Source organism: Marmota marmota, unplaced genomic scaffold, assembly GCF_001458135.2.
Source record: "Marmota marmota marmota unplaced genomic scaffold, marMar, whole genome shotgun sequence".
NCBI classification, from domain to species: Eukaryota; Metazoa; Chordata; class Mammalia; order Rodentia; family Sciuridae; genus Marmota; species Marmota marmota.
The window spans coordinates 4,743,660-4,814,862 of NW_026000242.1; the positions used below are offsets into that span (position 1 = coordinate 4,743,660).

At 48.3% G+C, this 71,203-nt stretch overlaps 1 protein-coding gene and 1 long non-coding RNA gene across 2 annotated transcripts; one reads left to right on the forward strand and one right to left on the reverse strand.

Annotated features, from left to right (window-relative positions):
- Positions 1 to 5,382: 5,382 nt before the first annotated feature.
- On the reverse strand, positions 5,383 to 30,150 carry LOC125613910. The gene is made up of 3 exons (XM_048795722.1): positions 29,952 to 30,150; positions 29,362 to 29,455; positions 5,383 to 6,562 (listed from the first exon to the last, which is right to left on the reverse strand). The coding sequence occupies exons 1-3, from the start codon at positions 30,139 to 30,141 to the stop codon at positions 6,100 to 6,102; spliced, it is 747 nt and encodes a 248-aa protein (XP_048651679.1). The 5' UTR covers positions 30,142 to 30,150; the 3' UTR covers positions 5,383 to 6,099.
- Positions 30,151 to 42,956: 12,806 nt separating this feature from the next.
- LOC107145771 lies at positions 42,957 to 48,104 on the forward strand. Its single transcript, XR_001503956.2, has 4 exons — positions 42,957 to 43,665; positions 44,497 to 44,628; positions 45,172 to 45,238; positions 47,264 to 48,104. It is a non-coding gene; the product is annotated as an uncharacterized LOC107145771 (long non-coding RNA).
- The last annotated feature ends 23,099 nt before the right edge of the window (positions 48,105 to 71,203 follow it).

The window sequence follows — 71,203 nt, forward strand, 5'->3', positions numbered from 1 at the left end:
TGAGGCCTTAGCAACCTCTGTGCATAAGTTTACTTTGAAGGGACCCAAATCCCAAAAGAAGTGCAGAGAGAATATTCTATGTATCATCTTTATCTCACAGAAGCACAGCTTTACTCAAATCAGTGCTGCAACCCCACCCCCAGCTTCCAGAGAGGTTGACTGACCTTGGGCACTAGGATGTTAAAAAAAAAAAAAAACATGTAAAAGAAAAATCCTCATTAGAACCTTCCATCCTTTGGAGCCCTAAACCCCTTTGTTCACTTGGTGTATAAACCTTTACATCTGGATTCATTGAGTTTCTCCTTCCTGAGTGTTCCTGCAGGTTTGTCTTTGTCTTGTTAATCGGTCTACTGTCCATTAACTTTCAGGGTCTCTGCTGCACATTAATTTTCAGGGCCTCTAGGCTGATAGAGGAAGTTTTTCCTTCCAACAGTTTCATTCCCCCCCTTAGTTCAGCATTGAATCTCCATCTCCTGCCTGGTGGCCTCTGATTCAGAGATCCTCTTTTACCAAAAACAAACCTGACTTCTGCTGGAAGGGTATGAGCAATTACCCACCTGGGCAGATTTGGGGACAGGACATAGGAGTCAAATGTCTGTCTTTGTTTGTTTTGCCAAGGATTAAAGCCATGGGCACTTAACCACTGAACCACATCCCCAGTCCAGCCCCTTTTTATTTTTTTATTTTGAGGCGAGGTCTCCCTAAGTTGCTGAGACTGGCTTTCAACTTGCGATCCTCCTGCCTCAGCCTTCCAAGTCACTGGGATTACAGGAATGCCCCATTGTGCTGGGCTCAGCCAGACTTCTTGGTTTTCAGCCAGGTCTCCCTATGGTCAAGCCCTCTTCACCCTCCTTTCAGCAATGCACAGCGTCCCCCAGGCTTGAGATCCCGAGGGGTCTGGGTAAAGCGTGGGTGTTTAGCTTCCCCACTGTTAGTTCAGGCTTCAGCTCTTCCAGGCATACCTGAGCTGCTGTCTGCTCTCTCTCATTCTCTCCATCTTTGTGAGCTTCTGAGTTAAAAATATATATGTATCCCTTTACAGTTGCTTTAGGGTTTTCAAGAAGTATAAAATTAATCGTGTGTGTTCAATTCACCATCTTTACCTAGAAGTCTCCATTTGCATTTCACCTTTGAACTGATGGGCTTATGCTTTTTAATAACATCCTTTTCTGGTCATTTCCATGGGCTCTGAGGAAAGTGTAAACTAACAGATGGGTTCAACCTGCCATATCTAACTGGAATTGGTTTGTTCTTTATTGAACGTCTTTCTAGAGATAAATGTCTGTCTCCCCCACTAACTGAGCTGCTTAAAGAGAGATTTTTTTTTTTTTTTTTGGCCTCAAAAGCCAGCGATGGCTGGATGAGGTAGGTGCTTCTCAAGATTTATGAGTGGGCCTGTGCCTTCATGCTATTGAATCTAACTTCCCTTCTCTCACCTTGACAAATGGGCATTCAACAAATAAATATTTACCAAATATTTATTAAAGATCTACTCTTGCCAAGTGATCTCCAGGCCCCAGGACTGCAGCAGGAAGCAAACCTGACTGAGTCACTGCTCACAGGGAACTCATCTCCAGCTCTGAAAATACCCCCAGGAGCCCCTCACCTGCCAGGGCAGCCCACTCCATTACCAGGCAGCTGCAGCTGGAGCCGGTTCCCTGTCACTTTAGGTCAGTGGTCTGAATTCCTCCTTCAGAGCCCCCCTGGTCTGTGGGCCAGCCCTCCTCCAGTCAACTGCTGACTGTGATCCTGGCTCCCTCCAACATTCCTTCTTCAACCTCCCTCCCTCATCCTTCCAGGTGCTCCTCCCAGGATGCCATTGCCGACCCTTCAACACCCTCCGATTCCCCTTCCTCCTTCCCCATCATGGTCTGGACTTTCTGTGAACTAGGAAGTCCAGGCAAAATTTTAAAAATGTATTTAGTTTTTGTCCCAGGTTCCTAGCACAGAGCTTCAAAAACCTCTTGGGATTTCCTGAGTGCTGGGAGTGCCTTTGTTATTCATAACTAACCTCTTCCAACCATGCCTGAGTTTCTGCTCATGACAGGAGTCATGGCAGGTATCCTAGACAGTTCCAAAGCAGGAGCTGGGTTGGTCCTCAGGCAAACCATCCAAGTGATTAGAGGTTGGAACTTTCACCCTTAGTTTCCAGGGAGAATATGGGGGCTGGAACTGAGCTCAGTCATGTGGTCAATGACTTAATCAATCATGCCTGCATGATGAAACCTCAATAAAAACTCTGAACCAGGAGGTTTGGATAGGTTCCTGGTTGTGAACATATTGATGCTGAGACACCAGGAGGGTAGTGCACCTGGACTCCTTGGAGACAGAAACTCTTGAACTTGGGACTCTTCCAGACCTTGCCATATATATAGCTCCATCGGGTTATTCATTCCTGGCCTTTAAAATAAAATAGTAATCATAAATATAGTGCTCCCACTGAGTCACTGTAGTGAATTGTCAAACCTAAAGGTGGGACAGGAGGAAGTATAAGAACTTCTGAATTTGTAGCTGGCCAGGAGGAAATGCAGGGGGCTCAGGAACACCCAGGATGTTGAGTTGGCATCTGAAGTGGGGCAGCCTTATGGGATCAAGTCCCCTAAGCTGGAGGGTCTGTGCTAACACCAGGTAGTTGGTATCAGAATTGAACTGAATTGTAGGACACCTAGCTGGTGTCAGCTGCTGTTGGAAGACAGAAAATAAACCTGCTGTGATTCCCAGCACAGCCATGTCCTTCCCTCCCAGCTGGACATGCTATCTGTCCAACTGAAGAGGATTCTGTTTCCCCTCAGAGCACCATTGTTGATGGAATAGTGTTAGTCAGTTTTCCATTACTGTGACAAATGCCTGGGGGTAATCAACTTATGAACCAAAAAGGTTTGTTTGGTTCAGTCTTAGAGATTTCAGCCTGTGGTCTGTAGGTGCTGCTTCTCTGGAGCCTGTGTTAAGGCAGCCCATCATGACAGGGAACACATGGTAGAGTAAATTGCTCCTCTCACGGCCAGGATGCAAAAAAAAATTAAAAAGAGAGAGAGGAAGAGGAAGGGGCTGGGATTTCACAATCCCTTTCAAGACCAAAGCCCAGCAGGGCGTGGTGGCACATACCTGTAATCCCAGTGGCTCGGGAGGCTGAGGCAGGAGGACTGCAAGTTCAAAGCCAGCCTCAGCAATTTAGTGAGGTCCTAAGCAATTTAGCAAGACCCTGTCTCAAAAAATGAAAAGGGCTGAGGATGTGGCTCAGAAGCTAAGTGCTCCTGGGTTCAATCCCTGGTACAAAAAAAAAAAAAGGAAGTCTTCAGAGACTCACATTATCAAGAGTGCCTAGGGTAGAGGAGAGAAAGCTGAACACTTCCTGTTGCCTATATCTCCATGTTGGAAGGGAGGTCTACCTCATCTCAACTGGACAGTTATTTGGGGTCCTCTACAATGTCCTGCATGGGTATGGGCACCCAGCGATGCTCAGTGTTGGAGGGTGTGGGTTGACAGTGAGGATCGACTTGCTCTTTGAAAAGACCTTGCCCTTCCTCCAAACACCTTCCCTCCGCAGCCTCCCATGAAAGCTTCCCTGACTTCTTGGAGGGTCCTCACCTGACTTGTCTCCTGTTGGGCAAAGACACGGATAGCCATCATACCCTCGTTTGGGGGTTTTGCTGCTGTTGTTATTGGCCTTTGCCACAGAATGTTCACCTGTACAGGTGGGAGGTGGTTTGATGAGTGATGTTCACCCTGAGGTGGAGCGGTCTGGCCAGGTGCCCCACTTCCTGCTGCATAGGAGTAGGAATGACAATAATAATTTGCACCTGACATCGCTCTGCAGGCTACCAAGTCCTTTCTATTATCAGAGTCCATTTAAGCCTCACAACCTGGTGTTTATCTCACCATCATCCCCATTTTTACGAACAGGAAAACTGAGGATAAAACTTAGGCAACACAGGGCTGCGGTTGTGGCTCAGTGGTCGAGCGCTTGCCTAGCATGTGGGAGGCACAGGGTTTGATCCTCAGCACCACATTAAAATGAGTGAATAAACCAGGCACAGTGGCATGTACCTGTAATCCCAGCTACTCGGCAGATTGAGGCAGGAGGATCTCAAGTTCAAGGCCAGCCTCAGCAACTTATCGAGGCCCTAAGCAACTTAACAAGACCCTGTCTCTAAATAAAATATTAAAAAGGGTTGGCGACATGTTCAGTGGTTAAGCACCCCTGGGTTCAATCCCTGGTGCCAAAAAAAAAAAGAATAAATAAAATAAAGGTATAAAAAATGTATCCATTTTTTAAAAAATGAATTAGGCAACAGCTACAAAATGAAGAAGAGGACTAGGGTCTTCTGATTACATTTATCTTGAGCTTTTTGTTCCACGATTTCATGACCCACGGGAAGACAGAAGGGGCTGCTGCGGTGGGTGGGCAAACTGGCAGCCGGGATTGGTGAGGAGGAGCTGCTGGCATCGCAAAACCCTCCCTCCCCACTCCGTCCAACAATTTGCTCTCCAAAATCACCCTAACCAAAGGAGGCCTCACTGAAGATGATTCAGATGAGGCAGAGCGAACCAGGAGGGGACTAACTCCCTTCTGAGAGGAAGGAGGCCCTTAGGAATATGTAGGCCTGTTTCCTACCTAGTGCAATTTGGGGGGACTCTGAGTCCCTAGGTGCTGTCAACATTGATTTTCACACCAGGGAACAAGCCCTGAGTTAGACATAAAAGTTTTAAGATCACTTAAACATAAATGCCTTCAGATAAGGTGACCTAGGAATTTACACAAGCTGTCCCTCAGGGTTTTATGTCTTTTAGCAGTGCTTTGGATTAATCCCAAGCCTTCGTGTGTGCTGGGCAAACACCAACCACCAAGCTACATCCCCGGCCCAGAACTTGGCTCCTAATGCAGGTGTAAATGACTCCTAGGGAGACTGCTGAAAACAAGGTGATTTGCACAGAACATGAGGACATTCAGTCCCTGCAGAGGGTACAGGAAGAGCCTGGCACCAAAGAAAGTCCAGGTGTCCCCATATACCTTGTTGAAAGCTGCCTCTGCACCCAATCCCAATCTTGTGATGTGTCAGGATGACTGGTGACATCCTCTGCCACCCTCACTTCCATAAGGTCATGGTATTTTCCCACCTACATTGTTTTTTAAGTCAAAGGAATTTTTTTTTTTTTTGGTACCAGGGATTGAACCCAGGGGTGCTTAACCATCGAGCCACATCTCCAGCCACCCCGCCCCCCGCCTTTTTATTTATTTTTTAATTTAAAGAGACAGGGTCTTTCAAAGTTGCTTAGAGCCTCACTAAGTTGCTGAGGCTGCCTTTGAACTTGCGGTCCTCCTGCTTTAGTCTCCCGAGCCACTGAGATTAAAGGTATTCGCCACCGTGCCCAGCAATCAAAGAAATATTTTAATCTAATTTTTTGCAGTGCTGAAGATCAAACCCAGGGTGTTGTGCATGCTTGGCAAGTACTCCACCACTGAGTTATACTCCAGCTCTTCAAAGCAATGTTTTTAAGTAAGTAGGTTCCTCCTTCCTCCCTTCAGCTTTCTTGTCCTTAGACCCTTTGCTGGCCCTGTTCTCTGTGTGGCATTCATCCACTACCTGATGGGAAGAAACTGGGAAGGTAGGCTTTGTGGGAGAGTGTCACTTGGACTGGGAGCTGGACAGTAAATGGTTTCCGATTTGAGAAGACACCTGAGCGAAACCAGACTCAGGCACCCCACTCTCACACTGCAGACCCCACAGTGATGGGGACTCGACCCAGGGCTTGCACATCCAGCAGAAGACCGCTCACAGAAAGACAGACGGGCAGATCTGGGAGGCCGGCACCCCTGGTGCTGTTCTCACATGCGCAAGAAGAACCAGCGGATAATGGGAAGGAAGGTGGGGAGCTTCTAGATGCACCTGTGTCAGCCCACCAAGGAGCCCCTCCCTCCTGTCCTCTGAAACGCTTAAGCACCAGATTCACTCAGCCTATTCCAGAGCTAGTTCGCTAACCCTCTCCAGCCCACACAGCCACCTCATGGCTCCTCTGAGCTGGTTTCAAGCAGCCATGAGGACTATGAGGGAAGAAAGTACCGCCACTCCACAGCCTGGAAAGAGTGCTTCCTGAGCCTCAGGAGCCAGGTGACACCACTAGCTCCCCTAAGGGATTTCCAGGACCACAGAAGGACAAGGCTGGGTGAAAGAGACCCTCACCCTTGCCAGCAGCATTTGAAGCTGCTGGGGCCAGAGGACTTGCCCAAGGCACACAGGAAATAGTAGTGGAAATGCCACCCTCCCCAAACCCCAGGGTTCGTCCCAGAACTGCCTCTTGAGCTGGCTGCTTCTCAGAGGCTAGTTCTGGAAGGTTGAGCCCTGCTCTGCTGAGCATGCCAGTGAACACCCCAACATTCCTTGAGGGGGTCCTGCGGGTGAGCTCCAGATGGACTGGGGGGACTGCCACAGTCCATGGCTTCTTTCCCAGCGGCTCTGCCAGGCTCTGGCCATGCACCACAGCTGTCTGCCACTTCTGGGGATGGTGATTGCCATGTTTGTAGCTCCTCTCCTTGTTTGGAAAGATCTGGAGGCAGGTGAGGCTGCAAGGAAAGCAGGAATGACAAGTTGTGATCTGCCGGTTTGGCGCTGTGCTGGAGCGGTCAGGGAAACCTGTCCACAGGCGCGGGGCCGCCTCCACCTCTGCCAGGCTTGCGCGCTGGTGGACTTGAGCCGGTCTCCTCCTCCAGGCTCTGCAGGCCCTTCTCCACAACCACCAGACCCCAGGAAGTGTCCCCTGGTCCTCCCACCACCACCCCGCAAGACTAAATAAATCCACACCTCCATTTGTCCCTCTCCTCCCTCCACGGGCTGTCCTGCCTCATGTCTGACTCAAATCTCTGGCTCCGATACGATGCCTCGTCTTGGAGGAAGGAACATATTATGCAGTCGTGCTGGTCCCTTCCCGCGCACTTGGAGGGATCCACCTAGAAATCAGTCACGTTGGGATTTTTTTCTCTGCGCCTGACAAGGCAATTTGTGAGGAGCAGGGCTTTCTCTCCGGCAGGATGCTAAGTGGGTGCCGAGGAGGTGGGTGTGGGGGTGTTCTAAAGAGATACCCAAATTAAACATCCAATCTGCCATGTCCCGTGTCATTCAACGCGATTCATCTTCTCTCGTGATCCCCGCTGGGAATGCTCCCAGAAGCCTGTGGACGTGCAGATGCGGTCTTTAGTGGCGAGCTGTTTATCAGCCTCCTCCGCAGAGGAGAACAAATGGACGCCCCGCGGCCCACCCGCCCCATTGTCATTCAAACAGCCGGTGCTCCGCGATCCGCAGCCTGTCAAACTGCCTCCCAGGCCCGGCTGCGGAGGGATTCCCTGGAGACTGTGTGGGAGGAGACAATGGGCAGGAAGAGGGGCTTGGGCATTTCTGGAACTCCACCACCCCCAACTCATATTGTCGGCCTCTGTGACTAAGTAGGTGCTGGGGCCGCAGCTCAGGGGTCCGGCTGAGTCTGCACATTCTAGAACCCACAAGGGACTCCCAAACTGCCACCAAACCTGCCCTCCCATCCACCCTTCTCTGCATGTAGGACCAGGAGGTAGATCTGGCTCAGGGGACCAGAGGAAGCCCCTGAGCCCCTTGAGGTAATGGGGATTGAACCTAGGGGTGCTCTACTGCTGAGATACATCCCCAGCTCTTCGTATTTTTTAAATTATGAGATAGGGTCTACAAAAGTGTGGAGGCTGATCTTGAACTTGCCTTGAACATCCCACTGCCTCAGCCTCCTGAGTAGCTGGGATTACAGACCCTGTGGCACCAGGCTCAGTAGAAAAGGGTTTTTGTTTGTTTGTTTGTTTTGATATATATCTGCAACATTACCTTCCACTTCCTGAGGTCCTGGGGCTCATGAATAATAACCCCATCTGGCCAGATGTAGGCATTCTCCCCAGATTTGGGAAGGTGAAGACATTTCCTAGTGGGAGACTTAAGGTGATTTGGTCTCAGAATTTCAGGAGGAGAGGTGAGGGAGGGAGGACCCAGGGGTCTGGGTCCCACCCAGTCCAAAGGGCTCATCAGAGCTTCCCTGGCCCATAGCTCACTCCAGGCGCCACCTTTGGGCAAATCCACCCATCAGTTCTCCAGGGCTTATTCTGTCCATCCAGTGCCATCAAAAGGACCCTCCCCTAGATGCGCCTCCACCACTTGGACCAACAGAGAAGGGATGGAGAATCAAGAAGGAAGCAGCCGGGACGCAGCAGGTTTCCTTTGAAACTCTGGTTTGTGCCAAGGGAAAAAGAAGGAATGGATACCTCACTGGATTCTGGGCTCCTTCACCCAGAATGGTAGCAACATTTCCACATCTTTAGCTCTACACTTCTCATCCTGGCTTCTAGTCTCAGCCCTGACACTAATTTTCTCTGTGAATTATGTGAGAGCAAAATATGACATCCCAGAATATGACTATAGCAGACCAGAATATCCCACCCCAAAATATGCCTGTTTGGCATCAGAAGTATTTTGAGCTGATTATTTTGAGAAGCAGCAGACATGGGAAGCTCTGAAACAGAGGAGCCGGTGCCCTTTTGTAAGGGAAGTTTACATCTATAAAGGAAATCTCTATTTGTAAGTGTCTCCTTGTAAGAAGCGAGACTCTGAATCATCAGAGAGCTTATCAGTGGAGAAGGCGCCAACTTTAATCTGTGTAACAAACCTAACCCATGTGCACTGTATTTTGGGGGGTCACCCCCTCATTACTGGGGTCCCCTTTTCTTGTTTCTGCTGAAGATGACATTTCAATCTGAATTCTAAGCCACCACTTGGAGAGTTACTCATGTTTTCCAGGGCATCTGCTATAATTCTGACGTTGGATGTCCACTAAAGTTCCGTATATTCAAGGCTTGGTCCTCAGGGTGGCACTACTGGGAGGTAGTGGAACTTTTTAGAAGTGGGGCCTCATGACAGCTCCTTAAGTCATTGGGGGGTGTGCCCCTGAAGTGGATTTTAGGACCCTTTCTCTTTCTCTCTTTCGCTTCCTGGCCACTAGATGAGCAGTTCTGCTCTGTCACACACTCCCACCATGACATGTGGCTCGCCACAGGCCAAGAACAACAGGGCCAGTCTGAACGGGAGCCTCCAAAACAGTGCCAAAATAAATTTTTTCTCTTTATAAATTGATTCTCTCAAGTATTTTGTTATAATGATAGAAAGCTAACTAGCATGGCCTCCTAGGTATGCATGAAGTGTATGCATTGTTTTTCTCTTGTTAATCGCCTTTTGTTACAAGGGTCCCAGCCTAGGAGACTAAAAGGAGTAGAAGGAAAAGGCCTTTTTCCTCTTTTGCAGAGTCTGGAGGGCCAAGCGGACTCTCTGTTCCCCGGTTTCCTGCTTCTAAGCTAGCAGGGAGTTTGGATACAGATGCCTGAGATCCACCCAGAGTCCCGATCTCTTTCTGGGCCTTTGCCTCCTGGTCTGGGGCAGCAGGGAACACCAAGAAGGGATTCCTGGAAGTCAGTGGCACCAGGGCAGCCCCAGTTGCCAAGATGGGTCACAGAGAATCCCCCTTTTACCTTCTGGTGGGTCTGTATCTGAGTCTAGGAAGATGAATTCATAGCAGACAATTAATAGGAGAAAAGGCAGACGCTTTATATGTTCATGGGGTATCACAGGAGATCGAAGACCCAGTAACTCAGCGAGATTTAGAGGCTTCTGTATCCTCTCGCAGGGGAGGAGGGAACAGGGCATGTCAGGAATTTAGAGGGAGGGTAAATAATTCTTAGGAAAGATGAACGGGCCAGAAGAACAAGTGATATTTTGTGACAAAGTTCTTTTGGGCTTTGGACATGTTGTCAACTCTAATCTTTCTTCCTATGATGTGCACCTGTTGGGGCTCAGCAGAGGATACCCCAAAGACTGTGGTTTTTTGTTTGGTTGGTTGGGTTTTGTTGTTGTTGTTGTTGTTTGTTTTGTTTTTTGGTACCGGGGATTGAACTCAGGGACACTTGGCCACTGAGCCACATCCCCAGCTCTATTTTGTATTTAGAAACAGGGTCTCAATTGAGTAGCTTAACACCTTGTGGTTTCTGAGGCTGGCTTTGAACTCGCAATTCTCCTGTCTCAGCCTCCTGAGCCGCTGGGATTACAGGTGTGTGCCACGGCGTTGGCAAGACTGTGGTTTTGACACACCTCAGAATCCAGCTCCCTCTCACCTTCCCCATCTCATCTTCTCCATCCCCCCCAACCCCCACCCCAGTGCAGGGGACAGCTTTCTGCAAAGTCTGTTTATCTGCCTAAAGTCCGGGTCACCAACAAGAAAGAATGACTTCCAATCCCTTCCTCAAGCTTTCATGAAATGTCACAGGAAAAAAGATGGGAGTCTGTCAACTCAGCTGAAGAGACTTTTGTCACATATCATTGTCCTCAAAGATCCCACAGAGAATCACTTACAAATCATCATCTTTTCGGTAGGCCAAACACACTGTCCCGGCTGTTTTATGGTCCACAAATTCATTAAGTTCCCTTAAGCATCATTTACTAGACCCCTCAATATCATTTACATTCCCCAGTCTTCGCCTCCTCTGCAGAAATGGAGTACACAAGTTTCTGAATAATTTGGGGCTAACAGATGTCACACTCTTGTGATTTAACCCTGTCCTGTGATTCTCCCCCTCCTCACATTTTGCACGTTAATAAATCTGCTCTACTAATTAATTTGTCTCTGTTAGTCTATTGCAGCAAGCCTGCAGAGAGCAAGGGAAACTTCCTTGCACCCCTTACCCATCAGTCTCACCGATGGATTTGACATCTGGGAAAGGGATTCACAATAACTGAATATACTCCTGGAGGATTCTGCTGCTAGGAAGAGAGGGAAGCTTCAGAGAAACCTGTCCTGCATTTGCTGTTTTCTGAGCTCTTTCAGTTTGAAGTAATCAGCAGACCAAAGCGTCATACTTTGGGGTATTGTTTTCTGAGCCCCAGTGCAAATACTCTGTCCCTTGTTCTTGTCATTTCACTGATACTCATAAGACTGAGAGAGTTGACACTTGCTTTGGAAAATTAGCCCTAGATGTTCAGAGCATTCACTATAAACCTCTTCCAGCAATAGAGCAAGGAGTTGGGGAGCATCTTGTCTCCCAGAGAATATTTGGTCGAGTTGCTTAAGGCTGGGGGTGGAAAATCAGTAACAGGATGCCCACCATGTCTAGGCCAGAATGTTCTCCTGCTATGTCACAGAGCTGCCTGTAGGAATAAATGCTGGCACCCCAACCTGGGCCCTCTTTACCTGGCCTTCAGTGCAACTAGCCACTTCCCACAGCAGTGGTGGCCAGTTGCTAGGCAGCGCCGACTGGCTTCAAGAGGAGTGATGAACAGGTCCACGTGGCTGGAGAGGTCTGACACCATGCTACGCTAATTCTTCATAAGCTCTGCCTGCCGCCTTTTATATATCAACCTGAAATGTAATTATCTTTATGGCTGGCAGAGTAAATCACCAGTATGTGTCAAAGAGATTTGCTCCTGTGTTTTATTACGTAATATATTAGCTCTACAGTTTTAAGATGTCATTACTTGGCTAATCGAGGGAAACGTTTTCATAAGCAAACAGTAATGCTGGTAGAAGCAGGAGCCAAAACCTTTCGGGAGAATTCTAAGCGGGACCTCAAGAGATCATTGGGTCCAACCCCCTGCCTCCAGGCCAAGAGACTCAAGGCAGACAGGGGTTCTGCACTCTCTGAGGGTTTTAAACAGGAGGCAGCCAGTGTGGGATGGAGAGATCGCATGTCCCTACGGTTCCACTCCTGTGTGCACCCAACAGAAATGAGTGCTGTGGCCACCAAATGAAATGCACAAGACTGTTAGTGGCTTTATTCCTAAGAGCCAAACACTGACAACAACAGGATGTCATCAACAACAGAATGGAGAACAGATGATGGCAGCCAGGCGCATTGGCAGCACATGCCTGTAATCCCAGCTGCAGGAGGGTCTCGAGTTCAAAGCCAGCCTCAGCAAAAAGTGAGGCGTTAAGCAACACAGTGAGACCCTGTCTCTAAATAAAATACAAAATAGGACTGAGGATGTGGCTCAGTGGTCAAGTGCCCCTGAGTTCAATCCCCAGTACCCCTCCCCCCCCCAAAAAAAAGATTATGGCGTATTTATTCAGTGGAATGCTACTAGCAAAGATAAAATGTGCATTATCAATTATGGACGAAACCCAGAGGCCTGCTGTGCTCCTCCCTCTCAGGGTTACAGCAGCTGTTCAGGCAGATGAGGTCACTGAATTCACCCACTTAGGTGGCTCTCTCAGAGCTCCAGGAATGTCCTCCTCCTCTAGTCCCAGATGACTTTCTCAGGATGGATTCACCACTACATCCCCCTCAGTTTCTCCCTCTCCTTCCTCCTCCTCCTCCTCCTCCTCCTCCTCCTCCTCCTCCTCGGTGCCTTCAGGGACAAGCTTCTTTTGTTGCCACACCTCACAGTGCTGTGTGCTTAAATTCCTTCTTCTCTGGCTGTGGGTTCAGTGGACAGAGCAGCATGGTGTAATGGAAATAGTGCAGACACTCAGGGAAACCCACCTGGCTGTGACTCCTAACTCTACCACCTTTCCCTTTTGTCATCTTGAACCCATCACTCAGTCTAGGCACCAGGTTTAGTGGCACATGCTGTAATCCCAGCTACTCAAGAGGCAGAGGCAGGAGGATCATAGGTTCAAGGCCAGCCTCAGCAACTTAGCAAGACCCTGCCTCAAAATTAAAAGGGTTGGAGATGTGGCTCAGTGGTAGAGCCCTTGTTCAATATGTCCTTGTTCAATCTCCAGTATAACAAAAAATAAATAAACAAACAAACCCACTGAGTCTCAGTTTCCACATCTGCCACTGTGGGAAGTAATGAATGGGGGGAAAAAAACTACCTGAGCAATTTACTTGATGCCTAACTTGTTCTTTCCTGCATCATCCTGCATTCCAAACGCCTTTACTGAACTCCCACGCTGTCCCAGGCACAGTGGGAGGAGCAGGCCACCGCATCGGCTCACTCTCCAGAAGATTTTGGTTTTGCTCGGCATCTGATGGTCCACCATTCTGATTTCTCTTTTAGCAAATATCCTTCCTTCACCTGCCACTCAAGCCGTTCAGCTTCGGCTGACCCTCCTCCCGACCCCCAGTTCAGGATACTCCATCCCCTAGTCAGAGATGGCTTCTGGGATAGGCTCATGGTCCAGCCTGGTTCCATGGGCATCGATTCTGGGACATTTGTGTAATTCTTGAGCAAGGGTTGCTGTTTTTCCTCTAAGGTTGACCAGCTGGTCAAATGAAGCCTGGACCTGCTTTGCCACCTCACTGGGAGCATGTGCCTAAGTAAGGATAAAACAGCAAAGGGAGCTGAGAGAAAAAGAGAAAACATTTCTACAACTGCAATTAAGCACCCAGATTTAGCCATCCCAGCACTCAGTTGAGTGTTTTACACTTGCAAATAAAATAATCCTAATAATCAGCTGTCCTCAGTGACTAACATTCCGTGAGATTTGCTCTATGGCAAGCACAGTGCCAAATGCTTTATAGGCCTCACCTCATTTAAATCTCCAATAATCTTGTGAGGTAGGTGTAGCAGGGTGCTAAGTATCCTCCAAAAATTCATGCCAACCCAGAACCTCACAGTGTGACCTTATTTAGACCTAGGATTTTGCAGATGTAATTACTTAAGATGAGGTCATACTAGATGAGGGTGAGTCCTGAATCCAAGGACTGATGGCTTCCTATGAAGAGAAGAGGACAGAGAGACAAAGAAACAGAAAAACCACGTAGAGATGGAGGCAGAGACTGGAATGCTGGGGCTGTCAGCCAAGGAACGCCAAGGAGTGCCAGGATCCACAGAGCTAGGAATCCTTCCCTTGACCCTTTAGACGGTATATGATTTCCCAATACTTTGATTTTGGACTTCTGGCCTCCAGAGCTATGAGAGAATGAATTTCTGTTATTATAAGACATCCATTTTGTTATAGTGGTCCTAGGAAGCAAGTATGAGGGTAAATATCATCAATTATTATTATTATTATTATTATTATTATTATTATTACATATCAGAGATTGAACCCCCAGGGGCACTGTACCACTGGCTTATATCCCCAGCCCTTTTATTCTTTATTTTTAGACAGGGTTTCACTAAGCTGCACAAACTGGCCTCGAACTTGCAATCCTCCTCCTCGGTCTCCCGAGTAGCTGGGATTATAAGTGTAATACCACTGTGCCCAGTGGTCATTACCATGTTTGAAGATGAGAAAATTCAGGCTAGAGATTAAGTAACTTGCCTAAAATCTTTTAGCTCATTTAACACCAGAGACAAAATTCAACCCTGGGAAGATGACACTCTCTTTCTCACTCTTTCTTAATCCTTACATAATACATAGCAGGCTCATAGAAATGCTAGTCTCTAACTTTCCAGGACCATGTTTTACTGTACTTTGAATCCCCAGTACCTAGCTTTGTGCCTGGTATTTATTTATTTGGGTACTAGGAATTGAACCCAGGGGTACTTAACACTGAGCCACATTCCCACCCCTTTTTATTTTTTATTTTGAGATGGGGTCTCCCTAAGTTGCTTAGGGCCTCTGTAAATTGTTGAGGCTGGCTTTGAACTTGCAATCCTCCTGCCTCAGCTTCCTGAGCTGCTGCTTCTACAGCAGGGTGCTCCACCACATCCTTCCATATCTGGAATTTAATAGGTGACTTATCACCATTTGGAAATTAAAGTAATTGAGAACCCTACTGAGTAGGGGCCTGAGAGGGCAAAGAACAGTAGAACACAGCCCTTGATCTCCAAAGGCAGCCTCCAAACAGGAAGGATTCTTGAGCTGAAAGCAAATTAGGCAGCAGATGCAGGAAAGCTCCCTGCAGTCCCCACCACTGCCTAGAAGCAGGATGTAGATTTACAAAGACAAAAGATTCCTGCCCCTCTTCTACCAGTGGGGACACAGGTTCCCCACCCTCATACACCCGAGGAACCTACATCAACACGCCATCTTAACTAGCTGTTAGCTGCCAACCATTTGCCTTCCACAGGCTGACTCCCTTATCTTGTCACTTCTCTGAAAATTGAATGTTGTTTATTGAGAATACTATGTAAGTGGCAATCTGCAGCCACCTCTTCTAGAACACTTGGTTCCCTGATGTCTCCCATATAGAGATGAAACACGAATGTTACTCAGCTTCTGTTTTTCTCTTGTCCATCTGCCTTTTGTTCCCGGGGTCCACTCCAACTAAGAACATCTGAAGGTTAAAGAAACTATTATCTTTCTTCCCTACCCTAGACAGGGATGAGAAGTTTAAAAATAAGCCCAGGAGGAGCTCAGAGGAGGGAGAGCAGGAAGAGTTGAGCCAAAAGGAGGCCTCAAGGAGACTGAAGTTGGTGAGGGTCCTGAGAACTAGAGACCGAGAGGGTGACGGTTGATAGAGTAGAAGAAAACCATGAGGATGGGCAAGAGGAAGGACTTTGAAGACTCCTTTGGGGCGGAGTTCAGACCAGAGAGAAGCGGGCATGGGCTGGGAGGGGCTGGGCAGCCCAGATCAAGGGCTTGCTGAGGGCCAGGCAGGAACCTGGACATGATGGTAGTGGGTTCCTATAGCAGGCTCTTGGCAGACACAGTCACTGCATTCTGTATGGGGACTTCACTGCACACGCTATCTCTGTGCTCCCCAATTCCCCAGCTCCCCAGCTGCTCATTCTAGCAGAAACATCTCCCTTGCTCTCACCAAGGGACTATGGGTCTAAGCAGCCCTCCCTGTCTGAAGTACAGAAGAGAAAAGAAGACTGCGAGTCCCCCGGTCTCTCCTCATTCTTCATGGTGACTGTTGGATCACAGAGGACAGCTTTTTAGAGGGTCATGTGGATTTTGTGAAAATAAGGAACAATCACGTAGAGACCAAGCCACTTAGACGAAGGCCTATTGGTTAGCAAGACATAAGGCTAGCCTTTCCTGATTGATACCAGGGCTGAGCAACAATAGGCAACCGAGGAGAGTCGGAGGTGGGGCAGGGAGAGAAAGGAAGCACAGAGAGCTCTGTTTAGGAAAGTTAGGGGCGTAGGATGGAGTCAGTGAAGATATTAAAGGGGCTGGTCGGCTTCGTGATGCCCCCCGTTGCCCGAGAGAGGCCAGCCTGGGCCTGGAGCTGCGATGAGGAAGTTGGGGGGCTGCAGGCCACCCTGGGTTCATGGAGCTGGTGAAAGTCCCCAAAGAGATGAGGAAGCGGTGGGGAGTGTGGGGAGCTCAGCGCCACACCCTCCTCCCCCAGCCCTTCCCCCAGCAGCAGAGGCCCCTGCTCCAGATAACCAGGCTGTCTCCTCCTCCTCCAGCCCCCACAGACCCTCCAAAGGTGTTTACTCTCGTCACAGCCACTCCAGGAAGCCATCCTGTTACCCAGGTTTACAGGGTGAGAAAAACGGGTTCAGAGGACTTAAAGCCGCAGCCAGTCGGTGCCAGTCAGGGCTCAATGGCTCCAAGCCCCCAGGGCTTCGATGCTCAGGGAAGAGGCCCGGCTCCCTTCCAGCTGTTCTCTCCCACACACAGGTGTAGCCACCTCAGGGAGTCCCCACAACTGGAGACAGCCTGGGAGTGGTGAAGGATGTAATGTCCTCTGTTGGGATTTGTCACCATGGAACTCTTTGGAGCTGGCCCTGCCCCCAAAGCCTGGCTGTTGGAGAATTTCCCTATCCCCCTGCTTCATCAGGGGGCTACAGCTTCATCACACCAAATCCCCAGACACTACCTTTCTTATCCCTTTGAAGTGAGGGGTGGCCTATGACCAAGTTCTGGGCAATCAGATATGAAAGAAGATGGAGGTGAGACTTCCAGGAAAGTTTCTTAAAAGGATGAGCAATTGCCCCACCCCATTTCCTGCCTAGAACTCAGCTTCGATGGCTGGAGCTCCAGCAGATATCTTGGGCCCTGAAGTCTAAGAAAGCTGTCGAAGGAGGGGGAAGCAGAAGCATGTAGAAGTCTAAGTCTCTGATGCCCCTGGAGCTGACATTGCAGCTCCAGAATAACCAACTCTGGACTTCTGTGAGAAAATAAGCTTCTGATTGAAATAAATCTCTGCAGTTAAGTCTTTAGCAGCAGCCCACAGAGACTGGTTATAGTGGTGGCCCAAAGGTAAACAGCTGCCACCCCAGGCTCCATTGTTTAAAGTATGGGACAACCCTCGTCACTTGAATGGTGCCCAACTGGGAGAGAAATAATGGATTTTCAACAAACCCCAGGAAGATGTTAAAAATAATAATCAGGTCAGGCACGATGTATGCCTCTAATCCCAGCAACTAGGGAGTCTAAGGCAGGAGGATCAAAAGTTCAAGGCCAGCCTCAGCAATTTAACAGGCAACCTAGTAAGACCTTATCTCAAAATAAAAAAAAAATAATAAAAAGGGCTGGGAATAAGTGTCCCTGGGTTCAATCTCTGGTACCACTGGGTACCATCATTATCATCTAGAAATGAGGAAGATCTGATACAAACCCAGAAGTCATGAAATAAAAGGTTGAACATTTTAACCTCATCAAAATAAATTTCTTTGTGGCAAAAATCACGTGTCAGTCAGGATGGATTAAGTATGCTGCTGCAAGAGAAAGGCCAAAATATTCATGGCCTGAGGCAACAAAATGCCATCCCTGCCCACGCCACCTAGCCCCTGCAGATTAACTGGGCCCTCTGTTCCCATGTTGTCTTACAGCCACCTTCACTTGGGGTTCTCAAGTTGAAGCCACAGCCATCGCTATGCAGAGGGAAAGTGAGTGTGTAAAGCACTAGCAAGGCAAGTTCCAGCCCAAAGTGACACACATACTTCTGTTTGCATTTGATTGAGCAGAGCAAGTCACACAGCTACACCTGGTTCAATAGAGCAGCGGCATCATACCTTCCTTCTTAAGGAGGGAAACCCGGTATTCACGAGCAATAATACACAAAAGCAAAAGGCTTAACCCGTTAGGAAAAGCTTTAGGCACCTCTTTTATAATCAGACGGTTTATTTATCTGATAAGTAAGAAGCACCTTTCAGGTACCTCTGTTATCCCAGCAGCTCAGGAGGCTGAGGCAGGAGGATTGTGAGCTCATCACCAACCTCGGCAACTTAGGGAGGGACTAAGCACCACAGAGAGACCTTGTCTCTAAATAAAATATTTAAAAAGGGCAAGGGATATGACTCAGTGGTTAAGCGCCCCTGAGTCCAATCCCCAGTACCACATGACAAGGATAATAAGTGCTCACAAATCATCAAGAAAATGACCACATCCAACAGGAAAGATAGGCAAAGGATATAGACAGTCATTTTACCGAAAAGGGAATGAAGAATGTTTGAACTCACCAATAGTAAGAATATTATACATGTAGCCAGGCACAGTGGCGCATACCCATGATACCAGCTACTCAGGAGGCTGAGGTTAAGACGATTACAAGTTCAAGGCCAGTCTGGGCAACTTAGTGAGACCCTGTCTCAAATCCAAAATTTTTGAAAAGAGTTGAGGATAATAGCTCCATAGTAGAATGACCCTAGGTTCAATCCCCAATACTACAATTAAAGGGGAAAAAAAAAGAATACTGCACATGAAAATTATACCAAGATATTATTTTTCACCCATCAAATTGGCAAGGGTATGTGCAAGCACATTCATCCATGGCAGACAGGCAATAAATGGGAGTAACTCTGTGGAAGGCTGCCGCAGTCTGGCTGGGCACAATCAGGAGCCACTTGTCAAAAGAAACTAACTTTATTTTTAGAACCACACACGCCAAACAAAACAGCCTCTCAGGAAAAACCCTCAGAGCCTCAACTGCCACCACCGGCTTTCCACAAGCCTCTCTCTCCCACACAAGCTTCTCCCCACCTCCCCCAATCCTCCTGCTCTTGAGGCCGATTGGCTGGGTCACATGGGCGGAGCCAAAAAAGTCCCCCAATGAGCAGCTCCGTGGTCTGAAAGGGCAGGGAAACAGCCCAATGAGCATCACCGCAGAGGAGCCAATCAGCTAGATGTTGCTGGGGCCGCTGTGAGCCAATCATCAGCTGGCAGCTGGAAGTTTGCTGGCAGCTGGAAGTTTGCTGGGGCCCCTTCGGCTGTGGCTCTCAACAGAAGGCAATGGGCATTATGACAAGACTGAAATTCACAGATCTCTTGGTAGAGTTCTTTCCTTCTCAAAATGTTTCTTACACTCATGAAAATTATATTTGTTCAAGGTTTTTCCTGTATTATTGTTTGTAATAACAAAAGATTGGAAACCACCTAATACCTTTTAATTGAGGACAGTCTAAATTATTTAAGTAAATTATTTCACTTTATTCAAGAAAATACTACATGGTTATAAAAGGAATGAAGAGTTCTTTTTGAAATGACATGGTGCAATCTCTAACATTTCACATTACATGAAAAAAATTAAGGTACTGAACAGTGTATATAGTATATCACCATTTGTGTAAAAAAAAAAGGAGCACATTCTTAACTGCTTATATATTCTAGAAACGTCTCCAAAAATACATTTAAAGTGGGAAATTGTTTGTCACTGAAGAGAGCATAAGAATTTTCTTTTTGTGTCTTTTAAATTGTGAAATAGGGCAGGGAAGATGGGAAGGGGTTGGTCAATTGGTATTAAGTTCCAGTTAGGAAGACTCAGTACTGGTATTTATTGCACAGGAGGTGACTATAGTCAACAATAATGCGTTGCATATTTTAGAATAGCTAGAAGAGAGGATTTTGACTGTCTCATCACAAAGAAATGATAAATGTTCAAGGTGATGAATATGCTAATTACCCTGAGTTGATGATTACATAATGTTCATAAGTAGCACCACATTGTACAATTGTTATGTGTCAATTAAAAATCAAATAAAACAAAAAATAAATTGTGACACAGCAAGGGGAATGTCTTATGTCATCTAACAATAAAATTAAATATTAAAAGAGGAGAGCTGCAACCCAAAAATTTCACTCCTGGGTGTATAACAAAGAGAACTAAAAACATACATCTGCACAAAAACTTGTACACAGATATTTATAGCAGTGTTATTCATTATAATCCAAAGATGGAGACAACTGGGAATGTCCATCAATTAACTGATGGATGAATAAAATGTGGTGTATCTAAACAATGGATGATTATTCGGCTGTAAATAGGAATGAGGTGGTGATACCTGCTGTAACACAGACATGCCTTGAAGATAGTATGTTAAGAAGACAACGCCAGGCACAAACCGCCACTTACTGTACATATTCCACTTACATGAAGAGTCTAGACTAGGCAAATCCATAGCAACAGAAATGAGCCAGTGGGGCTGGGGGAATAATAACTGGAGGACACCAGGTTTCTTTTTGGGGTGATGAAAATGCTCTAAAATTAATTGAGATGATGGTTGCCCAACTCCATGAATATACCACACAGCTTTGAATTGCACACTTAAAATCGAATTGCATGGCATGTGTTATATCTCAATAAAGTTGCTTTTTGAAAAAAGAGAGCAAAAGAAAGGGGCCACGTGTAATGCCTGAACACACCATGAGCTCCCGTGGGACCCCCAACTCTGTCCTCAAGCTCTGTTGTCATGGTCCTTGAGTTCCTTCACAAGCCTCACAAGAGACTAGCAGGACAGCTCTCCTGGCCGTGTTCCTCAATGCAGAGCTTTTCCTGAGGGTGGTTTATTTGGGGAAGAGATCCTAGGAAACTCCAGTGGGAGGAAGTGGGGTGGGCAGAGTGAAACCCGGAAGGAGAGAGGCCAATGGGAGTTTTCTTTTTTTCTTTTTTACTATTCATTGATTAATTTCCCATTACTGGGGGATCAAACCCAGGGCCTTGCACATACCAGGCAAGCTCTCTGCCATGGAGCTACACCCCCAGTCATTTTAAAATTTATTTTGAAACAGGGTCTCACTAAGCTGTTGAGGCTGGCCTTGAACTTGCAATGCTCTTACCTCAGCCTCAAAACAGCTGGGATTACAGGCATATGACACTGATCTTCGTTGGAGTTTTCTTAATGGAGCTGTTCACCACTGTGAGCAACTGAGGCTCAGTCCTGCTGGAAAGCCACTGAAGAACCATGTGAAAGGCTCCTGAGATGAGGAGGGGGACATTGCTGTAGAGAAACCCTGGGCAGAAATCAGTAATGGAGGGATTGTCTGGCCACATCTGCTGTGGTGCCTGGGAGATATAACAGTAGCAAAACAGCAGGCTGAGGGCTGATGCCGAGTGAGCAGAGTGACCCAGCACATCTGGAGTCCCCATGTTACCACCACTCTCAAGAGCTCTCCCCTCTATGGTGGGGCACAGTGGCACATTCCAGTAATCCCAGGGGCTCAGGAGGCTGAGGCAGGAGGGTCAAAAGTTCAAACCTAGCCTCAGTAACTTGGCAAGGCCCTAAGCAATTTAGGGAGACCCTGGCTCAAAATAGAAAATAAAAAGGGATGTGGATGTGGCTCAGTGGTTGAGCGCCCCTGGGTTCGATCCCTGCTATCAAACAAACAAAAAACCTCCCCTCTTCCTATATAATTTTCTGGAATTGACTCAGAAGGTCTAATATCATTTCCAAAAATCAAACCCATCCTTAAACAGCAAATATGTCTTGACTTAGTAGATTTTCAAAGACATGCGTTATAGGCTTGCCACAGACTGGATCTGGAATGTCCCTTGAAGGCCCATGTGTTAAAGACTTTGTCCTCAGCTTGGTGCTATCACAGGGCTATGGGAACCCTTAAGAAGTGGGGCCTAGTGGAAGATTTTAGGTCTTTGGACATTGAGCATCCCCTCGAAGGGGATTGTGGGAGCCTGGTCTGCTTCCCTTTTGGTTTTGCTTCCCGTCAATGAGGTAAGGGCCTCCTCTGCCATGTGCTCCAGCCCAGGTGTGCTGCCTTGCCACAGGCCCAAAGCCATGGGCCAACTGACCATGGACTGGAACCTCCCAAACTGTGAGCCAAAAGAAGCCTTTCCTCTTGCAAGTCACTTCATCTCAGGTATTTATTGTAATAACAGAAGGCTGACTACGAGGCCACTGAACATACCAGATGTGGCTTTTTTTTTTTTTTTTAAGAGTAATTCTGAGCCAAGTCTGGCACATGGGGAAGGATCAGGCTGTGAGATGCTGTTTGGGGCCAACAAGGAGGAGTGACTGTAAAGCAAAGCATCTGGTTGCTGTAAACAGGCTCTGATGGCAGCGCCCAAAGGGAGTTTAAGAGACACCCTGAGTCACCATAGTGGCACTGGCATGAGCGGGCTGTCCCAGAAGCAAGGATTTTTTTCATGGGATGACAGTCATCCGAATGCAGCGGGTAGTGTAGGTGGAGTGTCCTTCACCATGCAGAGGGTGTTGACACGAAAAGTGCCCCCATCTGTCCTTGGAGAGGACAAGTCTCTCACCAGCCAGTCCTTCTGGAAGGCATCCAGGGGTTCCTGGCACTCTGCAGTGTTTTAGAGGAAACCGAGAGCTGACTCCAGCCCATTCACTGGGAAACCAGTCAGGAAAATGGAGCCGAGTCCAGGGGGACTGTACCCCATTCCCATCCCCACCCCAATGCCACACAGTCTGTGGAAGGAAAGAGCCCCTCATGAGGCAAGCTGTCCCTGAGGCTCAGGGCAGAGTCTGAAGACAGAAGATGTCTGGCCTTAGACCCTGGCATGGAGCCCTTGCAGTACAGAGAGTTCCGCAGGGTGATGTCAGGTTGCAGAACACAGGCAACCCACTAGGCTTGAGCCCAAAGAATGAAAGCTGTCACCCTCAGCTCATTCTGCTCACTACCAGCCATCTGTCAGGTGCAGCTGGTCCCAGGAGTACAGGGTTCCCTTTACCTCCTAAATCTGGAAACATGTTCTTCCCGCCTCACTCACGTTCCCCAGCTCCAAGCGGACGCTGGACTGCGCAGGGTGGCTCTTCTTCTGGCCCATCCTCACACAGACTTGGAGGTAGCCAAGACATTTTTTGCTAAAGAGGAAGAAACCAGCCTCTTCTGGCACGAGTCCTTCCCTGCACGAGGACCCCACCTCGACCTGTGGCTTTTATCCCCAGAGCACTTTCTCCACGTTGAGTGCCTTCCATGTAGTCTCCTTCCAGCAGCCCAACAATGTGGGTACTTTTATTTTCATTCCACTTTATTGATGAGGAACCAGTTTCAGAGAGGCGAAGAGGCTGGCCTGAGCTCCCACAGTGAGTGACCAAGGTGTCCACTAATTAGCACATCAGTAGACAGAGCTTCGTAACTGCCCACCAGCTCTCATTTCATTAGGCCATTTACTCTTCACCCTGATCCGGTGTGATAACTAATCACATCAATTATTATGCCCCCTTTAAAGATAATAACAGAGAGGACCAGATGACTTGCACAGTCACCTGGCCGGGAAAAGGCAGTCAGTGATGGAACTAAAGACCCAGCCTGTCTGAATTTCAGTATTTTTTTAAAAATTAACACATATTACTTGTACACGTTAATGGTGTTCAGTGTCTATTTCCATACATGTATCCAGATGCACCAATCAAATCCAGCCTCCCTTTTATGCCTTCCACCCCTACCCTTCCCAATCTCTATATATTTGGCTAAAAATGACAAGATTTCATTCTTCCCTTTGGCTGAATAATATTGTATTGTGTGTGTGTGTGTGTGTGTGTGTGTATCATATTTTCTTTTTTTTTTCCCCAGGGGGAAGGAGGTACCAAGAATTGAACTCATGAGAGTTTAACCACTGAGCCACATCCCCAGACCTTTTTATTTTTTATTTAGAGACAAGGTCTCACTGAGTTAATTAGGTCCTCATTAAGTTGCTGAGGCTGGCTTTGAACTTGCAATGATCCTCCTGCCTCAGCCTCTAGGATGATAGGCATGTGCCCCCATGCCTTCATCCATCCATCTGTTCGTGGGCACCTAGGCTGGTCCATATCCTGGCTATTGTGAATATTTGCCACAATAAACACGGGCATGCAGGTATGTGTTTAGTAAGCTGATTTCATCTCCTCTGGATATATCCCCAGAAGTGGGAGAGCTGGATCAGGATGGATCCATGTTTAGTTTGGGTGTGGGGAGGGTATGGCTCTTGCTCCATTTCTTCTCCTGACTCCACCCACCCCTGTTGCTAGAATTGGCCCCCGTGGTGGGTTCAGTCATGCCCCCAAGAAGATATGTCCAGGTCCTAACCCCTGGTACTGTTTGGAGATAGGTTTGCCACGAGAGCATCCTGGACTTAGGGTGGCCCTAAATGTGATCACCTGTGTCCTTATAGGGGGAAGGAGAGGGAGACGTGGAGATGTGAGACACAGTCACAGACCATGCTTCGTAAGGATAGAGGCAGGGACTGGGGTGACACTGCCACAAGCCAAGGAATATCTGGAGCCACCAGAAGTGGAAAGAGGCCAGCGAGGCTCCTCCCTGGAGCTTCCAGGGACGCAGCCCTGCTGAGAGAGGTGGATGTCACACCTCTGGCCTCTGGAATTGTGAGAGAATCTGTTTTGGTAGCATTTGGTCTGGCAGCCCTCGGAAACCATTTCAGTCCCTTGATGAAGAACTCCCTGAATTTTGTTTTGTTTTGTTTTGTTTAAAAAAAAAAAAAAGCCTGCTGCCTGTGAGCAGGGTGGCCAGGTGGACGTGCCAGCATGCAGAGCCGCGCTCCTCAGACGGGCTCGCTAGTCCCTGGTGCTCTGGGGGGCGCTGGAGACACAGGGCCAACGCGTCCTGGAATATGAATTGACTCAAAGACTCAGAGGAGAAAGCTAAGGATTTTTCACTGGTGAGTAATTTAAAACAAAGAGGGAGGAGTTGTGGTCAGAATACCAAGTTTGCCTGATTTTTTTTTTTCCAGATGAGACAGGAGCTTCAAAGAAAAGCTATGGTTGATTGGGCTGTGTCCCCAGACTCCCCTGACACAGCTACCCACCTTGGGGTACTCAGCTTCACCCCATTGCAGGAGGAGTTCCTGAGGAGGAGGGTTTTCTCAGGCTGCTGGGCCTCCCAGAAGTGCTCCTACACCCCAGGGCTCTCGGGGTGCCCTGAGGGAGCAGGGAGCTGCTGGTGGAGGCAGTAAGACTCACCTGACTTCCAGGCCCAGAGCCCGGGCTTCACCGTCCGCCTCAGCTTCTGCTGTCTGGCCTCCAGGCCTCTGCGAAGAGGTCTCAGTCCCCAGCCCTGTTTGGCCTGGGGATTCCTGAGGTGGCCCCAGGACACTCCCCTTGGAACCTCACCAGGACTCCTTCCCAAGCTAAAGGGGAACTTGGGGGAGAAAGGGGATGGGCCAGCAGAGAAACTATTCTTTCCTGGGACGAAGCTGGACAGGGCTTCTCCATTGCCTCCTCCCCAGACCTAAGCAGCAAGAGGCCACTCAGAAGTGGCAATAATCAATGTTGGCTTTGGGAGCTTGGGAGCTGGGGTGGGGGCGCTGTATTGGTGTTAAAGTGATGCAGACAGGAGCAGTATCTCCCAAACGGTTCTCTGGAATAGAACAAGTGAAGGCAGAATGGTCTCCTCTCTCCCACCCTCCATGCAGGCTCTGATTAAGAGCCCCTTCCCAGTGATGAAGACAGAACTGAACTAGCCTGAGGTCCTTGGGCCTGGGGTGAGGGGAGAGGAGGGCCAAGGAGGGTGCTTGTCTGTCCCCTCTGCCCTACGTCCTTTGGCTTCCCTTCTTGGGAAACAGGGGTGCTGATTTCTCCCTGCACATCCTCCCTGCTACCCATAGACCTGAGTTCCAGAAGCTTCTTCAGAGAGTTCCAGAAGCTTCTTCAGAGAGGAAAGATCTTAGGAGGCCTGGGCAGCTTGTATTTCTCTGGTCCAACCACAAAGAAAGAAGTGGATACCAAATGGAGATGGGTTGGAGCTGCAGGGGGAAGCTAGGAACCATGAGGTCACCAGCCCTTGGTAGCTGGAGGACTACAGGCAGGTCCAGGGGAAACTCAGCGGCCTTCATGCTGCTTATGGCTTTGGCTGCTTCCTTTGCGGTTGGCTTTCCAGCCAGGGGCTCCTCTTGCCCCAGCCTTTTCCCTCCTTGTTTCAACAGAGCCACCTCAGTCCCTTTGGGCCACCGGGTACACAGGCTTTCCCACAGGTCACATGGCTGCATCTCTTCTCAGAGTATCTCTCTCCTTCTCTTCCACCGTTTGGTCCTCCAGCCCCTCCTGGAAACCAGACTCCCGTCTTCTCAAGAATGCATGAGCATGCGTGTGCGCATGCAAATTCAGCCAGAGGGGTGTGCACATGCATGATAACACGTGTATTTCAATACGTGTATTGGTCCTTAATTTTCTAGATAATGGAGCTTAATTCCCAAGAGAGTGTTCTGGAACCCAGTCATGCTGTGCCTCAGCCCAGTGTGTGCCATGCCTCTGAAGGCTGCCAGGAACTGAACAATCTCCACCACCTGGCAATGAGCCAGAGCTATACAGGCACTGTTTTATCAAATGCTTGTGACAACCCACAGGAAAGCAATGGCAGCTATTCCTGCTTCCTGGCAAGAACTGGAGGCAACGGTAACAAAAAAGCAAAAAGCAACTGGCCAACTTGGGGGTTGCTCCAGATGTACCTGACCCCACAGCCCACGGTCAATCCTCACTATGTCTTCAGCAGGGGGCAAGCTGAGCCCACGCCCAGGGATAGGGAACAGTGTCCACAGATGGTCCCCAGCCACACTCCTCTGACACAACCAGGGCCGGGGTACTGCATACAGTGGCACCACACACCACACCACGACACACCAGGGAATTTAAAAAATCTTTTACACTTCTCAATGGAAAATTTCAGGAACTAGTCTAATGAACCCCCATGTACCCAATACCCAGCTTCAAAAACCATCAACATTTTGACCATCTTATTTCATAATTCTGTCCCACGCATTTTTTTCCCTGAAGATTTAAAAAGCAAATCTCAGACATTTTATGACACCTGTAAATACTTCATGAGGCATCTCTGACAGATGAGGACTTTTTCCCTTTAATCTAATTAAAATACCATTACCACACCTAGCAAAATGAGCCAGGTCTCCTTAATTGTTACGTAATGCTCAGTTCATGTTCAAATTTCCCCAGGCACCTCAAAAATGCCTTTTTACTGTAGGTGTGTGCAAATCAGGATCTAAACCAGGCCTGTCCACTGCATTTGTCTGATGTCTCCTAATCTTTTATGGAGGACCACCTCCGTTCCCTCATGTCCCCAGCGTCTTCCACAAGAAGGTCTTGTTCCATGAAATGTTTCACATTCTGACTCACTGATTCCATCCTCATAGCGCTATTTAGCATCCTCTAATCCCCCTACAGATCTCTCCAGAGGTATAAAGTAAATCACACCATTTTTCTGCTTTAAATCCTTCCAAGACTTCTTGTTGCCCCTAAAACAAAACCCACACATTTTCCCCAGCCTACAAGGACCTGCCTGTCATTTGTCTTCTGATTCCTTCTCAAACCTCATTTCTCCCTCCTCACCCTCTTTCCTGTCCCCTCAGCCCCAGTGGCCTGGCCTCCCTGTCCTACTCTGAAAGTTCAGGAACTTTTCCTCAGGGTCACTGCAAACAGAAGCGGTCATTTCTACCAGAGATGCTCCTCCCCAGCTCCACTCAGCCCAGCCAGATCTTCCTCATCCTTGGGGTCCTCTTAATGACCTCTCCCCAGACAGGCCTACCCACCAGAGGAGACCCTCCCACCCCGCAGGGATTTTCCCTCCAGTCTCCTTTTGGTATCCATTGCCGCTTCTCAAAATATGTGATTATTTTTGCCTATTTGTTTCCTTGGTGTTTAATGGCCTCCTCCCTCCTCTCCCACCCAGAAGGTGGCAGGTTTGGGGAGGCAGAAATGTGTCTGTCTGGTGTCTACCAGGCCTATCACAGGGCTGAAAACATGGTCACAACTCAAGTATTTGTTTATTAATAGAATAAATGGAAAAAAGAGGTTTACCTTCCAAAGAACTCATAATCTAGCCAGAAAGAGAGAAAACAAAGATAATTCAAGACTTTCTAATTGATTGACATCTATTAAATACTGACTAAAGACCTCCATACTCTTCTGGGCACAGAGGGGATATCACAGGCATAAAGCACATGCTTCAGAGTCTGCGGAAAGGCACACGGGTCGGGGAAAATGAAGAGGCCTAAGTACTCCTGGAAGGCTCCACAGGGAAGGGGTCCCAGGGCTGAGCTTCCAAAGTAAAAATCCCTCCCATTTCCACAGTGCAAAAGATGCCTGGGGCGATTCTCCCCTTTTGAGATATAAGGGAATTGAGACTCAGCGATTTGCCCAGGTTCTACAGCGAGGAGGTAACAGAATGACTAGAGCCCATAAGTCCTGACATCTCCCTGTCGTGCTGGGTGGGCAGGTGCAGTGAGGAGGAAGGTGGAAGAGAGGCAGTAGATTCCACCTGGCAATGGCCAGGGGACCAGAGGAAGCAGAGGCCCAAGAAAGAGAATAGAGAGTCCCAGCCCAGAACTGTGGACCCTGGGAGGGTGGGAGGGGCTGCATCAGATCTGCCCCATCAGGTGGGACCTGGGGTACCTGGCCCAGGGCCCAGAGCCTAAGGAGAGATCCTGGTCCCTGGTTCTGCCCAGCATTTGCTGGTGCTCTGTCTTTGGTGTGAGCTCTGGAAACTTCACACACTTAATCATAGGCTCCTCTACTTTATGAGCTTAGTATTTTTGTTTGTTTGTTGTTTGGGGTCTGCTTGTTTTGGTACTGGATATTAAATCCAGAGACGCTTTACCACTGAACTACACTGCCAGCCCTTCTTTGTTTTAAGACAGGTTACCAAATAGCTAAAGCTGAGCTCTAATTTGCAATCCTCCTGTCTCAGCCTCCCAAGTATCTGAGATTGGAATAGCAGCCTGCTTAGGTTTTGTTTTTGTTTTATTGAACTCAGGAACACTCTACCACTGAACTCCAACCCCAATATCCTTTTTCAAAATTTTAAATTTTGAGATGGGGGTCTCACCAGTTGGCCAGGCTGACCCAAATGTGCCATCCTCCTGCCTCAGTCTCCCAAATAGCTGGGATGACAGGTGTGTGGGTATGTACCCCTCCCCCTCCGCACAGTTATTTTTAATTTAGACAAAAGACTTCACTTGGCTTTCATGATCCCAGTCAACCAATCTTTTTGTCTTTTTACTAGAGCTGTCTGTTTTTACGGTTTTGATCTCTACTATTTTATTAATCCTTTAGCTTTTTTTTTTTAATGAGGGTGTTGTTTACTTTACCTCTTTTTTATCTTTTGCTTCTAAATACAGACAGAGACAGCAGTTTTAAAAAGGTGGTCCTGGGCTGATGAGGTTGGGGCTCCAGGCCTGGGACCCCATAGCCTGAGCCTCCAAATATGGACCTCCGGAAAAGACTGCTGTGCCCATTAAAAATGACTCATTTCAGCAACCCAGAGAGTCACAGGGCAGGTGTCTCATAGAGAGGAGAGTATTCCCTCCACAGCCAGAGGACTTACCAGAACAGGGCCTTGTAACTTATTTGTGGGAGGATAAGTGACATCTTGATGAAACGGTTTTGACATGAAGACACCAGACATGGCATCCTGTGCTCTAAAAGCAACCATTAAACCTTAGTTTACTCTCACTGCCAAGCAACGTGCAAAGCAGGCTCTTGGCTCAACCCCCAGACGCCAGCCCAAGGTTCCCATCAAGAGGCAGGAGCTTCTGCAGCACAGGCTTCTGGGTAAGCAGCCAGACACAGCTGCATGGAAACGTCTCCCATGTCAAATTTGAGGGGTCCAAGTGTTCTTCCATTCTACTGTTTGGGGCTTTGGTTATTTAAATATGTGGGTGCCCTTTAAGGGCAAAGTGTTGTCTTTGTTTTCGAAATTTGCATAAATGGCTTCATCGAGTCCTTTCTGTCTCACACTCCTCCCCTCTGGGTTGCTCGTGAGACTAGTGATCGCTCATTATTTCTGACCGCTGCTTGATTCTCGAACGCCCTTGTTTTATTTACCCGTCCCCTGGTGAAGGACACCAGGCAAGCTCACAGCCTCACTCGTGAAATAAGAATCTGGGGTTACAGAAGAGGAAAGATGGTACGTACCGAGTCTCAGAAGAGAATTGCCCATGAGCCTTCGGAATGCAGACATGCCCATGAACCTTTGAAATGCAAAATAAGCATTCCTGAGCAACCCAGCCTGCGTCCTTAGCCCGTGCCCTTGGCCCATGCCTTTGCCTATGAAAAGTAACACGGAGCAATGCACAAGTGCTGGAAAAACAGGGTACAACTGCATTACTCCACCCTGCTCCACCTCTAGTCCAGTCCCTAACTACAGTCCTTCCATGAATATTAACACTCCACACCAAAGAGCTGCTGTCGCTCTCTTTGGAGCTAGCCACATTCTCCTTGAACGTGTACCTTCTTTTCTGAATAAAATTGTCTGTGTCTCTGGCTCACACTCTTGAAATTCTTTTCCATCAGGTATGCCAAGGACCCCACTTATCCTGAGTCGAGGTCCCCCTCTCCAGGGACTCTTCCCGTGACATCTAGTACCTGATTCGATTCCAATTTTCTAATATTTGCAATTCAAGGAGTTAAAATTGTGCCTTATTTTAATTGTGTTTAAAAGATTGAGCAAGTTTTCATATAGCACTAGAGATTCAGAGGTCCACTTCCATGAAGGGCTATTTAAATCCTCTTCCTTGCTTTTTGTTTTTTATTTCCTATTGGATTCTTATGCTTTTCTTATGGCTTTGCAGTTGCTTTTATATATACTGGATATTAAATCTTAGTCAACTTTAGACTTTTAAAAGAAGTATCTGCTCTCACCTTGTTACCCTTATTAAACTTTCGCTTACACAGTGTTTTTTCTTTTGATATTAATCTATAATGTTGACATGGTCAGACCCACTTATTTTGTGCTTCTGGTTTTTGCATGGGGTTTTTGTTGTTGTTGTTTTTCAGGTTTTTTAAAAATCTCTTCAAAGAAATACTCACTCTGAGGTTCTGAGTTATTTTTAATATACCCTCTTTTATTTGTGTTTATAATTTTGATTTTCACATTTAGGTCTTTATCCATTTGAATTTTAAAAATAGAACATTAAGTATGAGTCCAGGGGCTGAGGGTTTAGCTCAGTGGTAGAGTGTTTGTCTAGCATGCTCAAGGGCCTGGGTTTGATCCCCAGCCCTACAAAAAAAAAAAAAAAGGTATGAGTCCAACTTAATTTATTTCTGAAAGAGTAGACTACTTTTCCTGATCCCCTTTACTAAATAATTCATCATTCCTGCACTGATTTGTGATGCTTTCCTGTGAGGTTTTGTTTGCTTAGAATTGTTTTTGTTTATTACATTTATTTATGTATGTCTTTATCTTCCTGGTCTCTGACTTGTTCTCTTGGCCCATTTGTCTGTTCCTATGCCAGTAACACACTGCTTTTATTATTATGACTTTGTAATCAGTTTGATTATCAGCAGAGCAAGTGTTGTTTCTTTGTTCTTTTTAAATCGGATTAGCTATTTGTGGATCTGGATTCTTCTATATAAGTTTTGTAAGCAATTTAATTCCCTCAAATTCCTACTAGAATTTCATCGAATGGAGGAAATTAATTTTGGGCTAATAGGAGTCTTCCCAAGATTAAATCATCTCAAACATAGATATAGTATTTCTATTTACTTAGGTCTTTTCAGCTAGTGGCCTTTAGTGAAATTTAATTGCTTTTCTTTGTGGTCTTGGGCCCTCTTTGTTATGTTAATTCTTAGGACTTTTGTGGTTTTCTCTGCTATTATTAGAACCTGGTTTTCACTCCATTCCAGAATCCTGAGAGGGGCCTAGCAGTATGTCCACGTTACCATAAAAATAGAGCATTTTAACCACAATAATAATAGGGCACAAATCTATGCTATTTCCACCCCAAGTTCTCCTCCATCACATCTGCCCAAATGTTGGACAGCACTGGAGTGATCACAGGTAATCTGAGCTCCAGGTAAGAGGAGATAAATCTAGCTTGGAGTTGATGGAATATATTTATGTGGTTCATAATCACTTCCATATATAGTTAGGTTATTGCCAGGTGTCCTGGTGTCTGAATGATTTCTGATAATTCCTGAAATTTTTCCCACTCCTGTCTTTTTTTTTTTTTTTTTTTTTTTAGTTTTCCATAAAATATATCTTTATTGTCTAGGTAGACTACGTTTATCTTTTTGTTTTGTTTTGTTTTGTTTTAATTAGTTACGAATGACAGTACAATGATCTTGACATATCATACATTTGAATCAGATGGGGTATAATTTCTCATTTTTCTGAGTGTACAGGTTGCAGAATTACATTGGTCATGCAGTCACGTATATAACCTCAGCAATAATAATGTCTATTTTATTCTGCTGTCCTTCCAAACCACTCTTGTCTTGATTCATTAGACATCTGGAAACAAAGATGCAAAGATAGAATTAAGTCAAATAGTTAATTAGTAAAGTGAATAAATAAAATTTTAAAAGCTGCTTTTCTATTTGTTATTCATTATACTTTACAATTTTTTATTGTAATTAACTGTGAACTATCTTTCTAAATAAATATACTTTATACCTAATTTTGAATCTGTACTTTTATTTTATTTTTCTTATAGAGAAGAGAGCTCCCATAAATTATATAAACATACACACCTCAAAACCTGAATTTGGGAGCCAGGCACAGTGGTGATACATACCTATAATCCCAGCTACTTGGGAGGATGAGGCAGGAAGAGGGCAAGTTTTTTTTTAAAAAAGGGTTGGTGATGGAGATCAGTGGTAGAGTGCCTTTGAGTTCAATCCTCAATACAAAAACCAAACAAAACAAAATAATAAACAAGGCAGCACACATACAATCCCAGTGCAAAATAGTCTGGGCAATTTAGCAAGACCCTGTCTAAAAAGGAAGAGGAGGAGGAAGAGGAGAGGAAGAGGAAGAGGAAGAAGAAGGAGGAGGAAGGGTGAGAATGTAGCTCAGGGGTAAAGCACCTCTGGGTTCATTCCCTAGTACACACACACAAAAGTACTGGATTTGTCCCCTGTATATGATCAATGGCATTAATGTTTTTTGTATTCAAATGTATTTGTTGATCTAGTATTCAGCAACCTTATTAAGCTTTCTTAATAGTCTTAAAAGTTTGTTGACTCTTTTGAGTTTTGTTATAAACTATCATATCATCTGCAGCTAGTGATTATTTTACCTCTTACTTTCCAATCTTATCTTTTTTATTTTTATTTTTTCCTGTCTTATTGCATGGGTCAGGACCTTCAGCATTTTGTTGAACAATATGTAGTGATAGTGGGTATTATCTTCTTCTTCCTGACCTTAATTGCAGTACATCAAAAATTCTTTTTTAGCCAGGCGTGGTGGCTCACACCTATAATCCCAGCAGTAGGGAAGCTGAGGCAGGAGGACTGCAAGTTCAAAGACACCTCACAAAAGCAAGGTGCTAAGCAACTCAGTGAGGCCCTATCTCTAAATAAAATACAAAATAGGGCTGGGAACGTAGCTCAGTGGCTGAGTGCCCCTAAATTCAATCCCTGGTAACCACCGCCCTACCAAAAAATATTCTTCTCTAAGTGTGACGTTTGCTGCAGAGTTTTGTTAGCTGGTCTTTATCAAATGAAAAAAGTTTCTATTTTCCTGAGAGTTTTTCTAAAACATCATTCATTTGTGTTGGACATTAGCAAAAGTTTTTTTACATTCATTTAAAAGAATATAATTTTTCTCCTTTATTCCTTTTAATCAGGGTTAACGAAATATAAGCTGTAGATCAAATCAGGTATATTTTTAAAGATGTTTAATTGGAAAGATTCATGCCCATTCATTTACTTTATATCTCTAGCTGCTTTCACACTACACTGGCAGACATGACAGACTGCCTACAAAGCCTAAAAAATTTGTCATCTGACCCCTGACAAGAAAAATTTGTCCATTTCTACTACAAAGTGATGAACTATATTGATATACTTTCTAATAGTGAAAACATTCACATGATTGGGATAAACTAATCCCTTCCAGGATTTTTTTTCATTACAATATAACGTATATCAGTCAAATACACAAATCCTAGATACACAGCTTGATGGATTTTTACATATGTACACTCTAATTTAAACATCACTCAGACAAAGATCTTGCACATTTCCTGCCCTGCAGTAGGCTCTCTCTCATTCCCCAGTCATCTATATTGCCAACCCCCTCGATTCAGATTCTTCCCAACTCCCACGCTACAGATTCATTATGCCTGTCTTGAATCTTCCAAATGGAACCTTGCAGTACATAGTCTTATGAGTCTAGCTTTTTCATTCAAGAATATAGATCCAATTATTGTGTAGATAAAATAGTTATATTTTATATTTTTCAAGTTATTTAGAATTATATTACTGGCCTAAGGCCGGGGCTGCTGCTCAGTGGCAAAGCACTTGCCTCACACGTGTGAGGCACTGGGTTCAATCCTCAGCACCACATAAAAATAAATAAACCAAATAAAGGTATTGTGTCCATGTATAACTAAAAAAATATTTTTTTAAAAAAAGAGATTTAAAATTTCCTTTTTGTACAATATCTTTTTCTTTTTTGGTGTCAAGTTTATACCAAGTTACATCGAGTCCATGAGATGCCCTGAACAGCTTTCCCTCTTTTCTATTTTTGAAACAGTTTATGTTAGACACCAGTTGGTTGGGTTGGCATACAGAACACTGCCCAGGATTAATGTATCAATTAACTTTTTTTCTAAAATTTTTGTAGATCTTACCTATAAATACCTCTAGAATAGACCAAGTCTTTGGATATTCAGTGTAACAAAGAAATTTCGATAACTACCATTTTTATTTGTTTGCTATTCATATGTTTGCTAGTTTTCTATTTACCTTGTGCCAATAGCAGCATTATTTGTTTTTTCAGAAATTTGTGCACGTTATCTAGGTTTTCTTTTTTCTTTTCTTTTCTTTTTTTCAGTGCTGAGGATTGAGCCCAGGGCCTTGCACATACTAGGTAAATGCTCTACAAGTGAGCTAGATCCCCGGCATTTCTGTTTTTTTGAATTTTGAGATAGAGTCTAAGTTGTCCAGGCTGGCCTTGAATTTGTGATCCCTCTACCTCAGCCACCCAAATTACTGGAATACAGGTGTGTGCCATCACGCCTGGCTTAATCTAAGTTCTCAAGTATATATAGTTGTGTATATGTTTATAGTTGTTCTAAAATTATTTTTATATTTTTAAATCTTAGTACAACTGCTATAGTTTGGTTAAATGAAAAGTTCTTGTTTTCTTAGTATTTATCTCATTTACAGTTTTTTATTTGTTTTGGGTAGGAATTTAAAACTAAGAGGCACTTTACCAATGAGCCACATCCCTAGACCTTTTTATGTTTTATTTTTGAGACAAGGCTCGCTAAGTTGCAGAAGCTGGTCTCAAACTTGTGATCATCCTGCCTCAGCCGCACCCCCCCTCCACTCCCGTCACTGGGATTACAAGCATGAGCCACCACACCCAGCTAATTCATCATTTTTAAAGTGTTGTTTTATGAGTCTTTTCAAAGAAACTTATTTTCACTAATTATTTACATTGTTTTTGCTGCTCTTGTTCATTAATTTCTCTCTTATATTTATTATATCCTTCTTTCTTGTTTATTTAGGTCTTCTCTACTGCTCTTTAATTCATTTTTAGCCTTTCTTGTTTTCTGACAAATGTATTTTAAAATTATAAATTTTCCACTTGGTACTGTTTTAGCTGTATTACATAAATTTGACGTAGAGATTTGAGAGATTCAGGAATGAGAGCACATGCTTATAATCCCAGATACTTGAGAGGCTGAGCAGGAGGATTGCAAGTTCAAGGCCAGCCCCAGCAACTTAACAAGACCCTGTCTCAGAATAAAAAAAATAAAAAAGTCTGGGGATGTGGCTCAGTAGTTAAGCACCTTTGGGTTCAATCCCCACGCCAAAAATAAAAAAGTAAAATAAATAAAAATAAATTTTACACAGAGAACATAATTCCTAATTCATAATTTCTCTTAAGATTTTGTCTTTAATTCAAGAGCTTTTGGCTGTATTGATTTTTCATGTGCATGGGATATTTTGTCTATTCTTTTGGTCTCACCCTGCCTCCTCTCTCTCTTGACTCCTATCATGTTGGTATTATCTGGACTTTAGTTCTAGGCTGTAATATATATTGATCATTTTTTCAAGTATCAGTGAAGTTTAATATATTTTTTCCAATCTTATTTTTCTTTTCTTATGTCTGTCTTTCAAATCTACTTTTTTCCATTTGCTAGAATACATTTCACATAGTCTTTATGCCCAAGAATGTGTTTATTTTGTATTTACATTTAAATTAATGTTTAGCTATAGACAAAATCCTAGGTTCAAAGTGCTCCCCCCATGGTTGCCCCCACAGTTCAGGCCACAAGAGCCCCACATGCTCTCTCTTCCACCATGTTGTGATGCAGAAGAAAAGCCCTCGCCAGATGCAGCCCCTCTATCTTGGACTTCCCAGCCTCAGAATCATTTCCATTCATTACAAATTACCCACTTGAAAGTATTATGTTGTAGGAGGACAAAAATGAACTCAGACACTAGACTTTATTAAAATCACAAGTTCTGCTCTGCAAAGACTATGTCAAGAAGAAGAGAAGTCAAGTCTCAGGCTGGGAAAAAATACTTGCAAAAGACATATTTGATAAAGAACTGTTACCCAAAATATGCAAAGAACAAGGGCTGAGGGTGTAGAGCACTTGCTTAGCATGCCCAAGGCCCTGGGTTCCACCCTCAGTACCTGGTGGGGGTGGGGCAGTGAAACTAAAAGGAAAAACAATAAGAAAACCAACATCCTGGTTTTGGTTTTTGTTGTTGTTGGGTTGTTTTTGTGTTTTGTTTTGTTTTGTTTTTAATAGACTAAAGATCTGAACAGGCACCTCACCAAAGAAGATATATAGATGGAAAATAAGCATATTAAAAGACGATCCATCCTGGGTGTGGTGTGCACACCTATCATCCCAGCAACCCAAGAGGCTGAGGCAGGAGGATCACAATTCAAGGCCAGCCTCAGCAATTTATTAAGGTCCTAAGCAACTGAGTGAGATCATGTCTCAAAAAATAAAAATGACTGGGGATGTGGCTCAGTGGTTAAGCACCCCTGGGTTCAATCCCCAGTATTAAAAAAAAAAAAATAGATAACCTACAACAGGTCATGAAGGAATTACAAATGAAAATACCTGTGAGAATGGTCAAGATTCAAGACACTGATATCACCAGAAGCTGGTGAGGGTATGGAGTAAGAAGAACTTTTAATTCATTGCAGGCAGAATGCAAAACCATACTGGCAGCCATGTTGGAAGGCAGCTTGACAGTTTCTTATGAAACATACCCTTATCATACTACCCAACAACCTCACTCCTAGGTGTTTGCTCAAAGTGTCAAAACTTACATTCACACAAAAAAAAACTGCACACAGTTGTATACAGAAGCTTTATTCATAATTGTCAAATCTTGGAGGCAACCAAGATGTCTTTCTACTAGATAAACTGTGGTACATCCAGACAATGGACTATTAGTCAATGCTAAAAAGAAATGAGCTAGCAAGCCGTGAAAAGATACGGAAGAATCTTGAGAGCATATCGCTAAGTGAAAGAAGCCTATCTGAAGACTGCACACCTTTGATTCCAACTCTATGACATTCTAGAAAAGACAAAACTATGGAGACGGTTAAAAGATCATGTTTGCCTGAGGTGGGGAGGCAGGGATGAATGAGCAGAGCACAGAGTATTTTTAGGGCAGTGAATGATTCCGTGTGATGTTATAATGTTGGCTATGTGTCATTATACACTTGTGAGAACTCAGGTGAGCTCAAACTTGAACTCTGGACTTTGGATGGTAATGATGTGTCAATGTAGGTTCATCCACTGTAAAACTGAACCACTCTGTGGCATGTGGACTGTGGGGGAAGTGGGACGGGCAGAGAAGATATGGAGAAGCTCTATTTCCTGCTTACAAACCTAAAATTGGTCTAAACAATCATGTATGAAGAATTTCTTTTTATTTCACTCTAATGTCTATGAGTTTCTCCTTTTCTATCTTGTCAGCACTCTCCAAACTTTTTCTATCTGAGGGTTTATGTGCTTATTTTTGGAAATTTTTGAGTCACTGTTTCTTCAAATATTTTCTCTTTTCTATTTATTTCACCTCCTTCAGAAAGTCGTTGCACGTTCCTTCCTGCCGTCCACATCTCTTATTTTTTTCCTATTCCTTTTCTTTATCCCCGAGAGTTCTTGAGCCCTTATTTATCGTCCTCTGCACTGCAGCACTGAGTTGTACTGACTATCCCCCCAGAGCTGAGTCCTCACCCCAGTTGATCTCTCTGCCACTACTGAGGAAGCAAGATTGCTGGGAAAGGCCATTCCCAGGATGGTTCCAGGGGACCACTCCCCTATCCCCTCATTGGTGGACAGGAGGTGGGAGGAAGTTCCCTCTGCCGCTCTCCACCTTGCCAACACTCTGCTGAGAGCACCTGGACACTGGCCCAGGAGGACAAAGTTCTCTGGAGCACCAAAGACAGCATGGCACTCCTCAGAGTGCTGGTGACCAGCCAGCCCACTGCAAGGCCAGTGCTGGGGCTATTCTCTCTGCCCTCCCCACTTTCCTCCCATGTACAGCCCAGAGTTAGGAGGAAGGCATCCCGAGCTATTCCCTATCCACAGACACCATTCAACCATGATCTGGTACAGGGTTAAGCTCCCCAATCCCCAGGCTCAATCCACACAACAGCAAAGCAGCCCTCAACCCTGGGCATGGCTGTCCAGCCACACTTAGGTGGCAGCTGGTTCCCAGGCACAGCCAGGACCTAGGCCAGCACTCCTAGCTGGCTCTGCCTGCTCTCTCTGGGGTGGAGTCCTGGTCCTCTGGAACATCTGGCTCTAGTCCCCACAGCCCTTCAGAAAGAGAAGGCCAACTCCCATCCTGAAAGAACCACAGCTGCGGGCACTGGAGCTGCTGGGCCAGACAGAAGCAGAGCCGCTGCCCCAGCCCTTGGCACTGACCAGCGTGGAGGACAGAGAGGAGTATGCACACTCATCCTCCTCCTCCCCTCTGGGCTGAATGTTGGTGCAAGAAAGCTGCCACGAGTCACCACCCCACCTCCAAACCCAGTCTTCCATCAGGACAGGCTTGGGCAGGGTGATAGTCCAACCCTCCCTGGGCCACACAACCAGAGCAGATTTTATAAACTGCAGAAGGATTTCCTATCCTTTCTTCTGTTTCATTTCATGAGAGCTCTTTGAAGTGAATCAGGAAGGATAGTGAGCTCTGCTCATGTAGATGAGAAAAACCAAAGCTCAGCAGGGTACAGTTACTTACCCAAGGCTAACTGTGACCTTGAATGAGTGGTCTAGCCAGGACCTCTCTCTCCTAACTACATTAATGTATGTTTACTTGGGCATCTTAGTCTGCTAGAGGTGCTTAACAAAGTACCACAGGCTGGGTGCCTTAAACAACAGAAATGTGGCTGGGCGCAGAAACGCATGCCTATAATCCCAGGGGCTTGAGAGGTTGAGGCAGGAGGATCGCAAGTTCAAAGCCAGCCTCAGCAACTTAGTGAGGGCCTAAGCAACTCAATGAGACCCTGTCTCTAAATAAAATATAAAAAAGGTCTGGAAATGTGGTTAATTGCCCCCAAGTTCAATCCCCAGTACAAAGGGGGAAAAAGCACCAGAAATGTTTTTTTTTCTCACAGTTCTAGAGGCTGGAAACCTAAAGAGGGTGCCCTCACAGGCAGGGCCTGGTAAGGGCCCTCTTCCTGGCTTGCAGGCAGCTGCCTTCTTGCTGTGGGCTCACATGGACTTCTCCTATCCAAGAGCATGGACAGAGAGAGAGAGAGAGAGAGAGAGAGAGAGACAAAAAAGAGAGAGAGGAGTTGGCTTTCTAGTTATCTCTTCTTATAAGGGCACTAATCCTATCATGAGGACCCCACCCTGGTGACCTCAGCTAACCCTAATCACCTCCCAACGCTCCCACCTCCAAACAGAATCACATTGCAGGCTGGGGCTTTGACATATGACTTTAGGGGGACACACATTTATTCCATAACATGGGGTGTGCATGACAGATGGGCTTGTGCAAGTGTTTAAATGCCTATTGTACATGCCTTCCTGTGCACAAGAAGTGAGTGTGAGGGTCACATGCACAGGGAGCGGTTTCAGTTGGGCTACCCTGGATCCAGACTCCGTACTCTGGAAGTATTTCATGACCTGCTGTTTCCAATCCTTATCTCAGTGCTCCCCTGGTCCGTGCCCAGTCTCCCACTCCTGCAGAGAGTCTCCTTCTCAGCTGAGATCTCCCACAGGCTTTATTATTACTGCCAAACAGCTCTGTGGGCACCATATGGCCACCGGCTCAGTCAACACTCCTTTGTGCTGAGCCTCTGCCCCCTGCTCTGCCATCCCTCAATTCCCTTAATGCAAATAGCAGGAAGTCCACCTTGGATCTGCCTGGCATCTCTACCAAGAATGCAGTTTCTCTTCTCTATCTAAATTCACCTGGCTGCCTGCTCTGAGCACTAACCTCCTGCTAACCTAATGACTTTCCCTCCCTTTTCAGGGGAACAGGCTCCTTCCCTGTATGCACAGGGGGAACCTCATTTGCCTCTCCCCTCCCTATGTTTTAATAGAGCCATAACCCACAGGCCACAGCAGTGGAGAGCAGGGGCCTCCTCCTTCTTTGCTGTCAATTTTCCAGTCGAGCTTATCTGCACCTTCACACGATGTTCACTTGTCAGAGGCGCCGGGAGCTGTGTGTGACAACCAGGTTAAATAAATGCTGCCTCCTTCCCGTTTCCCCAGCTCCCTGTCCTGTTGCCGAGGACAGCCGAGGATTTCCGTGGCTTCCACAGATGTCGGTGTATTGTTACCTGTCCTTATTTGATTAGCGTCTTACTCTAAATGCCTGCAGCCTTCTCTCCACGGAAAGCGAGCAAGAGAGAGGACAGGTCCCCGCACATGCACATGCCATGCCTGACTGCTGGTCCCCAGAGAGGTGGGGAAGAGGGACTGCAGGGAGCAGAGGGACAGGAGGAAAGAAGAGGGAGCCAAATGGGCCAAGAGTCCAAGGACCCCAGGCCTGGGACCATGTCCAGGGATGTTCTTTTCCTGACATCTGCATGTCTGCCTCTATCTGCCATCATGTCAGGACTGAGGTGTCCTCTCCAAGCTCCTGCGATGGACGAGGTAAGAAGAGCTTTGTGATTTCACTAAGGAGAAACAGCATCCAGGGACCTCGGTGGACTGCTGGAGTGAGGTGCCGGATTCCCGCCCCCCAGGGACCTCTATGGCCTCCTGAATATGGATCCACTATGCTGGGCCCAAGAGTCATCAAACTTCCCTGGCAGGAAATATGGCTCTTTCCACAGAACCCTTCTCATATGGGGGCATTGGCACAATCCTGTTGCCTTTTTAAATCTTCTCAGCAGTCCTAAGGGATCGTTGGCTGTTATCTTCATTTTCCACATAAGGACCCCAAGGCCAAATGACTTTCTTAAGGTAACCAGCAAGTCATAGAGCCAAGAGCCCAAACTGGATCTTCTGTCGGTGACTTCAATGCCCCCTCCAGGACTCAATCTGGCAGTGACGTGAGTCAGAAGGGCTGGCTGATGCTGCGGTGTGAACAGCTTCCCTCCAAGACACATCAAGTCAGACCTCCAGGAATGAGAAGGTCGATCCAGCCACCGGTATCTTGGGGTGCATTTGTGTTCCTTGTGCCAGCTAATGTCAGACCTAACTGGGCAACAGCTATGGCACGCACAGCCTCACGAACACTCCTGGTGGATTGACACACACACTCACCCGTGCATCCTGGCTTGTGCGCCTTACCCCCACCCTCCCCACCTGCATCCCCCCCCAATCCATTCAAATCCGCTCAGCGGGGGAGAAGGGAATAAACCCGCATCAACATCTTATTTCTCTTCTCCTTGTGAAAACAGAAGAGGAGCGGTGCAATGCCTCATCCAGTATTCATTAGGAATCATCCCAACATGATCCTAGAAAAACACGTCCTGCTCAAGCCCAGGGATCCAGCGCAGCCTCTCCTGTGCCTGGGAGCGGGCTCCATGGCTGGCAGAGGCACTCGGTGGTGAGGCTTAGTTATGATTCACGGATCTGCATTGTGGAGATGGTTTAAAGCCACTTAATTAGTGTAGGAATATACAGTCGTAATTATCCTGAAATACGGCCTAATTAACCTATGGGAAAGCCAGGCCACGGCTCTGGAATGCTGGAGGCATTAGTAGTCTATTAATACACCCAGTGTGCTCTCTGGCACAGTTTTGAGGGGGGACCTGGGACTGGGGAACAGACAGAGGAAAATAGGGTTAGCCCTGTCGGGTGATAATGTTTAAGAGGAAATGTGAGAAGTGGGTAGAGAAAGGAAAACCAGAGTGACATTTGCTGAGCACCTTTTGGGGGTCAAGCAATGTTTCATTCGGTTTCTTATTTAATCTTCAAAATAATCCTTTAAAATGGATATTCAATTTCAGAGCGGTTCATTCACTAACCCAAGGTGACACAGCAGGAAACAGTTGTACTGGAATTCATCCCCTGGTCCAATTGCTCCAATGACCATGGCCTTCCTATTATTCTGCACTGCTTTCGGCAGGAACACCTGGCTAGGGAAATGAGATCAATGGAGAAGAGGCCCTTTCAACTCGAAGGAGGCAGCTTTTCCTCCAATATTGTAGAAAAGGAGTCATTCAAGCTTCGTGGAGGCAGGTTCAAGCTGCCAAGTGAGTCATGCAGAGTCCCCATTCACATAAGCTACCATGGGGATGACGTCCCCTGGGGGCCCTGCGTACAACCTGCTCAACCACTCACAGTAGCCCTAGGAGACTACCTTGTTAACACCAAGCCGCTCACGTCACACCTCCAGCCCTAATCCTGAGTCCAGATATTGGCCCAAATCCAGAGAAGCCACATCTGGAATAGTCCTTAATGAAACAGGATTTGAACTCCGTCCTTCCCCACGGAGGGAGACTCCAGCACCCAGGGCCACTTAGGTGCCAAGACGAAAGTTCAAAGCCCTCCAGGGGGCGCCCGAGAGCCAGCCGTGCCTCCCGAGCCTGTCTGGCCAGCAGGTCGAGGAATATTCCAACAACGTCCCCATTCTTCCCTGATCAAAGGAGCCGGGATTGAACCTGCTGTAATCATCCGTCGGGGAGTTTGCTTAAAATTCCCCTAATTACGGGCGAGCAGAAAATTGCTGTGCCTCAGACTGAATAGAGAAATCGAAGGCGCCCTTCTCCCAGCTGCCTGGGGGAGACGAGCGAGTCTGGGAACAGAAAGGCTGGGAGAAGCGAGGGGGCGACTACGGATGGCAGCGATGGGAGGGAGAACGCTGTTCTGAGGTTGTGCCAGGAGCAGGAGAGGAAGGGAGGGAACCCGCTGGAATGGAGGGGGTGGGGGTAGTGGCCGGCTCAGGTGAGACACCCGCCCCCTCCCTCACAGCGAGAAGTGTGCAAGGGAGGGAGGATGGGCCCGTGGGGAAGAAAGAGCCAGAAATGCACCTTCCCGTGGCTGGAGGACCCAAAACTCTGGTTTAGTGAAGAATGTAGGCTCTGGGCTGTCCTCCCTGCCGGGACAGGGCAGGGAAAGCCCAAATGGGGAGGTCAGGGAGAAGTGAACAAGACAGGGTTCCTCCAGGCACCCACTTGGGCTTGGCACTGTTCTGGGCACGTGGAAGGATCTAGAAGGAGGAAGAGGGGACAGGATGCGTACCCCCTGGGAGATCTCAGTCTGAAGCTGGCTCTGGGTGAGCACTGCAACCCAAGGTGCGATTCAGGTTCCATACACACCAGTGCCACCATGGGAAGGGGTCAGAGTTTGCTGCACTGGTTGCTGGACATGCAAGCCCTGGGCAGGAGAAGAAGGGGTAGAGAGGTGGGGGTGGAAGGAGGGAGGGCACAGGTGGGAGGAACCCTGCACAAGTGTTAAAGGGTTACAGCCACCATTGTTTGGACAAGAGAAGCAAAGGTCAGAGAGGTGACGTTACTTGTGTAAGGTCACAAGGCTCATGAGTGGCTGAGCTGGGGCTCAAACTGAGGTTTCAGACTCAGTGTGGTGCATTGCACTGCCATAGAGGCAGTGGGATGGGGACAGGGTTGCTGGCCAGAAGATGGGATACTAGAAGGAAAGCTGAGGACTCGGGCTAAGCAATCCCTCTGGGTCAGAGTCCCCTTTTGGACCAATTGGTAATTGATTGATTGTAAGTTGTTAGCAATATTTGACTGGCTCTCCCCTGCCTCACTCAAGGGCTCCCAGCCTTTCCACCCAAACAGCTGGGAACTGAGGTGCACCTTTCCATTGCTCCTCCGAGTCCTTGGCAAGTGCCCAGCTCTGTCCCCTTGGGGCCCCAACTGCACTATCGTGTTTGTCCCAGTTACAGCGTTGGGACTCTGGGGTTGCAAGTCACTCAAACTAGCACTTAAGTAAAACGTGGCAATTTACTAAAAGGACATAGAAGTGTCTTGTAGCACCCAAGGGCATGAGTGTGGCCCAGCCTCCACACTCTCCCAGGAAAGCCAGCAGGCACTGGGAATTCCAGCTCATGATCTCTCCCTCTGCTTCTCCCTGCACATGGCTTTGCTTCTTTCTCTGGGCAGAACTCAAGACTCCAGATGACCTCTGTGGCTTCCACATCTGTGTGAAATAGATGAAGAACTGCACGCAGAGACTCTCCTGAGCCCTGACTCCCACAACCCAAGCACTGGGTCTGGCTAGTCAGCTTGGCTCAGGTGCCTGTTCTAACCCAATCAGCCTTAACAGGGGGTTGGATCACATGGGACAAATCATTGCCATGTGCTTGCCATTGCCCCTGTGTGTGAGCAGGGCAGATCTGGGGTGGCGGGGAGTCAGAACTCCTACACAATGTCCACCACAACAGTGAAGGCGTGGTTGCACGGGGACATGCAAGGGACAAGGCCCAGGGTGGACATGGGGTGCCACCTGTATCAGCAGGTGCCCATGAGGTAGGTAGTCAGAGCCTCCACCTGCACCCACTCAGTGTCAGACATACCGCCCAGGTGGCCAGCTGTGGCGAGGCACGCTCTCAGATGAGAAGCTGGAGCTGGCAGGCAGGGGGCGTCTGCCTGGCCCCAGCCTGGCAGGAGCCGACGGGCAGCAGCAGGTGGGCCTGGCCAGGAGCCTGCAGGAAAGGCAGGCCAGCCTCCTGGGCTCCAGGGTGGTTGTCTGGGGCTGAGAAACCTGTACTTTAGAAACTTGACTATTTTCGTGCTGTTTGTATTTTCTGTAATTACTTCCCTTTTGTTCTCCCTTAGTATTTATGGAAGTTCTTTGTGGAAATGCCAGTGGATCCCAGAAGTGCTGAGAGCAACCAACAAAGGGGTTTCTCTCTCTCTCTCTCTCTCTCTCTCTCTCTCTCTCTCTCAGCTCATGGTAAAAGACACATCTCTTGGAGTAGAGGTGGCAGGAATGTAGCGAGGGGGGGGCTCTTCTCTCTCTCTCTCTCTCTCTCTCTCTCTCTCTCTCTCTCTCTCCTCCCTTGGGCCAGCTCTGGGTTCCCTTAAACAAAGTCTCTTGTCCTAGACGAGGCTGGGCAAGCTGGTAACACCGCCTGCCCCTGTCTGTCTTATCCTGGGGGGTGGCCAAAGCTGCCCTTAGGCCAGGCTGGGAGAGAAACTTGGACAAGCAGCTCGGGATGTTCCTTTGGTGCTGGGGCCAGGCCTGGGGGCTGCAGTGGCCTGGCTGGTGTTGCCCAAGGGAAGGAGCCCTGCCTCAAGGGCCCACGGTGTGGGAACTCCTATACCTGGGGTAAATTCTCCTTCCATCCTGGTTTCCACTGGGAATCTTTCTCCAGTTCACCTCCCCCTGGCCCTGACTTGGTGCTGGCCCTGCCTTAAGACCTCAGCACCAACTCAGTCGAACTCTGGCTGAGCCACACCAGGTGGGGGGACTTCAGTTTCTCACTGGGTTCAGGGTCCTGCTCTGCAGAGGTGGTTACCACGTTAATGCTGAGAATGACGGAGCCTCGGCGGGGTCAAGGAGGGAGGATGAACGTCCATGTGGTAGAAAGGGCTGGGGGTGGTCATGGAGTCCTTCATCTTCATCTTTGCTTACAATTTGTAAGCAAATTGTCATCCACGCCCCCCCCCTGGCCCTGCCCCCAACTGTGGCCATTCTTGGCCAGATGGAGCTGCCCTGGGTGGCTGAGCAGCTCCGAGGAGCGAGATGTCTACAGACAGAGACCCAGCAGTGACATGGGACATTAGGTGCTGATGATTTTGCCAAGCAAAAGAATTTCAATTAAGGACATGAGGGGACCCTCTGGGGGCTCTCAGACGAAGATCCAGAACAAGGGTCAGGAAGCAGGAAGCTTAGTAAAAGCAGCCTGAGATGGAGGGAGCCAAAGAGGAGCCAGGACAGGGGCACCCAGGGGCACGGGGGCCGGGGCGCAGCCTCCATCCTCTCTCGGCCAGCCTGTCGCCAACAACAACCTCATAGTAATAATAGCAGCATCGGCCATTTATTCAGCATGTGCTGGGAAGGAGGGAGGGAGGAGGGGAATGATCTGCATTTTACTGATAAGGAAACTGGAGATTGGAGGCTGAGTAAATGTCTCAACTCCTAAAACAGTACAGGTGACACTCCATCTTGCACCAAAGTCAGGACCCACGGCCACCCACTGCGATGCCCTCTTTCCATACTGTCCCTACACTGGGTTCACTGGTTGCCCAGCCCCAGGCCAGCACTGCCCCAGCTGGGTTGGAGGACTCTGGTGGGAAGCTCTGAGGGACTGGGAACTCACCAGATGCCCTGCCAGCCACTCTGCAGCCACCACCTGTCCGCCCTGGTGTGGGGAGCAAGGGGAGGGACACCTGGCCAGGGAGGGGGCAGACCCAAGAAGGTGGGAGGTGAGCATCCCAGTGCCCCAGCTGCCTCAAACCTCCCACCCTGGGGAGCCCTCCCCCAGCCTCCCTCCCTGGGCTTTGTCACTGTCTTTAACCAGCTCATCCTTATCTACCCAAGCATGCCCAGAGAAGGGACCCCCTGCCACCCACCTCTAGCCTCCCTCCCGACCCGCTCAATCACAAACCCACACCACATCCCAGAGCCATCCTGGAGGATCAGTTGATATTGTAGGAAGGAGCCCTTGAAAAACCCAGCCTCATCACACTGGGCTCACAATGGTGGGGGAGAGAGGGATGGGGGAGGGGGACGGGGGAGTGAGAAGTGAACTGTTCAGTGCCCAGATGGGATGGGGCAAATTGCCTCTCCACTGTGTCAGCATCTGGCAGAGGAAAGGGGAGAGCTCATGAGGAGAAAAGAAGCAAGTAGGGGAGAATAAGAAGTGAGGGGATTCAAGGTGAAGTTCAGTTTTGCTTAGAATGCCTGTCTGGGTATTCCCACCAGCCTAGACCTTATCCACCCTTCAGAACCCAGCAGAAGATGAAGAAGAGGTGCACACCTGTGATCTCAGCTGATGAGGAAGGAGGATCACAAGTCTGAAGCCAGCCTCAGCACCTTAGCAAGACCCTGTCTCAAAATAAAATAAAAAGGGCTAGGGGTGTGTCTCAGGTGGCAGAGCACTTGCCTTTACATGTTCAAGGACGAGTGTAATCCCCAGTACCAGGGGGGAAAAAAAATCTAGTACAAATACCACCTCTTTGATGAAACCTTCCTCCAAATGAACTTTTCTTTTCCCTTAAGTGCTTTATCCACATAGGCCTCAGGAACCTGACCACATTCTTCTTGGCATGGTGCAAATCTGGCTAGGTTGGCCATATTTGGGGCTCCATGTGTCGGGAGCCAGGTCTTTCTCATCCCTCCATTACAAGAGCTCCATAACTAATCTGGGGACAAAGGGAGACTGATGGAGAGAAGATCATGGTGGAGAGGCTGGGAGTTGGAGCGTGCAGATCAGAGGACACAGGAGGGGTACCGGAAAGACCAGCTGAAATATCCGGAGAGCTGTTGCTTGCCCTTGGAAATCCAGATCGCATTTGAGGACCAAATAGGAAAGAAGCGTGTTTCATCCCGGGGAACTAAGAAAGTGAAGGTCATCATCTTCTGGACAATCTCAAGGGAGGCAAAGGAGCAAGCTCTGGCTACAGGGAGACCATGCTTTAGGGAGAGAAGTCCGCCTCCGTGTGGTTTTGGTCATGGCAGCAGCAGAAATAGAATGGATTTTGTTCAATATTTTTCATTTCAGATGTTCTATTTTCATCTTTATAAATTCCATTTTTTAAAATTCTCCATTTATATCCTCATTATGTTCATGTTTTCTTCTATATTTTTGAGCATATGGAGCATATTTATAGTCATTGCTTTAGTATTCTTGTCTGCTAATTCCATCATTTTTTCTCCTTTTGAGTCTATTTCTGTTGATCGGTTTTTCTTCTGATTATGAATCATATTTTTCTGCCTCTTTGAATGACTATTAATTTTGCATTAAATGGCGGATAATGTACATTTTATATTGTCAAGTTCTGGATTTTGTTGTATTCCTTTAAAGAGTGCTGGACTTTGTTCTAGCTCAGTTATTTGGGACAACTTTGATTTGTTTTTTTTTTTTTTTTTTTTGAGTAATGGGGATTGAACCCAGGGGTGCTCTACTGCTAAGCTACAACCCAATCCTTTTTGTTTTTTATTTTGAGGCAGGATCTCACTAAATTCCTGAGGCTTGCCTCCAACTTGTGACCCTCCTGCTTCAGCCTCCCAATAGCTGGGATTTCACAGTAACTAGCATCTTTGATACTTTTGAGGCTTGTTTCCTTAAGCTGTTAGAATAGATCCAGAGCAGTCTTTGATCTAGGGCTAAAGTAACATCTTTCTGAGGACTCTGCCCAATGCATGGTGTCCTGTATGTTCTCTCCATCCACTGGAGGGTATATGAACTATCCCCAGCCAGGCGTTGTCCAGCCTCCCGCTTTCTACCAGTTACTTCCTCAACCTGTGGTGTGTTATTTCAAACATGCACAGATCAGTGATCAAAGTTCTCAAGACCCTTCTACAGATCTTCAGAACTCCCTGTATGCAGCTCCTCTCTCTCCAGCATTTGTCCTTACAGATGCTGGCCTTCCCCAAATCCAGACTCTGTCTCATCATCCATGGAGTCTCACCTCCTTTGCTGAGGCCTGGAAACTGTCTTCAGACAGGAAACTGATAACATACCACAGCCCCACCTCATTTATTTCCCTTCTCTAGGGACCACCATCCTATACCACCTCCATCTGGAAGGAGTCATTTCAGCACACGGAGGGAATGAAGTGGGCAGGAGCCCCCAGGACAGGGTCCTGCCTGGCCCAGCATCTCCAGAGATGTACTTTCTAAGTTTTGGGTGGTTTTCACCAGGTGAACAGCAATTAATTCTCTAGGGCAGAAGGAGAGGCTCCGGTTCAATGAATATTTATTGGGGAACTCTCCTAGGGGGTTTCTAGGTGTGCTCTGCCCTGCTGTGGGTGCGGGGGCGACAGCACTGATTTAAATGGACAGAATCTCTGCCCTCGGGAGAGGGGTACCGGAAAGACCAGTTGAAGTCTCCAGAGAGCTGTCGGGAGGTAACTCTCCAGTGGATGGGAACAGACAATAAACAATAAATTTAACAATAAAATTAACTGTATCATATTAAAAGGTAAAAAGTGTTATGAGAGGACTGGGATTGTGGCTCAGCGGTAGAACACTCGCTTAGCACAGGCGGGACCCGGGTTCAATTCTCAGCACTACATAAAATAAAGGCATGGTGTTGTGTCCATCTACAAAAAAGATATTCTCTCTCTCTCTCTCTCTCTCTCTCTCTCTCTCTCTCTCTCTTTCTTAAAAAAAAAGTATTATGAGAAAAATATAGAGCAGAGTGAGAAAGGGCCAGAGAAGGGAGTCCTAACTGTTAACAGGTGCCCAGGGAGGCCTCACTGAAAAGGTGAACTTAGCAAAGCAAGTAACAAGGGAACCCAGTGCAAAGGCCCCAATATGGGAGCAGGTCTGCCTTGCTCAGGGCACAGAAAGGAGCCCAGAATAGCTACAGAGGTGCCTGTGAAAAAGAGCCAAGGCCAGGCAAAGTGGAGGAGGCAAGACTGTGAAGCTTTATGGGCCACAGAGGATTTGGGCTTTGAGATAGGAGCCCCTGGAAGACTTTAAGCAGAGACAGGACATGATCTGCATGGTAAGAGTCTTGCTTTGGCTATTGGGTCAAGAATGGACCAGCCAGGCATGGTAGTACACGCCTGCCACCCCAGTGACTCGGGAGGCTGAGACAGGAGGATTGCAAATTTGAGGCCGGTCTCAGCAACTTAGTGAGGTCCTCAGCAACTTATCAAGACCCTGTCTCAAAAAAATAAAATAAAATAAAATAAAAAGGTTGGAGCTGTAGCTCAATGGTAAAGTGCTCCTGGGTTCAATTCTCAGTATGGGAAAAAAAAGAAGAAGAATGGACTGGGGTTGGGGAGAGGCAGGAGAGGAGCAGGCAGCTACTGAAGTAATCCAATAACTAAGACCACAGAAGGTGGGGACCAGGACCCACGTGGGGGCCACTGAAGTGTTGGGCGGAGTTGGGCGGAGCTGCTGTTGCCACAGGGAAGGTTGTGGAAGGTGGGGACCAGCTTGACCATGAACATGGAAGCTTGAGATGTCTACCGGTCATTCAAGGGGAGCTATCTGGGGATCAAGTGGACACACCAGGTAGAATACAGTGGAGATGTCCAAGAGCACACGGAGGGAATGAAGTGGGAGGAGCTCTCAGGACAGTCCTGCTGGACAGCATCTCCAGAGAGCAACCTGAGCGTCCACCAGGGAGAGCTTCGGCCCGCACAGAAGGCGGCAGGGGCTGGCAAGCAAGGGCCCCCCGGGGGCAGCTCCTCCCTCCTGAGTCCAAGAACACGAGTCCAATCCACTAAGGGTGGTGAGCAGCTGCCAGCCGGGCTTATGTAAACAGACTGTGTCACTACCCAGGGACACCCCAGGAGCCCCCGGAGTGCACCAGCGACTCTGTCCACAGGGGCCTATGTTCTGCTCACATATAACCTTCTGGGGTTCTCACTCATGGCTCTGGACAAGGATATTTGCTCCCTATGATTCTTGGGACAGCCCACCTTGACGTCCTGCTGTGGACCCTGCGCGTCCCTCACCCTGCCACGCCCTGCTGGCGGGACACTTGTTGACTGTGTCTCAAGCAGTCCTTGGCACGTTTCTGGCTTCAGCTTCTCTTCACTGTGCCTCACAGCTGGTGTATGACTCAGAGGACGATTTTTCCCATTCCCTATAGAGAGAAGGTTCAATAGCTCTAGAAATCGAAAGTCCTCCCAGGGGTCTAACCTCTATGCCTACTGCTTTTACCTTATGTCCTTTTATTCTAACAGCTCTCGTCTGGAAGGATCACCCTTTCACCTGCCCCTCTCACATGGTTTCTGTCTTCCCTGTTTCTTATGCCTGTTTGTCCTTTGGACTCTTCCCTGCCCCCCACCCTGCGTGCCCTCCTCTCCATCCCCCCCCCCGATTCACCTCAAGCTGTGAGTTAGGTGAGTGGAGAGGGAACTCTGGCTCACTCACCCAGAGGAGGCCAGAAACTACCCAGGAGCCCCCAGAGTCTTCTGGGCTCCACACTGTTCCCTGGATCCCAGACACAGCCCCTACCCTTGCCCACTGCAGTGCCCGGCTGTGCCCACCCTGTCCTGCCCCAGCAGAAGAGAGGGCTATTCCCTCAGGAGATCAGCGCCTTCACCCCCCACGGTGACCCCAGGCCCCTCCCGCTCTCCTTGACACAGGCACACGTGCACACACACAGGCACACGTGCACACACACACACACACACACACACACGCATCCTGCTCCTTCAGTGATGGTCAGGGCAGTGGCCAAGTGATCCATAGCTCCTTTTCCTTCTGCTGCTGCTGCTGCTGCTGCTGCGGTGAAATATGGACAGCGGGAACCACGGGAGAAATGAGGCATGAAAATCGATCTGCTTTACAATCCTCATGAATATTTAAAAGCTGATGAATATGTAACTACATTTCTTTTCTCCTCCATTAGTGTCTGCTTTTGAGTTACTCTATAGCTCCCTTTGGTTCCTTGGGGGGCTGGTTGGCTAGACTGATTTTTAAGTTGGTTTTACAGGTGCCTATAGCTCCTGGGTTCCCGCCACCGGCTATCCTGAGAAGAGGAGTTGTCCCTTTAAATTCCCCAGGAAGGCCTGGCAGAGGGAGACAGGGAGGAGAGAAGCAGCCCCTCCCACCCGCACACTGAGGGACCCAGAGCAAAGGGGAGGTTGTTGAGAGAAGGCATTTAGTTTGCTTTTGTGGTTTTAGTTTTTGTTTGGGCCCTAGGGGTTGAACTCTGGTGTCCTTTACCACTGAGCTACAATCCTCAGCTCTTTATCTTCTTTATTTTAAGACAGAGTCTCCCTAAGTTGCCCAGGCTAGCCTCAAACTTGTGATCCTCCTACTTCAGCCTCCCAAGTTGCTGAGATCACGGGCATGTGCCAGGTCACCTGGCTTGAATAAAGGTTCTCACAACGTAAAATCTTTTAAGAATAAACCACCATCTTCCCTGAACCTTTGTTTCCCTGGAAGACAATATCTGAAAACAGTATCAGGCTCTTGCTGCCTGGCTACCAGGCATCTTTCAGGCCCCTAATCCAGGAAAGCCTTGAAAGACCAAGAAATTAGGCAGAAAAATTACTCAGAAAAATCGGGATTAGGATCCTGGTACTTTACCCATCTCCTGGAACAGCCACTACACCCAGAACCACTCTTTGGAGCGCCTGGGCCCTGCCCTGGCCTGTGCACCCTGCTTTGGCTACTCTGGGAAACAACCGCCACTGCTCTGGCCATCTAGGGTGACTGGGGGTGGGGGACGGCTGCTCACCCACCTCCCCGCGGCCATCAATCACTGCAGAGCCAGCAGAAGGAGCAGCAGGGCTTCCTCCCAGAGCAGCGCGACTTCTCCTGGAGCCTGAGGCAGAATCCAGCATTGAACTGGCGTCCTGGAGAGGGAAGGCTGGGGACTGGCTGCAGGGGGGAAGACTCCGTGGGGCAGGGCAGTGGGCTGTGGGAGCCCTCCATCCGCCACCTTTCCCACCCCAGGAAGCCCAACCTGGTGACCGAGTCTGCTGAGCTGCCTCGAGCCCCGCAGCCTCCCGGAGGGCTGCAGGTTCCACAACCTGGAATCCAAGTCAGATGGCACGCTAACCAGAGGGCCCTCCCCACCTGCCCCTTGTCTCTGCAGCCTGTCTCCATTTCATACGCTGTTTTGATCATTTTTCTTCCCCTGTAATGATCCTCAGAGGCTTCTTAATTTCTAGCCTCTCAAATTCACAGCTGACTTTCCATCTCAACCATCCCGGGCCCATCCGAGCTAACAGGCTCGCCTTCTCAATCCTGCTGCCCCTTTGCTCAGGCCCTGGGTTTCTCCTCGACCTCCAGTGGTGCCTGGCCTCTCCTTCTTTCCAGACCTGCCCAGAAGGCTTCCTGGTTCGCCCCAGGCCTGCTGCAGACCCTCTTCGGGGCTCTCAGTACGGAACACGCAGGGTGCTCATTGGCACCATCGTCACGTGTGCACGGTGCGGCAGGGCTGCTTGTCATGCAGAGTCTTTTCCAGCAGACCCGGCACGCAGATGGCAATCAGTGTCAGCAGCCTCCTCCTAGCATGTCGTCGTGTCTCATGGAAACCCTCGCTGGCCTCTGCCTGCCCAGCAGTCTCACTGCACCTCGTGAGAAGGGCCTGCCTGCCCCCAGGTGCTCCAGGACAGAGGCCCCTCTTCCTCTGGCCTCTCCTCTGAACTGCCGCAGGGGCTCCCACACACGGACCCTGGTGTGCAAGGACTCCCACACATGGACCCTGGTGTGCAGGGACTTCCACACAGGGACCCTGATGTGCCACACCTGCAGATACAGCTGTAACGGAGGGATTGCCCACTGGGATGGAGGGATGGAGACCCAGCCAACCGGCCAAGAAACCAGCTCCTGACCCAGCTGGCCCTGTGACGATCACCAAGCCATTGAGCCTTCTTGGGTCTTGACCTTTTCATCTTTTTTATTTTATTTTATTTTATTTTATTTTATTTTTTGGTACAGGGATTGAACCCAGATGTGCTTAACCACTGAACCACATCCCCACATCCCCAGCTCTTTTTTTTTTTTTTTCATTTAGAAGTAGGTTCTCGCTGAGTTGCTTAGAGCCTCATTAAGTTGCTGAAGCTGGCTTTGGGCTCACAATCCTCCTGCTTCAGCCTCCCAAGTGGCTGGGATTACAGGTGTGCGCCACCACACCCAGCATTTTCATTATTTAAATGGAGATAAAGATGTGTCCCTTCATCAAAGCATTATGGTGAGAATCAAATGTGAGAGTGCTTGGAAAGGTACACACAGCGTGTGAATGTTAGGTGTGGCATCTGTTGTAATAATCCTTAAGCATGGTATTACCATACCTGTGTGACATCACCCAGGTCCCACACACACACCCACTTTCAGAGGGTCCTCTGACCTAATTGCCCCTTCTTGCTTCCCCTCCTCGGGCCTGGGGAGGGACAGGAATGTGAGTGGGTGCCCCTTGGGAGTAACAGCCCGTCACCCACGATGGGTTCGCCAAGTAGCGCCATCACCTTCAGCCCCTGCTCAGCTCCCCAGCTGCCACAGTGGCAACAACAAGCTCCTGCCTTGTCAGACAAGCCTGAGTCTCCCTAGAACATGCTGTAAGCATAATTACCCATTGGGGAGGTGCGAGGCTCCGCCCTCATCACCGAGCTGCTGCTGCCGCCGCTGCTGGATCACAGTGTTATTGCTACTACAGCAGCTGAAGGCTGAGCTGCCCTGGGCCAGGAAGCAGGAGCAGCTCTCTGGCTAAGTAAGGCCAGGTAGGGCCAGGTGTCACAGACCACAGGTCCTAGCGGTGAGTAGGAGCCTCCACTGGAAACCTGGAGAGAAGGGATTCCGCAGCCCAAATAAACACAGAGCCCAGCTCTTCCCCTTCATCATCCTCCAGCAGCCCCCAACTGCCCACCTGGAGGGCCCCCAGCCTCTGGATCCTCCACTCTCTCATGTGGGTGGGTCCCTTATAGGCCTTACCATCCGCCTCTGCCCTTCGGGTGTTACCTGTATCTCAGGTGTGATACCAGCAGCAACCTGGGCATGTGGCAGTGCTTGGAGGTGCAGACCAGCAGTGGGTGGGTCTCTTCCCCAGAGCCAGGTGCAGGGCTGGAGAGCTGCCACCTCCCACACACTGCCCCAGCACCCACCTGCATTCCCAGGGATCCTCTCCAAACAGCCCTCCAGGAAGGTGAGTTTCCCTGCCTCCGCCTCTGCCTCCTCTTACCAGGCTGCTGGCATGATTGACTTCACACCACAAACGCCATCTCTCCCACCCTCGGAGTATTTCCCAAAGGAAATGGCCACATCCTGGGCCCAGCAGAGTCTGCTTCCTCCACACACTTGTTCCTAAACGGTGACCATTTCTAGGGAAAGGTGAGGACACTGAGCTCAAGAGATGGGGACATTGAGCTCCAGGTCAGGCCCTGACTACTCTCCTCTTCCTTTGGGGGTGGGCATAGTCAGTGGTGGGGAGAAGCTGAGCTGTTGGGAGTCCCTGGGGTGCAGCCCTTCCAGCTGGGCTGCAAGAGGCAACCTGAGCTGCTCGGCTGCTTGGCCTCCAGGAGTCTTACCCTCAAGGGGAGCAGAGGCTGGGGAAGGAGGCAGATTCTTTTTCCTCTCACTGTGTAGAATAATCACCAGGGGAAAATGGAGTCAAGCCTGTCCCCCTCTCGGCCCCTCCTCACACCCCACCCTCTGCCGAGCTGGGCCCCATGATGACAACTGCCAATGGGGCCTACAGGATGGAGCTGTCCTCTCTGTCCTCTCGTGAGCCAAGGTGCCTTTTCCCAAGCACTTCCAAGCCTGTTCTGGAACCAAGACCCCTGCCCCCAGGGATTCCCTGTTTGGTGGTATCTCAGGGCGATGCCCAGACCCAAACCTGACCCATCAGTGCATCAGTTCAGGATTAGAGGACACCTGCCGCAGGGGCTGGGCCCTGCCTCTGAACCCTGAATCCTGAGCCACGTCGCCCTCCTCCCCACAGAGTGCTGCTCTCAGAAGTGTGATGGCTCGAGTGGGCAGGCTGCATTGAGACAAACGGGGCTGTGATTAGCCTGCCATCAATATCTCTTAAAGGCCCATTCTCTCGAAAGCTGGCAGGCCCCTCCGGCTCCCCCACCCTCCCTGCACCAAGCAAAGACCCCCTCAGCAGCTCCAGGCTCTGTCTCTCTTGCCTTCGTTCCTGCTCTGGTCATATCAGCTAGATGGATTATGTCTTATTTCTCTTGGATTTGGCTGCAGGAACCAAACAGCATTTAAGGCCACTGATTGTTCAAAAGGCCAAGTGTATAATGTACCAGAAAATTAGTTTGGAGTGCCCAGCAGGGGGGCAGCTCTTCTCCAGGCTCAGATTTATTCTGCTTTGATGGGCCAGGATGGGGGTGGGGTGGGAGCAGCCTACCCTTTAGTCTCTTCAGTGCTGGAGGCCGTCCTCTCTTGTGGCCAAGCAGTGGCCAAGCACGGTTAGTTCACACAGGTGAGCTGCGGTGCAGCAGCGCCACTCCTTTGTGTCAGCCCCACCCCACAGGGCACACTCACAGGACACACACAGTGTTAGGAAAACACGCCTACACACATGCTCGTACTCAACGACAGCGCGCACCTACCCTCCACGTATGTGCCCATGAGACTGGAAATCCAGATCAAGGGCCTTCCCTACGTGTGAGGAAACTGGTGCCTAGAAAGGTGTGCGATGATACTAACCACCCAGCAAACCGTCTGCTCAGCTAAATGGGTGCAGGACCATGGACAGCTCCCCAGCTCCTCCCCTTCCTCTCTGAGGTTGGCTAGTTCAGCTCCCCAGCTCCACTCACAGCCAGATGGAGTCCGTTGGGAATTACAATAACCACTTTCAGTTCTGAGTACCTAGCACGCACCACTCATGAGCCAAACTCTTTGTATGAATCATCTCATGTGGTCCTCACAACCTCCCAAGATGGGCATTACTACTCCCACTCTACAGATGACAAAACTGAAGTTCCCGGAGAGTAATTACTCAGTAAAACTGAGTAATCTCTAAAAGTTTTCACTGAGCTTGTCTTAAACAACAGAGGGTACCTCCCCTCAGAGTCCACATTAAGTTGTATATACAGCGTATAATATGACTATAATTTCACCAGATAGGTTTCCAACCACCACCTAAATAAATAAATGCATGCATAAATAAATAAGTAGCAGAGGAAGAGAGATTGACACCTATCAACCCACCCCAGCAATTCCTCAGCGTCAGCCCATCACCCACTTCCTGTCTCCACTTCGGTCAGCCCCTACAGGTGTGATAGAGACAGGAAGTGAGAGCTCAGTTGGATCCTTAAAAATTAAGTATTTCTGCTTTTTACATTGTGGTGCCTGCAGTGAGGACTTCTCCACTGTTACTCGCAGCCATGTGGTCCAAAGGCCTGCTGTGTCCATGCAGGTCTCCAGACACAAGAAGACAGCCACAGCCATGGCACACAGCAAACGGGACAGTGGCCTTAGTGAGATGAACTGGCCCCATAACATGTGAACTCTGCAAGCTGCTGTACATGTTTTTGGAGCCTGTTCTGCTCCTGGGCTAGGAGGGTTTGCTGATGGAGACGTCTGTGTGAGGGTGGCAGTGATGTGGCCCAGATTTATGCTGTCACTATCCATCTGTCATTCCATCTCCAAAGCCCTGGTGGCCTCTTACCTGAAATAAGTGAATGAGTCTTCCAACAATGAGATCAAAGGCATCCCATCCAGAATTAGCAGCCCCTGCTGTAGCTGCCACCCCACCCACACCCATCCCCATCACTGATTCCCAGAAGTTTGGAGGTTCTGGTGCCCATGCTGGCTACCAAAAATACTACCAAGAAGTCCATCTCAAGGATCAGGGTTTTGTAATAAGCAAGGTGGGATTTAGGGTTCTAAAAAATAGGAGTATTTCTGATGACTTAAGATAGAGGTCAAACATTGGCAAAGTTAGAGGAACTTGCAAAGGGGAACTTGGACAGATCAAAGATGTGGTCCAAGTGAAACAACATGAAAGACATGGGTTGTGACAAGCTCACCAGGTAAGGATGGGAGGAGACCAGGGCACTACCTGTCACAACTGTCCAGCTTCCTTCTCTTCCCTCTTTGGGACCAATGAAGATGTTGAAGAAAGTAAAAGACTCAGTTGGTTGAAGGAGACGATTAGCAGTGATAACCATGGCAGAAGAGCACCGCATGGGCAAGAAAACAAATGGGTTTTGTAAAAGGTTGAGCCTTGCTCATGCTGCAACTCACAGAAGAGAGGGCAGCTCCATTCGGTGAGTTTTCCAGGTAAAGCCAGACCAGGTAACCACTGATGCCCTAGCTTACCTGGGATCAGGGAGCCAGCCTCTGCCAGGGGAGCTCAACTCCCCAGGCCCCAAAGTGGCTTCAAACACGAGGAAGAATCCTGGGTCCTTTGGATCTAAGTGCCAGTGTCCCCTTTCCCCCACCTCTACTCTCCATTAAACAGCCAGGCAAGATCCAAAAACACTCAAGAAATCTGCACAGAAGCCGAGACTCCCGGTGCAGTGAGTATGTACTACTAAGAAATCTTTTTAAAGTTTTTTTGACCCAAAGCAGAATCTCCTACTCTGATGCCTCTCTTTATTCTCCAGATTTGAATCCAGATGCCTTTGGGGATGTTAAAGACACAGTCCAGCCTGGAATGATAAACATTTGCCAACATTCAGGACCATGTGCCACCCATCTCCAAAGGGGGTTCTGAAACTGCCTGGACAGTGTGACACCAGACTTCCCAAGTGGACCACATTAAAAGAAATAGTACTCACTCAGATGTGAAAACTCCAACATGTGAGGAAAAGACTGAGTCTGACTTTTTTTTTTTTTTTTTTGGTACCAGGGATTGGACCCAGGGGCACTTAACTACTGAGCCACATCCCAGCCCTTTCTATTTTTTATTTAGAGATAGAGTCTTACTAAGTTGCTTAAGGTCTCACTAAAATTGTTAAAGCTAGCTTTGAACTTGTGATCCTTCTGCCTCAGCCTCCCAAGTCTCTGGGGTTACAGGCACGCTCCACCACACCGGCCCTGAGTTTAACCTTTTATTGTCAAATGAGCAGCTGGCTGTTAGAAGTGGATCCCAGGGGGCTGGGGATGTGGCTCAAGCGGTAGCGCTCTCGCCTGGCATGCGTGCGGCCCGGGCTCGATCCTCAGCACCACATACAAACAAAGATGTTGTGTCTGCCGAAAACTAAAAAAAAAAAAAAAAAAAAAAAAAAGAAGTGGATCCCAGCATCCTGTCTGATATTTAGCGAATCATTGTCCAAGGGAAGTGAGATGACAAGATGGCTTGGTAAAGTACATGCAGTCGGGACACCTGGGCTCGAGACTGGCTCTGCCTTTTACACCTGGGCCACCAAGGACCTGAACTTGAGGCTGTTTTGTTTTCATTCATAAAATGGTAACAGCAAAATCCCCGCTGCTGGGATTGTCACTCTGGTTATATGTGGTAGAAGACCTAGTCTGGTGCCTGCCACGTGGTATGCATTTAAAATACGTTAGTAGATTTCTTGGAGGAAACGTGTCAGTTGGCCAGGGCTCCTGGGTTAGGGCCTGCAAGTTATTCTGAAGCCTTCAGAAAACAAAGAGTGAAAATGGGCTTCCGAGAAACAAAGAAGAAGGATTTGAGTAGGGGAAGGAGCACTCCTGACCCCAGATAAATGCTTTGTCTGGGTTGTATCTTATCACAGAGGTGCAGGAAGGAGGAGGGGTTTTATCATCAAAATTAACCTAGGAGCCAAACTCAGCAGGAGAAAGACAGCAAAGCACTCTTAGACATTCTCCAGTATCATCAGTATTTGCTGCATGCATTGCAGCAAATAGCATAGTTAGACAAGAGAAAGAACTTCCAGAGTCTACTAAATCCTTAAATAGTCTGGTGAGAGCAGCGTTAGAAGTCTACAAAGCTAGAGGAGACAAGAAAAAGTGTGGAGGCAGGGGAATGGATGAGATGAACTCACTGGGAGCTTACCTCCTCCATCCCCGAGATACAGCAAGTCAGATCTATCTTAAGAGCAGCTTCCCAGCGTCAGGAAAGGGCTCTGTGAAGCCCCGGGAAAAGCCACTGTGGCAATTTAGTGGTGAGCAGCAACACTAATGAGTGCCAAGAATAACAGTGGCTTCTTAATGGAGCCCTTAATGAAGACTCATTTCGGGTTTTATTAACGCAGAGAAAAAGCACACACTCTTTTTTTCTTGAGCTCTCAGAAAGTGAGCTAAATAAAGAGCAGCCCAAACACAAGGCTGAGCCCATTTCCCGAGTGCTGCTTGGGATGCCCGAATAGGTTTCAGGGAGTGAGGTAGGAAAGGTGGGCTCCAAGCCCTGAACCCCTCTTGGCCCTTTGGATAATCTCTTTGAGCCTCTACATCACACATGATCTTAGGACAAGATTTCCAGCTAGACCAGGTTCTGCCATTTGCTGGCAAGTTACAAATAAGAACACAACGGAGACCCATCCCCAAGGTGGGGGCAGTGATTTTAACAGGCAGATGCTTCTCATTAAATATTTAATTAGAATGCAATCCCTCCAGAACTTTCTCACCATGAAAGACCAAAACATGAAGCCCTCCACAGTAAGATCTAGGTCAGGTCACCCGGCTCAATGGGGATCCCCTATCACCAAGTATGGAATCTCCATTGGCTTTAACTACAGCAAGAGGAATTCAGGTTGAACCTACCAAAGAACCTAGAGTTCTAGAAATACAGAACTTTAGGACTTGTAGATGACCATGGGCATCTAGTCAAGTCTCCTGTTTTAAGAGAAAACTGAGGCCCAGAGAAATTAGAAATTCATTCAAAATTCAGTTGGTTTGGGGCTAGGGCTGGGGCTGGGGCTGGGGCTGGGACTCAGCACACTTGCCTAGCATGTGTGAGGCACTGGGTTTGATTCTCAGCACTGCATATAAATAAATAAAATAAAGTTTCTATCAACAACTTTAAAATTTTTAAAAATAAGAAAAAAAAAATTGGTTCATTGTGGCTGAGCCATGCTCCAGCACTTCCCTCAGGACACTGCCCGTACCCCTTGCTGGATTTCCATTCCCAGGTCGACAGAACCTAATAGTTATCCATCCGTGGGGGCTGAGCCAGCATAAGCAAGATGGCCTCATGATAGCATCTCTGATGGTCTAACATTGGCCCAGGACTAAAGGAAGGCCTTGCACATAGCAGGTGCTTGGTCTCCCCTTGCTGAATAAAATAGGAGATGCCCATTTTGTAGATCATTGACCCCCCTAAATTCACATGGATATAACACAAGGCTATCATCCTCAAAGTGCTCCGCTGTTGTCACAGCCACACTTGTAAGCCTTCTGCCAATAGATCATTTCTAGGTTAATAAAATGAATAACCTGGGAGCCTTTGGGGGGGAGATTTTTTTCCCATTTATTCCCTCCAGAATAGAGACTGGCTCTGCTTGATGTTTAGGGAAACCCAGGACAGAAAGGAGTCAGTCTCTACCTAGGAGGACCCAGCCAGATGGGGAGTAGCTACCCACCACCACTGTGCGCACGCACACACACAATAATAATGCAATTGCTAAGTGAGTGCTGTGTTCACACTTTTCTAGGTTCTCAACCCACTTATTTCTCATTGAATTCTACAACCTCGTTGTAAGGTAGTTATTATTTTGCATTTCCTAACAGAGCAGGAGAATGAGACATGAACAGAGACACCAATGTCCTAAGCTAATTGTCCAAAGTTACAGAGCAGGAAGCTGGTGGAGCCAGGAGGTGAAGCAGGGCTGCCCTACTTGGCTCAAGCACCTGTAAGCTATGCAACTCAGTATCCAGGGGACGCCAATCATTGCTACAGTTGGGCAGGGAACAAATTCTGGAAGATCTCCCAGACAAGGTTCCCTGGGGACTGAGAAAGGTGAGGCATAGCTGGGAGGGCCTCACTGAACAGTGGAGAAAGTGCCAGGAGAGAAGCTGGCGTTTAGGTGGCACCTGCTGCATACCGAGCTCTATGCCACCTGGCTCCCTGTGCCATCTCATCCTCTGAGGTCAGAGTTCGGATCCTAAAGGATCTGGTTCAGAAAGGGCAAGTGACTTTTCCAAAGTCACACACCTAGTAAATGGTAGATTCAGGATCTGGAGTATGTGTGTCTCCAACAGGAGAAGACAAAGCCACTGGCTTGACTGAAGGGGACAGCAGGTGCTAGGGACAGAGTAAAACCACGGCAGAGGCCACCACTGGAGACCTCTCTTTCCGAGAAAGTGCTTGTCTTGGGAGTTCCGGCTTCAAAATGACAGGAGAAGGGGTCAGATATGCCTTGACCCATAGACACTTCTTCCTGCTGGTTCTGCTCCTCGTCACCCAAGAGGGCACATGAAGACGGCTAAGGAACCCGCAGATAAAATTCCATTAACATGCAAGGGGACTGCTTGGCTTTTAAGCACCACCACGGCCACTTTAATCTGTTTTCCCAGAGAGGTTTATGCCCCATCTGCTCACAGAGCCCCTGGCACAGCACCGCTCGTCAGCGACTGCTGTCCGTGTCCCCACCAGCCACGCGGCGCAGCCTGCCAGCAGCAGCGGGAGCTTTGGAAGGCGCACAGATCCATGTGCGGCTCCCCCAGCTGCCGCCTCAGTTTTCCCGTCTCTTATACAGAGCTGGTCATGCCTGCCGCCTGGACTGCCGCAGCACTGGGGAGGCGGTGCCCGCTCCCTTGGAGGCTGCCCCTCCTGGCTCTCTTCCTTAAGCCAAATCACCACGTGGCCCAACAGCCATTTCACCTCCAATCAGCGAGGGAGGAGAGTCACTTGGGACCTGGATCTGCACCCAAAGAAGAAAGGAGCTGGTGAGAACTTCATCTCTGGGAAGGGCCAGGGAGAGGAGGTCCTGGGGACGGTGGGGAAGGTCGGCGGCTCTGGTGTCGGGGTGACTTGGAAGAGGCCGCGGGGATGGCTCAAGGAGGTCCTGAAGACAGAGGGACAACCCAGCCTTTTGGGAGACCAAAGTGGCAATTGCCAGGAGTCAGATCCCCTCTGCATCAGCAGGACCTGGGAAGATCCTCCAGCCTCCCTGGGCCCTTGGTGGGGAAATGGAAGCCCTTGGAGACAAGAAAAGCTCTCCTTCCTAAAGGGCCCCAAAGGAGACAGTGACAAAGGATGGAAATGCCCACACTACATCCACTCAAGTCCTCAGTGTGCTATAGGGAAAATGGCACCAGGGTGACGCGTACACACCAGGCACTCTGCCCCCTGCAGCCCCTCCAAGCCCCCCACAGCCCCCAGGCCCCTCCCACCTCTCCAGGCTGCCATCTGTTCCTCCCCTGAAGCCTCCTGTATGAAAGTCATTTTCCTGCCCAACCCCCAAGCTCCGAAGGGCAGGACAGGGCCTGGTGACCCCTGTGATCCCAGCACACAGCGTAGAGACTGGCAAGTAGCAGGTGCTTGGCACCTGTAATCCCAGCAGCTCAGGAGGCTGAGGCAGGAGGATCATGAGTTCAAAGCCAGCCTCAGCAACTTAGGGAGGCCCTATAGCAACTCAGCAGGATCCTGTCTCTAAATAAAATATTTTAAAAGTCTGGGGATGCGACTCAGTTGTTAAGCACCCCTGGGTTACATCCCTGGGACCAAAAAAAGAAAAAAAAAAAAAGTAGCAGTTGCGCGGGAAATGCCTGTGACTAATCACTGAGGAAACTTTGTTCTTCTTCCTCCCTCGCCAGAAGTACGATAGATGGCCCAAGATCAAACTTCGAATGGTGTCTTTGGCAGGGGATTCCTCCTAGTGTCTTTGCTCCCATGAAAAGGAAGACTCTTTGGTCCTTCACCCCTCTGTTTGAAGTTCTTAAAGGGACCCCTTCTTGGTATTTCCTCCCCTCCTTCTTCCTGCCAACTCCAAGACAAACATCTGCCTCCTTGCGGCATCCCTCCCTCTGGGCCTGCCCGCCCCTGCCCACCTCCCCTGCCCACCTCCCCACGCTCCCCTCGCATGCCAGCCTGTAGCAGGGAATGTAATTAGGCCTTTCCCAGGACGACACCCCCCTCTGTGCAGTTGGGCTGCCCGTCCAACGGGGGATAATTTATGGAAATGGGTAAAGGTGTTTTAAATTATTCAATTTAAATGTAAATAGGGGAGATGGTTTCTCTGAATAAATTGTCTTATTTATGTTCTACCCGACTCCCCTCCCAGGGAAATACGGAGCAGTTTGGAGCCCTCTGGAGCACAGGGCCCTCCTTTCTCTTTAAATAATGTGGAACTGATCCACACCCCTGGGGGTCAATAATTTGAAGGCAGAAATATCCCTGACAACCACTGGCCCCAGCTGGGGTCATGGGACATGTCAGGGCTCCCCAGAGGCTCTTACACCCCACCCTGTCCCAGGTAAACTGGGATGGGCCAGGCCACGTGTGCAGAAAGCAATGCCCCATCTTTGTTTGTCAGGGAGTGGCCCTGTCCTAAAGGGCTCTGTCCTCCTCCTCTTCTTCCCAAGGCCTCTTTCCATCTGTATCCCAAGTGGCAGATGGCAGCTGCTCTGCCCCTCCCTAAAACCTCCTTCACTGTGGGTCACCTATTCTTGCAGCACTTCTGTCCTAAACAGAGACTCTAGACACAGGGCTGCCTTGAAAGGAAAGCCCTTCCTTACTGAGCCTCAGACATTGTTTCCTGTGCCCGTGGGAGGGCATTTGAGGGTGAGGAGAGGGACCATTCTTTATTTAGCCCTTTCAGCACCACCCAAATGCCAGCCTCGCCTTGAGGCGGTGACCACCACACACATGAGCAACCAAGGATCCCCATAGTTGCTTGGGGTATTCAGGGACCAAGGACAGAAAAGCCGACAAAGTGGCTTCCATCATGTGGAAACTTGCTAGCTCTGGAAACTTGCAGGTAGGGCAGAATTCAGGGCTGGTGTTATCTAGCACCTGGTTTGTTCTGGAGAGATCCTTTTTATGATGAGACCAGGAGGTGGCTGGGGCAGGTAAGGGCCTTAGATTGACCCATAGTGATGTTCAGAGAAAACCGGAGGAGCTCAACACTCAGAGAGTCTTTCAGAGGTGAAAAAGAAGTCTTCCTCCACCCCCAACAAAACATTCTGCTTACATCATGTTGGTCAGTTTTGACCAATTGCTGCAAGGAGTTTAGACCGATCAGGTTGTTCAGGCACTGCGGATGGGGCCAGGGCAAGTGTATGGAAAGAAATGCCCTCCCTGAAGCCTGAGGAGGTCTCAGAACAAAAAATGGAGAGGAGCAAGTGGGACTGGATGCTGGATAAACAGTATCCACTGTATGACCCCTGAGTAAGTGTGTCGGGACGCTTGAAATCAACACATCTTTTCATCATTTGCCCTATTTGTTTCAACCTTCCCTTCTTGAACTGGGTCTCAATTCTTTTTGCCTAATTTAAGATCCAGACCATTCACCCCCACACACCAGAGCAGAAAATCAGACTGATGGGCCAGATTGCTGACTGTTTAGACTGGTCCACACAAGGCACAAAGATCTGTCCAGATGCCCTAAATCATTACCAAAATGTCCATAAATAAAACTTATCCAAACACCACTATCATTGTCACTACCTCCCCTGTCACAGATTCATTCATTCTGTGAGTATAAACTGTCTACTTTGTGACAAACATGGCTAAGTGCAAGAGGTTCATTGGCACCAGAAAAATAATAATAATAATAATAATAATAATAATAATAATGATCCTGGTCCTAGTCTGTGAACTTACCATCCTTTTATTGGACTTTTCCATGTTTGTTATTGGTGGTTTGGCAGAAAACGTCCTTGCTGTGTTTGGCAGCTTCTATCTTAAGAGTCACACCCTCCTAAGGTGGAATGCAGAAGCTCGATTACCCAGCCTCCTTTGCAGCTGGAACACAGGCACGTGACTCAGACTCTACAATCAGACCCACTCATCAGAGACTTGGCTCCATAAGGGAGGAATATCAGGAGGCGGCCATGCCCACAATCCATCATGCTGACAAGGGTGGTGATGGAGGTGGTGATGGGGTAGAAGCGACAACAGGATTAAATTTCTGGAAATTTAAGCAAAGAGGGAGTGACAATGTGGGCAGAGGCTCCTCTGATGACTGAAGGGACAGCAGCAGCAGCAGCTGTGAGTTCCCAATCAGCCTGGTTCTTTGCAGTGGGCATCCTGGCTGGAAACTGAGCTTCTGCTCTGGCTTGCCAGCCCTCCCTGTGGGGAAATGAGACGTGCAATATTCTTCTAATAAATTCCTTTTCTGCCGTGTCAAAGTCAGTGCTACGGCTATGGTGACAAACCCTGACTGTCTTAGGGCTGCTGTAACAAAATATTATAGACTGGGTGACCTATAAACAACAGGAATTTATTTCTCATTGTTCTGGTGACTGGGAAGTCCATGATCAAGGCCCCAGCAGATGTGGTGTCTGGTGAAGGCTTTTGTGTTCATAGATGGCAACTTTAGCAGTGTCCTTATATGGTAGAAGGAGCAAAGGGTCTCTCTCGGGCCTCTTTTATAAAGACACTGTGTTAGTCAGCTTTTTGTCACTGTGACAAAATACCTGGGAAAATCAGCTTAGCAGTTGCAGAGGTCCATAGTTGAATGGCCCCATCGCTATGGGCCTGTGGGGAGGCAGAACAACATGGCGGGGAGGGTATGGGGGAGCAGAGTTGCTCACCTCATGGTGGTGAGAAGCAGAGAGAAAAGGAGGAAGGGACTGGGGACAAGATATACCCTTCAAAGGCACACCTGTGACCTAATTCCCCCAACTGAGCCCCACCTCCTAATAGCCCATTCATCTATGAACTCATCAATGGATTAGAAGCCTTATGTCCAGTCACCTCCCCAAAAGCCCACCTCTGAACATTGCTTCATTGGGGAACCAAACCTTCAACATATGAGCCAAACTCTGACAGGCACCAATCCCATTATTTAGGACCCTGCATTCATACCTAATGAGCTTCAAATACTATCGCCTTGGGGGTGAGGACTTCAACATATGAACTTAAGGGGTACCCATTCAGACCATAGCACTGACTGATGCAGGAGCATGCCCCAACCTTGGTGAGAGACATTCCTTCCAAAGACCCAGTCCAGCCAGGCATGGTGGTGTGTGCCTGTAATTCCAGCAGCTTGGAAGGCTGAGATGGGAGGATCTCAACTCAAGACCAAAGACCCAGTCTGCATGGCCCCTTGTCCAAATTTTCCTGAGCCCAGGTATTTTATTCATGCCACTATTTTGGGAATCCTCTCTCCCCCTTCCTCTCATGCTAAACTACACTGGGCTCCTTGAGATCTGAACCACATCTTTTCCATCACTACATCTCAGGTCAGGTCTCATTCAGAACCTGGAGCACAATAGGTGCTCACTAAAATTTTTTGCTGATGATTATTGACACTGTATTTATTATGTGACATCAAAAAGCCCACATAAACTTGGCTCTGGATTTAACAATATAGAGAGCATCCCATACCCTGTAAGTCTACCTTCTCCAGAATTGGCCTCTAAGTTTACTTCCATGGGCTCTAGGCACTGCAGCCCCCCATCAGAATGTCTCTTAAAATACCAGAGCAGGTACGTGCTCTGCCCCAGGCCCAGTTCCCAAACCATCTCTGACAGAGGACCTTGCACGGCTCCTTCCATCCAGCTTGTCCTATCTCAGTCTTCCCCAACCCAGGCAGCCACAGACATGTCTATCTTGGACATGGTGGTCTCGTGCAGAAGGCCCCTGGAGAGACATACCCATATGGGATATGTTGCCAACACAGATGTGTCCCTCATCCTGGCCAGCCCTGAACACACATCCCCACCCCCTCTGCAGGAAGAGCCAGAAAAAAATGGGCATGTTTTCTGGAATCAATTTCACGCCCTTGGGCATGATAAACCACCGAGCAGAGAGCAACCCCAGGGAGGAGTTCCCGGCCTTGGGTATCTGAGCCGTGTGTCACTCCGGGAAAAAGAAAACCTGACTCGGACACTCTGCTCCACACGCCTTTCCTCTGTACACTGCTCTGCTTGTTGCAGACTCACACTAAGCCTGGCTGCACCTTCCTGGGCACCAAGAAGCCAGTGCCCCTTCCACTCACCCTGGCAGCACCCGGTCTCACATCAGCAGAGGAGCCTGGGCAAGCCCAAGGCAGAAAGTCACCGGCCATGACCTTAGCAATAAGCACTAGACCTCAGATGGTGTCAGACCACGTGGGTTCGAATACAACTCATGGCTTCTCGCTCTGTGTGTCCTTGGGCAAGTTACCTAAGCAGTAACTACTGCATGAGGCTCTTCCCAGGATCAAACAAGACACTGCTGCATAGGGTTTAGAATGGCGCTTAGTGCCTAGTAAGTCTCAGTAATGTTAGTCTTTATGATGATGAGGATATTATTGTGGCTCACTGCAGGCAGGAAATTCTTGGTTCATCTAATCTGAATCCTGCCCACTGCCTTTTAAGGCCATTCCAGCTTGTTCTATTCCCCATGGTCCTGGAACTCACAGGTCCCCAGGGCGATGTAGGAGGAAGAATAGCGGTCTGGTAGCAGAAGAGTTATATTCAAGCCCCATCTCAAGTCTATTAGCCATGATTCTTTTTAAATCCAGCTGGCACAAGACAGATCCTAAATACGTGATCACTAGCTGTGTAGACATGCATGTGCGGCTCTTCTCCCACCCTCGACTGTACAGCAGAACACCTTCCCACAGAGCCAGGGTAAAGATTAAGTCTGACGATAGCATCTAAGCCGAGGAGGTGTGGTTGGTCAGGGATGCTATTTTGACTGGAACCTGCTCTCTGGGAGAGCAATACTAGTCCCCGAAGGCTCCTCCCTCTGAGGAGAGACAATGACCCCATTTCTACAACCTTCACCAGAAGTCTAACTCAGCAAATTCCATGATGCTTCTTCAGCCCAAACAGCACTTATCTATGGTGAGAAACCAACATCAGATATTTCCAGAAGTGAGTAAGATCCCTGAGTCCCCAAGATGAGAGCAGCTCTCCACAGTAGAGCGGTGTCTAGGAGGAGACTGGGGACTCTAGCATTGATATGTGCACCGTACTCTACAGTTACAAATGCTTTCTCCGTGGCTCACCAAGTGCTTTGACACCCAGTTGTGCTGAAGGGGAAAGTAGCCCACACTGGGAGGCCAATTTGCAGAAAATGGTAGCGAAGGCCGTGAGCTTATGTTGGAACAGTCTGCTCCGCCCCGTCCATCCAATTATGGACTCCACAGTTCTCCTGTGATGGTGTGAAAGGCCCTTATAGACCTTCTAGCCCAATGCTGGGCATAATGCCCATGCCCCCTTCAGAGCAATTTCCCAATAATTGCCATCTCATCTAATCATCAATTCTTTTTTTTTTAAAAGAAAGAGAGAGAGACAGAGAGAGAGAGAGAAGATTTTAATATTTATTTTTTAGTTTTCGGCGGACACAACATCTTTGTTTGTGTGTGGTGCTGAGGATCGAATCCGGGCCGCACGCACGCCAGGCGAGCACGCTACCACTTGAGCCACATCCCCAGCCCTAATCATCAATTCTAATCCAACTACTTCTTTCCACCAATATGGAAACTGAGGCAGAGAGAGAAGTAGTGAGTAGCCCACGGTCACCCAGCTCAGGTGATACAATGGACCTACTCACAGAAGAACATGAGCTCATCTCAGAATACCAGGCCAGGAAGAATCCTAGCAAGTCACATGGTCATACCTTGCCAAGTCCTTTCCTGACAATCAAAGCCAAGTGTTCATACTCAGACCTCAGAGGACAGGAGACAGAGACATTAGAGGCGGGATATAACAGACTGATTGCAGAAATGTCTCATATTAATCAATTCTTTGTTACCACAATGAAATATCCGAGAAAAGCTACCTTAAAAAGTAAAAAAGGCTTATTTAGCTCACAGTTTGGGAGGCTGAACATGCAAATGGCCAAACACAGGTTCTGGCTAGAGCTTCCCCTGGACTGTGTCACTTCATGGTGGATTGCAGTGGCATGTGCAGGAGCAAGTGGTCCCTTTGCCAGAAAGGAGCAAGAGAGCTGGGTGGGGCAGGCTTGCGCTTTTTGTCACAACCCAACCCTCCTAGGTCAGGGGCCCCCCATGACCTCCCACTAAGCCCCACCTTTTGAAGGTGTCACCACCTCCCCTTACTGTCACCTACATTCCCATACTGTCATCCTTGGGATGAAGCTTCCCAAACATGGACCTTTTGGGGAACAACCAAGCCATTTCCTAATCACAGCAGTCCCCAGATCTCCCCTCCTATGTCACATCCCTCTAGCGGTTGGGGTTGGCTCAGGGGTGGAGTGCCTCCCTAGTATGTGCAAGGCTCTGGGTTCAATCCTCAGCCCTGGAAAAAAGAGAGAGGAAACCACCCCCTGAAAAACCAGGCAGCAGCCCTCTGCAATGTGGCTTTGCAGCTTCTCCCAGCCAGAAAGGGAGTCTGTTTCTTCTGCTAAGGAATTGGAGCTGCCTTGTGACTGGCTGGGACAGTGAGCCAGTTCCAAGGCTAGACCACCAGAAGCTTGGTGGCCTTCATTCTGACTAGGACCCACAGTACCATGTGAAGAGCCTGAGTTAGCCTGCTGGAGGATGAGAAACCGAGGAGAGCCCTGCTGTCCTGATGCATTCTGTGAAGGCCGTGAGTTTATGGTGTTGAAAAGCGTCCCCCAAAGCCCATGTGGTAAGACCTGGTCTCCAGCCCATGGTGCTATTGGGAGGCAGTGGACCCTTGAAGAGGAAGGATCTAATGGGAGGTTTTAGATCACTGGGAGCATGTCCTCAAAGGAGACATAGGACCCTGGTCTGTCCCTCTTTCTCTGCCTTTGGTTCAGGCCATGGGGGGAGCAGGTTCCTCAAGCACATGCTCCTCCCAACAGGGCCCCAAAGCAATGAGCCAACCAACCAGGGTCTGAAACCTAGAAAATTATGAACCAAAATGAACCTTCCCTATCTTTCAATGTACTATTTCATGTATTTTGTTCTAGTAACAGGAGCTAACACCCCACCCTCAGCCAGCCTATGGACAGTTGACCCCAAACCCAAGAGCCCATCCTAGATCAGCATAGGTGCCCCCTCACCCCACAGCCAACCACAGGTCCTTGAAAGATCCCAGGTGAGACTAGAAGAACCACCAGTTAACCAGAGTCTCTTGAGGAATCAGAAATCTTACTGTTTAAAATAACTGAATTTGGGGATAGTTTAAGTACTAGTAACAGTGGTACTTCAGAAGAGGCCCAAGCCATAGCCCACAGGACCTTGAAGGAGGGGGACATTCTTTGCCAAGAACCCAATTGAGCTTCTGCCTCCACTATCCAGTTGCTAGTCCTGGGACCCCAGG

Excerpts from the sequence above, each read along its gene's own strand:
- LOC125613910 (XM_048795722.1), bottom strand. The coding sequence starts at position 30,141 with ATGCAGTTGTACCCTGTTTTTCCAGCACTTGTGCATTGCTCCGTGTTA. Across the intron at positions 29,456-29,951 it reads CAATTCTCTTCTGAGACTCG|AGCACAGGATGCCATGTCTG; the intron begins GTACGTACCATC and ends GGTTGCTTTTAG. Across the intron at positions 6,563-29,361 it reads AGTTACAAGGCCCTGTTCTG|CCTCACCTGCCTCCAGATCT; the intron begins GTAAGTCCTCTG and ends CTTTCCTTGCAG.